Source organism: Phyllobates terribilis, unplaced genomic scaffold (assembly GCF_046119375.1).
Source record: "Phyllobates terribilis strain yellow unplaced genomic scaffold, ASM4611937v1 Scaffold_966__1_contigs__length_505384, whole genome shotgun sequence".
Lineage (NCBI taxonomy): Eukaryota > Metazoa > Chordata > Amphibia > Anura > Dendrobatidae > Phyllobates > Phyllobates terribilis.
Window position 1 is genome coordinate 311,458 of NW_027363726.1, and position 72,089 is coordinate 383,546.

The following is a 72,089-nucleotide window of genomic DNA, read 5'->3' on the forward strand; positions in this document are numbered from 1 at the left end:
CCATCTATACTGACCTCCATCAGGTTGCAAACTGAATATATTTTTTTCTGCATCTACCTCTGAAAAAATATTTGGCCTTCTAGTAGTGTGTCGGACTTTCTCTATTAGTCCATCTATACTGACCTCCATCAGGTTGCAAATTAAAACTAATTTTTATCTGCATCTACAGTACCTCTGAAAAAATATTTGGGCTTCTAGCTGTGTGTGGGACTTGTTGTATTAGTCCATCTATACTGACCTCCATCAGGTTGCAAACTGAATATATTTTTTTCCTGCATCTACCTCTGAAAAAATATTGGGCTTCTAGCTGTGTGTGGGTCTTGTTCTATTAATCCATCTATACTGACCTCCATCAGGTTGCAAATTCAAAATAATTTTTTTCTGCATCTAACCCAGCCAATAGTTTTGGCCTAATACCACAGTTTGGCCACTCAGCTCTGCTCGGTTACCATCCATTCTTTTTTTGTGCAAACAACTCCAGAGTTGTGAATTAGTTAACCACCAAAATGAGTGGAAAAAGGCCTGCTGCTGGTGGAAAGGGGAATAGGCGTGTTGGGAAGGGGAAAAAAGGTTGTGTCCGTGGGGTAGGTGTTAAAGCAACAGTAACATCTGCAGAAGAAAGACCATCTTCCAGCCAAACTAAAATGTCTACTTCTTTTAGCGGACAATGTGATAAGATCCCTTTCTTACGGCCACGCCAATCGCTACAAATTCCAGATGAGGCACAAAAACAGCAGGTGCTTCAACGGATATCAAGTGCTCCTTTAAGTGGGCTCTCCTCCACATCAACTTCAACATCACAAATACTCCAGTCCTCAAAGGTGTCACCCAAATCGCACTTGCTTCCTCACAGCTCCCAAATCTCCAGCTGCCCGTCTGAGTATGAGGTAGAACAGATGGTTGAGTCTGCAGAGCTGTTTACTCATACTATAGCCTGGGAATCAGAGGTCGACTCCAGCGCTTCTGTGAATCCAGACGAGGAAATGATCTGCACTGATGCCCAGAATCTTTATGAGTCGGATCCAGGACCAGACGCAGAAGGTTCTGAGCATAATGTAGACCCTCATTCCCAAACTGTAACTCCTGTTGGTGGAGACAATGAGGAAGACGATGATAAGACTCAAATACCTGATTGGAGCGACAACTTTAGTTTTTTGTCAGGGCAGGAACAGGTTGGCTCTGAGGACGACGGGTGTGATAACGCACAGGGTGATGATGATGAGGTCGGAGATCCCACTTACTGTCAACCCACAGTCAGCCAAGAGATGAGGTCAGCAGAGGAGGTGGAGGAAGATGCTAGTGACTACGAGGTCAGGTTGCGCCTTCCTGGACAGAGACGTAGTACTGGAAGCACGTCAACAACTGCATCCTCAAACACAACTCTGCCTCTCACCACAAGTCGTGGTGGCTCTTCAGGTCGCATGGGTGCTAAGCCTTGCATAGCCTGGGCATTTTTTCAGATCGATAAAGATGACCCAACTCGTGTTATCTGTAACATTTGTCAGCAAAAGCTAAGTAGAGGCCAAAAAATACATAGTTTGACTACTTCATGCATGAACCGGCACATGGACATGAAGCATAAGTTGCAGTGGGAAGCTCAGTGTGCTACAATGCGGCCTAGCCGGCCGGGCCAACCACCGTCTGCCATATCTTGTGCATCCGCGGCCTCTTCATCCTCTGTGACTGGGGGGACAGCAGTCACACCTGTTTTGGGGCGCAGACCTGCCACCTCTTTACCCGCAACAGCCAGCGTGATTGGCAGGTCATCATTTTCTTTGGAGGTGGTAACACCAGCTGGTGTTGAGCGCTGTCCGACATCGATAGCACCACCTTTGGATCAAGGCAACCTAACATGTCCGCCTGCATCTTCCTCACAGACCGGCAGTTTGCCGGGGACACCCTTATCAACCCCGTCTAAGCACAATAGCCAGTCCTCGGTCCCTCAGATGTGGACAAGTAAAAGACCATTTCCTCCTAGCCATGAGAAAGCTAAGAGGTTGAATTTCACCATCTGCAAGCTCTTGGCTACAGAAATGCTGCCTTTCCGCCTGGTGGACACAGAGGATTTTCGAGACCTTATGTCCATCGCAGTGCCCCAGTACCAGATGCCCAGTCGGCACTACTTCTCAAAGAAAGGTGTGCCTGCGCTCCACCAGCATGTCGCACATAACATCACCGCTTCTTTGAGAAACTCTGTGTGTGACAGGGTGCATTTCACCACAGACACTTGGACGAGTAGGCATGGACAGGGGCGTTACATGTCGCTGACTGGGCACTGGGTAACTATGATGACAGCAGGACAAGGGGCTGCTGTCCAAGTCTTGCCGTCCCCACGAGTTGTGCGTCAATCCTCTTTATGTCAAAGTTCCTCCACTGCTTCTGCCTCCTCAACCTCCTCTCGGTCTTCCACCTGCACCCAAAGCCTGTCTGGTCATGCCACAAGCTTTCTAACTGCGCAGAAGGGATCCTGCACACCTCCTTACTATGCTGGCAGTAGGGCTCAACGTCATCAGGCGGTTTTTACATTGAAATGTCTGGGAAATGTGAGTCACACAGCTGAGGAGTTGTGGTCAGCTCTGGAGAACCAATTTCATGAATGGTTGTCTCCACTGGACCTGAAACCAGGGAAGGCCGTGTGCGACAATGCTGCAAACCTGGGTGCGGCCCTTCGCCGGGGCAATGTCACACACGTGCCTTGTATGGCTCACGTGTTGAACCTGGTTGTCCAGCAATTTTTAGCCCACTATCCCAGACTAGATGGCCTTCTGCAGAGGGCATGGTCGCTGTGTGCTCACTTCCGCCGTTCGCATCCCGCAGCTCAGCGACTTACATCTCTACAGAAGTCGTTGGGCCTTCACCGGCTAAAATGCGATGTGCCTACCCGGTGGAATTCAACTCTGCACATGTTGCAGCGACTGTGGCAGCACCGACAAGCCCTGGTGCAATACGTTCTGACGTATAGCCTGGGCCAACGAGATTCAGAGGTGGGGCAAATCACGCTGGAGGAGTGGTCTCAGATCAGGGACCTATGCACCCTTCTGCACAGTTTTGAAATGGCGACGAAGATGTTTAGTGCTGACGATGCCATTATCAGCATGACTATTCCGGTGATTTACATGCTGGAGCACATGTTAAACAGAATTCGGAGTCAGGTGGTGGCACAAGAGGAGGTGGAGGAAGTAGAGGAGGAGGAGTTGTATGCGGAAGGGCTAACATCTGCAAGGTCCAGACGGTCGGCAGCACCAAGGCGGCAGGCATGTGAGGGTGGGGGAGATGGTTTTACCAGGGCGCATGGTAGCAGCCAAACTAGTGAGGAAGGTGCAGGAGCCCAGGAAGAAGTGGAGGACGAACTGATGGAAGATTAATCAGATGAGGGAGACCTTGATCACATTTCTGTTGTGCGAGGTTGGGGGGAGAGGACAGTGGAAGGAAGCATGATTGTTACCTCGCCACCAACACAACAGGGACTTGGTGCTCCTGGATGCGCAACACACATGAGTGCCTTCTTGCTGCACTACCTGCAACATGACCCTCGAATTGTGAGAATTAGAAATAATCCTGACTACTGGGTTGCCACACTGTTAGATCCCCGGTACAAAAGTAAATTTGCAGAAATTATTCCTGCCATAGAAAGGGATGCACGCATGCAGGAGTATCAGCAGAGACTGTTGCAGAATCTTACATGTGCTTTTCCACAAAATACCAGTGGTGCACGTAGTGAATCTCACAGTTCCAACTTGCCAACCGTGGGACCGTCAAGTGTTCAGCACTCAAACCGTAACAGAACCACAGTATCTGCTGGTAACATCAATTTTGCGGAATCATTTCACCACTTTTTTAGCCCATCCTTTGCAAGGCCACAGGAGACAAGAAGTCTGACACATAGTCAACGCCTAGAGACGATGGTACAGGAGTATCTCCAAGTAAACATTGAAGCCACGACTGTGTCACTGGACCCTTACTCTTTTTGGGCTTCCAATCTGGATAAATGGCCGGAGCTAGCCACTTACGCCTTGGAGATCTTGTCATGCCCCGCAGCCAGCGTTCTGTCTGAACGTGTGTTCAGCGCTGCTGGTGGTGTGCTGACAGATAAGCGCACGCGGCTCTCCACTGATAATGTAGACAGACTCACGTTCATAAAGATGAACAAATCATGGATCCGAAACGACTTTTCTACCCCTGTGTCATCCTGGGGAGAATAAAAGCTTGATGAGTGGTTAAAATCACCCTACCAACCGTTTTAAGCTTTCAAATTACTAATCATGTTTATCTGTATCTTGACTGGAAAATAATTTGGGCTTTGTAGCAGTGTGCAGCACTGATCCTATTAGGCCATCTATACTAAAGCTTCACCAGATTTAAAATTAAAAATAATTTTTAGCTGCATCTAGCCCGGAAAATAATTTTGGGGCTCCGAGATGCGCAAGGCACATAAGTGCCTTCTTGCTGCACTACCTGCAGCATGACCCTCATATTGTCAGAATTCGAAGTAATCATGACTACTGGGTTGCCACACTCTTAGATCCCCCAAACTTTTCGATCAACCTTTTCATTTTAATAAAGACAAAAAAAAATGGTCATTTTTGAAATTATAAGCATTAGCAGGTTGTTAGAAACTGAAATCAAACAGTTTTCAACTCAAAACTTTATTCTAGGTGATGTTACATTTTCACATAGGACCCCTTGTTCGAAAGGAGCTTCTGAACTCTCTCGTCCATTGAATTTGTCAGGTTTTGGATGGTTTCTGCTTCAATTGTTTTGCATGAGGACAGAATACCCTCCCAGAGCTGTTGCTTAGATGTGAACTGCCTCCCGCCATCATAGACACTCCTTTTAATGATGCTCCAAAGGTTCTGAATGGGGTAGAGGTCAGGGGAGCATGGGGGTCACACCATAAGTTTGTCCCCTTTTATGCCCATATCAGCCAGAGATGCAGATGTTTTATGTGCAGCATGAGATGGTGCATTATCATGCAGAAAAATGATCTTGCTGTGAAATACACGGTTCTTCTTCTTGAACCATGGCAGGAAGTGCTGTTTGAGAAAATCCACATACATTATGGAGTTCATCTTTAGCGCCTTCAGGGATCCTAAAGGGGCCGACAATCTCTCTCCCCATGATTCCAGCCCAAAACATTACTCCACCTCCTCCTTGTTGGCGCTGTAGCCGTGTTTGCATGGGGTGTCCATCAACCAGCCATCCTCCACTCCATCCATCTGGACCATCGAGCGCTGCACGGCACTCATCCGTGAACAAAACAGTTTTGAAATCAGTCTTCATGTAATGTTTGGCCCACTGGAGCCGTTTCTGCTTGTGTGAAGTGGATAGAGGAGGTCGACAGGATGGCGCATGCACAGCTGCAAACCTCTGAAGGACCCTGCATCTTGTTGTTCGGGGGACGTTGGAGGCACAAGCAGCTTCAAAAACTTGTCTGCTGCTATGACAAGGCTTTTTTGCCGCTGCTCTTTCAACCTGACGTAATTGCCTGTAGGAAAGAGTCCTCAATTTGCCCTTATCAGCACGCACACGTGTGTACTGTGAATCAGCTACATACTTCTTGATTGCCAAGACACTTCATCCTGATCATCGCACAATGTTGATTGTAGTCATGCCTTGACCTAAACACTCCACAATTTGTTGCTTCTCAGCAGCCGACACATCCTTTTTCTTTCCCATTTTGGCAGAAAATGTAGGCTGCTTAATAATGTGAGAGAGCCTTCTTAAGTAGTTTTGCCTTTCATTGGACACACCTGCCAAACTAATTAGCACAGGTGTCTGCAATTGCTTACAGTGATATAAAGAGCCCTGACACACATCACCATCAATGAGTTTAACTGACAAACAAACAAATTCTTCCCTTATCACTCCTAAACACTTTTTGCATAATAATTTGGAACGCAGTGTACATGTGCTTTTCCACAAAACACCAGTGGTTCACGTAGTGAATCTTACAGTTCTAACTTGCCAACCGTGGTCTGTATGGAGTTGTTCAATAAAGGGCCCAAAATTAAGATAACATAGATGGGAGAGGTCTCTATGAATAGGAATTCCTAAGTATTTGATACCCTGTGAGGGCCAGGCAAAGGGAAAGTTGGACTGGATGGAATCCTATATGGATTTGGGGAGGGAGACATCGAGGGCCTCAGACTTCGCTGCATTGATTTTAAAATTTTACCATGTAACAAAGTGATCTATTTCAGCCATAACAGCATGGATGGATATATGTGATTGAGTGATATATACTAGGACATCATCAGCAAATAGAGAGCACTTGTACTCGGTGCCTCCCACCTCAATCCACCTAATATTGGGGTTATGGCGAATTGATGAGAGCAGGTGCTCCGTCACTAGGATGTATAAGAGAGGGGACAGAGGACATCACTGCCTTGTCCCATTGGTGATTGTGAAAGGTGATGAAAATGTTCTGACGCACCCCCTGGGCCTTGGGACACCCGGAGCCGGACCCTTTTTGGTGGATGCTGGTGGTTGTAGTCTTCGTGGCGGCGACCCGGTTCCGTGGCTCAGGGCGGTCAAACCAGTGGCGGAACTATTTATGTGGTTTTGATGTTTAAATGTCCGACTACGCCACCCGTGGATTGCGGTCAGAGTGAACCGCCGCTACAGGGCAGACCGCTGAGGCTGGTGTTGTGGGTGCAGCAGAGCGTAGCATAACTCCCCACGGGAGGAGTATAGCCTCAGGGCAGTGTATGCGGAGGATGGGGGTGATGGTGCAGGGCAGCAGCAGTAACGACACGGAGTCAGTGATGCAGTTCAGGGCCTTTACTCACAGTTCTTATTATCCAGACCACGTCTGCAGGTAACGGCTGCCCACGTCGTACTGTGCTCACCAGGTGAGGGGCTCAGACAACTCCCAGATAACTTTGGAGCACTTCACAGGACCCCCTTTGTGTGTCCTTTGTCTGGCCTTTCTTACCAACACTTCTGTCCGGCTGCCTCGGGCCTCCTCTTGGTAAACTTGGCGCCAGTTTCCCTGACCCTATGTGGTGCCTTCCTAGCGGGTGTAGCGAGGGGCTGCGCCACATAAAATGTCAGAGCCTCCGGTTTCTAGCTGAGGGTCGTTTCCTGCCTCCACTAGTTCGGGGACCGGTCTCCCCCTTTGGCCTGACCCCTCCACGCAGGTGGATTCGGGCGTGCGGTGGCGACTCGCCCGTCCGCACCCCTGGGATCCCTTCATTCCTCGTTCCTGGAGCCTTCTCCGCTCCTCTTCCTTCCTTCTCCCTCTTCCAGGCCTCGGCCTCTGTTACTAGGCCCGCCTCCGGAGCAGAGCTCATGCAGAGCCCCTGCTCCCTGCCACTTCTGCTCAGACTTCTCTGCACTGAACTAAGATGGTGCCCACCTTTTATACTCCCTTCTCAATGCACCCAGGAACTGCTTCCTCCCTGCTCCTGCACTACAGGGTTCCCCTTCCTCAGTGTTCCCTCCCCCCACTCCAGCCAGGGACAGGGACTGTCGTGCCCATCTCAGGGGCATATTGGTCGCCCTGCCCCACGGCAATGTGGTGTAATGCATGCAGGTGTCGGGTCCTGATCCACACTCCATCCTTACCTGAGAGTGAGATATCACACCTCTGGGTGAGGTGCAATACGTCTGTAGCAACCGAGTCCTCAGGGTGCTACAGTTCCATTTATCTTCAGCCTAGGTGACGTATTGCGATACAGGGCCGTGATTTTGGCTATAAAAGGGTCCCCTAGACCCCTACCCCAAGCTTTTTAAGAGAATCATATATGGCGTGCCAGGAGACTCTATGGAATGCTTTCTCAGCATCCAACGAGAGTATCTAATTACAAATTTTTAACTGCATCTAGCCCAGGAAATACTTTGTGCCTAGTAGCAGTGTTTGCTAGTCAGCGGATTATCCCGGCTGTTAAGCAAGCTGCACCACCTGTAGTTTAGACACTTAATTTTTTCAAAGGAAATGCTTCGGGACCATGGGATACTTAGTGAAGAGCATCAGGAGGCACCCCAAGGCATAGGGGCTGGGACTGGCAGTAGGATGCCTTGCGGTGGACAGCCGAGCTCGATCCTTATAAAAGCTTTTTAACTGCAGCAGCTTTAGTGGACGCTACTGGAGCTGGAATTACCGCGGCTGCTGGCATGAGACTTGCCCTCCAATAGATCCTTGTAAATGGATTTAAAGTGTATTCATTCAAATTAGAGAGACAATTTAAATTAAAAAGCTTAGAGCTGCCTCCACCACAGGGGGGCTCGCTCGACCCACCAGCGGACAGTCACCAGTATTGGGAGAGGGGGGCTGGCCGTCAGGGTTCACCGCGGCTCTGGCACAAACCCGGCGACACGGAGGTGGCACGGGCAGGAGCGGACTGGCCGTGTCGGCTTCTCACTTTTTGGATTTTAGAAGGGCATGACATGCCTATATCTGTGTCTCCCCCTCCTTTTACTCCTCCACCTCTTTTATTTTCGCATGACTATATGTACTTGTCACTTTTCCATGTGTTAGTTATGTCTTCTGAGCAGTTTGTCAGCTTTTGGACACCTTTGAAGGTGTTTTCTATGTGTTTCTATGTGTTTTTGTTTGCCTGCCATTGGTTTTAACGGTGTTCGAAGGTGTTCGACGAACAGTTCGACGAACAGTTCGGCGAACACACGGGTGTTCGACGAACCGAACCGAACTCGAACACTACGGGGGTGGCTCAACACTACTCCTGGGCTGCTGGTACACGCTCTTCTGCCTCTGGAACCGCTTGCTCCTCTTCACCTTCCGGCTCTGGTGTTGGTTGTTGCTGTGCCGGTTGCAGGAAATGCAGGACAGGTACCACTATCTCATCATTTATGCGAGTCCAGGACTGAGGGAACTCTCTGAGAATGGTGCTGATCATTTCTTCCTTGTCCTCTGCGGGTTCAAGGTCACTCTGATCCTCTTCTGCACTACGGAGTTGCTCGGGGCATCTTTTGAGGTGGTTGTTAGAACCTTGCTCTTAGGTTTTTTCCTTTGCTGGTCACATGACCTTGTTGGCCTATTTAATCCTGCTCCGCCCTTCTGGCTTTGCTGGACTTCATTGTATAACTACTTTCTAGCTAGCCTGTGCTCTGTATCTAACTCTGTTAGTTTGCTTGGTCTACGGACCTCTGTGTTCTATATATTTAGTTTGTTCGTCTGTCTGCTGCTATTTCTGTTAGGAGGTGTCCATTCTCCTCCCAGTCCTTAGTACTTGTAGGGATTCCTTCCCCACATCTATAGGTCTCCGTACAGACTAGCTTAGGACTTTAGCAGGTCTGATCGCAGGATCAGGTCTCCTGTTACATCGTAGGGATAAAGCTGAGTTCTATCGTAGGGACAGATCTCCTCTCTTTCCTTAGCTCTGGTAGCAGAACATAACAGTAAGTCCAGCCTGCAAATTCTCTAAGGAAAGATTTTTCTGTTCCATCATGGTGTCGGTTCTGGATTTGGCTAAACGCCTGCAGGGACTCTCTCTGGAGGTGACCGAGCTCCGTCAGCACGTGAGTAACTGTCCTGGAGCACATTTCTTGGAGCCTAAGGTACGTTTGCCGGATTTATTTTTTGGTGAACACCGAGAATTTTTTTCATTTAAAAATGCTTGCTTATTGTATTTTTGTTTGAGACCCAAGTCCTCGGGGGATGAATCCCAGCGCATAGGGTTCATAATGTCACTTTTGCGCAAAGAACCTCAGGAGTGGGCCTTTTCTTTGCAACCTAGTAATTCATGCTTCAGATCAGTGGATAGTTTTTTTTTCTGCTTTGGGGCTATTATATGATGATCCTGACCGTGTCTCATCAGCTGAGACTGAGTTAAGACGTTTGAGACAGGGATCAGGTAATGTGGAAAAATATTGTACTCATTTCCGTCGATGGTCTACTCAAACAGGGTGGAACGATTCTGCTCTGAAAAGTCTGTTTCTTGCTGGGCTCAATGAAAGGGTTAAAGACCTGCTAATTGCTTATCCTACACCTGAAGATTTGCAACAGGCTATGCAATTAGCTATACGGGTGGATAGGAGACTGCGTGCAAGGGTTAATGAGAGCAAATCCTCTGCTATGTCAGTTTCTGGTTATGAGAATGTGTGTACTAACAGTGGTGAACCGATGGAGATTGGATCGGTGGCACCTCGCTCTCAAGAAAAAGACCGTAGATTTTCTGAAGGCTTGTGTTTCTATTGCGGAAAATCTGGTCATTTGATTAAAGGCTGTGAGCTTCGTATGAAGAAAGAAAAAAAAATGGTCAGTCATGCCCGTATTGCCTGTTTAAATTCCAAGGGTGTATTTTTAGCTGCTTCCACGATTGCTCAGGAAAAATTAATGGAATTTCGGGTGTTTGTTGATTGTGGGTCTACTCTGAATGTAATTGATGGGGGATTCTTGGAAAGACTCAATTTAAAACCCGAACCTTTATCATCCCCCATTGCTGTGGTTTCTGTGGATGGTTCCCCTTTGAAGAATATTACTCTCAAGGTCTGTGAATTTCCTCTCACTATTAATGGTGTTCACCATGAGAAATTGGATTTAGTAGTTTTAAATAACTTGCCTTCTCCAGTAATATTGGGATTGCCCTGGTTAAAATTTCACAATCCTGTACTGGATTGGTCTACCAGTGAAATTAAATCCTGGAGCCATAAATGTTATGACAAGTGTTGTAACGGGCGTATTGCAGCTTTGGATAGGGGAGAATTGCCTGTTCCTATTCAGGATTTTTGGAGAGTTTTTTCTGAGAAGGAATCGCAGGTTTTGCCTCCCCATAGAGACTATGATTGTTCTATTGAATTTGTCCCTGGAGCGACTCTTCCTAAAAGTCGTTTATTTAACCTTACTATTCCTGAGAGGAAGGCTTTGGAGGAATACATACAGACAAGCTTGGCCGCCGGTCACATTAGGCCCTCTAAGTCTCCTGTGGCGGTTGGATTTTTTTTTGTAAAAAAAAAGGACGGCGGTTTACGTCCTTGTCTGGATTTTCGTGAGATTAACAAAATTACTGTACGCAATCCTTACCCACTGCCATTGATTCCTGATCTGTTTAACCAGTTAATGGGGGCCAAGTGGTTCTCTAAAATTGACCTTAAGGGGGCATACAATCTGTTGCGCATGAAGGAGGGTGACGAATGGAAGACTGCTTTTAACACTCCTGTGGGTCATTTTGAGAATCTGGTTATGCCTTTTGGTCTTACTAATGCTCCTGCATTTTTTCAGAATCTTATTAATGACATCCTTAGACCTTTGATCGGCAAAAATGTGGTTGTGTATTTGGATGACATTTTGATTTATTCGCCGGATCTGGAGTCTCATTGGCGGAGCGTACGTGAGGTATTACAGTTATTAATGGACAATTCGCTTTTTGCTAAGCTGGAGAAATGTGAGTTCGCTGTACAGAGAATTAGTTTTTTGGGTTACATTATCTCCAGCGAAGGTTTTGAGATGGACCCGGTTAAAGTTCAAGCTGTACAGGAATGGCCTAGATCTATTGGTTTGAAATCGATACAGAGGATTTTAGGTTTCGCCAATTATTACAGAAAATTCATAAAAAAATTTTCTAGTATTGTCAAACCTCTGACCGATCTCACCAGGAAAGGTGCTGATGCGGTTCAGTGGTCTTCTGAGGCCATTGAAGCTTTTGTGTATCTCAAGGAGAGGTTCACCTCTGCTCCCATCCTTATGCAGCCTGATGTTACTAGGCCGTTTTTGGTTGAGGTTGATGCTTCCTCTGTGGGGGTTGGCGCAGTATTGTCTCAGGATAACGGGGATGGATTACATCCCTGTGCCTTTTTTTCAAAAATTTTTTCGGAGACTGAACTGAATTACGATATTGGTAATCGGGAATTATTGGCTATTAAACTCGCATTTGAACACTGGTGCCACTTCTTGGAAGGTGCGGAATTTCCCGTTCAGGTTCTTACGGATCATAAAAATCTGATATATCTTGATGCTGCCAAGCGCCTGAATGCCCGTCAGGCTAGGTGGGCACTGTTTTTCTCGCGGTTTAATTTCTCCGTTACTTACATCCCTGGTACTAAGAATGTTAAGGCGGATGCCTTGTCTCGCAGTTTTTCTCCCATAGTCGGTGCTGAGAAAGAGGAGAACATTTTACAAGAAGGTGTTGTGATAGCTGCTTTGGACTCCGTTTTGGAAGATGAGATTCTTAAAGCACAGGAGAATGCCCCATCTAACACTCCCCATGGGAGGTTGTTTGTGCCTGGGACCTTTAGGAGAGATTTGTTTGTTGAGTGTCACGAATCTCGGTTGGCAGGTCATCCCGGAATCTCTGAGACCAAGAGACTGGTGGGTCGCAGTTTTTGGTGGCCTGGATGGCAGAAGGAAGTCATTAAGTGGGTGCGTCAATGTACTATATGTGCTAGATCTAAGTCCTCACATACTCCTGCTGCGGGGTTGCTTTGTCCTTTGGAGGTTCCCAGTGCTCCTTGGACACATTTGGTTATGGACTTTACAACTGACCTTCCCCCCTCTGAGGGTTTTACTGTCATCTGGGTGGTCGTGGACCGTTTTAGCAAGATGTGTCACTTGGTTCCCTTCATCAAACTGCCCTGCGCTAAAACTCTCGCTAAGGCCTTTGTCAAGGAAATTGTCAGACTTCATGGCGTTCCTACTGACATTGTTTCTGATAGGGGTCCTCAGTTCGTGGCTCGTTTTTGGCGTGCCTTTTGTGACAGGTTGGGAGTTCATTTGTCGTTCTCGTCCGGATATCATCCTGAATCTAATGGCCAGACAGAAAGGAAAAACCAGGATGTTGAGCAGTTCTTGCGTTGTTTTGTGGCAGAAAATCAAGAGGGGTGGTCTGAGTTTCTGCCACTTGCTGAATTTGCTCTGAACAATCATACATCTTCTTCTGCTGGTTGTTCGCCTTTTTTTTGTTGTTCTGGGAGACATCCGTCGTTTGGGTCGTTCTCCAAGTTGGGATCTGCCGTGCCTGAGGAGGAGAATTTTTCCGGTGATTTGGAGAGAGTTTGGACGGATGTGCGTGATAATCTTCAGGAGGCCAACAGAAAATCTAAAGACTACTTTGATAGGAAACGACAGGAGGTTTTGTTCGCTGTTGGTGACATGGTTTGGTTGTCCTCTAGGAATCTGCGGTTGAGGATTCCTTCTAAGAAATTGGGTCCCAAGTTTGTAGGGCCCTTCAAGGTGCTTCAGGTTGTCAACCAATCTGCTGTTAGGTTGGAGGTTCCTACCTCCTGGAGAATTAATCCGGTATTTCATGTCTCTCTGTTGAAAAAAGCTGTTGTATCGGATTGTGACGCCTCTGCCTCTGTTCCTCCGGTGGTGGAGGACGGGGAATATGATATTTCTCGCATCCTTAACTCTAGACGGTATAGAGGTAGTTTGCAGTATCTTGTGGCCTGGAAAGGTTTCGGACCCGAGGATAACTCTTGGGTGAGGTCGGATGATGTTTCCGCGTCCAGACTTATCAGAGCGTTTCACAGGAGATTTCCTGATAAGCCTGGTCCTAGGGGATCCGGAGGATCCTCTTAGAAGGGGGGGTACTGTTAGAACCTTGCTCTTAGGTTTTTTCCTTTTCTGGTCACATGACCTTGTTGGCCTATTTAATCCTGCTCCGCCCTTCTGGCTTTGCTGGACTTCATTGTATAACTACTTTCTAGCTAGCCTGTGCTCTGTATCTAACTCTGTTAGTTTGCTTGGTCTACGGACCTCTGTGTTCTATATATTTTGTTTGTTCGTCTGTCTGCTGCTATTTCTGTTTGGAGGTGTCCATTCTCCTCCCAGTCCTTAGTACTTGTAGGGATTCCTTCCCCACATCTATAGGTCTCCGTACAGACTAGCTTAGGACTTTAGCAGGTCTGATCGCAGGATCAGGTCTCCTGTTACATCGTAGGGATAAAGCTGAGTTCTATCGTAGGGACAGATCTCCTCTCTTTCCTTAGCTCTGGTAGCAGAACATAACAGTGGTCTCTGGAGACGGTGCTAGTGGTTTCTCCTCCGTCCTTGGTGATTACTCACACCTTTGGGTTGTCGTGGTCAGACTGCAGTACGGTGTAGGGTTCCCTTTCCCACTGGTCGTCCAACTTATGTAGCCTTCTCTTCCGCTTCAGGACTTGCTCACCAGGTTCTAGGGGACCAGCAGGGGCGTGTTGATTGAAGAGTTTTTCTTGCCTCTCTCTCACCTGGGCCAGGCTCTTCTCCACACTCTCCTGTACCTTCTTGTACTGCAGTTGCCTTTCCGTATCCCAGTCCGCATCTGGGGAGGTGTCTTCAGGTATTAGGACTCCCATCTCCAGGTCTACGGGCAGCTTACCTGGTCTAGCTCGCATCAGGTAAGCCGGGGTGCAGTTTGTAGCATTCACCGGGATATTGTTGTATAGGTCTATCAGGTCCGGCAGTTTTTCTGGCCACAGGCTGCGTTCCTCCAGGGGCAACGTCTTCAGGAGATCAATGACTATATTGTTCATCTTCTCACACATCCCGTTGGTTTGGGGGTGGTAAGGCGTTGTACGAATCTTCTTACAGCCATAGAGGTTGCAGAACTCCTGGAAGATTTCAGCCTCGAATGCTGGATACCCATGTGGACGGCAGAAATATTGCTGGAAGGCTCTGGCCGCTGTTTGGGCTGTCAAGTCCTTTACCGGGACCACCACTAGAAAACGGGAATAGTGGTCCACGATTGTCAGGGCATAGATGTATCCAGACCGGCTTGGAGCCAATTTGACGTGGTCCAGAGCTACCAGCTCAAGAGGCTGCGTGGTGACGATGGGCCTCAAGGGTGTCTTCTGGCTGGCACGGTCCTTCCTCCTTAGGTGACAAGGGCCACAGTCTCTACACCATTTTTCTACAGCTCCTCTCATGCCGACCCAAAAGAACCTTCCTCTTAGTAGGAACTCCAGTTTCTTCCAACCGAAGTGTCCCGCTCTGTCATGGTAAGCCCCCAGGACCATAGCTGCATCCCGCCTTGGAACCACGACTTGCCAGGTCAGCTCGTGCGTCCGGTGGTTGACAATCCTTCTGCACAACTTGCCTTCGTAGAGGAACAGCTTGCTCTTCTCCTTCCACAGCTGCTTGGCTTCCTCTGGGGCATCTGGATCTAGGCGGGCGTCTTCCCGGGTCAGCAGATCTTTCACCAGGCGGACAGCAGGGTCACTATCTTGGGTCTCGGCCCAGCTGTGGTGAGGTAGGGGATTGATCATCACAGTTGTTAGATCCTCCTCCTTCATGCGGTGAGAGTGTTGAGCGGCTCCATACCGGTGAAACGCGGGGAGTTCTACCTCCTCCAGCTCTTCTGGGTCTTCGTCACCCTCAGGTAAGTGAGGCATTCTTGATAGGGCGTCAGCGTTGGCATTGGTTTTGCCTGCCCGGTACTTGATCACGAAGTCATAGTTGGAGAGACGGGCCATCCACCGCTGTTCTAGGGCACCCAGTCTTGCATTGTCCAGGCGTGTCAACGGGTTGTTGTCCATGTACACGGTGAACTTTGCGGAGGCCAGGTAATGCTTGAAGCGTTCCGTCACGGCCCACACCACCGCCAAGAATTCTAGCTTGAAGGAGCTGTAATTCTCCGGGTTCCTCTCGGTGGGCCTCAGCTTCCGGCTGGCGTACGCGATCACCCTTTCTCTGCCCTGTTGGTTTTGGGACAGTACGGCTCCCAGTCCCACATTACTGGCGTCTGTGTGGAGAATGAAAGGCTGGCCATAATCAGGGTAGGCCAGGATCTCGTCCCCTGTGAGGGCCATCTTTAGCTGGCGGAAGGACTCCTCTTCCGGTTTATCCCACTTGAAGGGTGGCTTTTGACTTCTGGACTTAGACTGTCCGATCAGGAGGTCCTGCATAGGAGTTGCGATCTTAGTGAACCCAGGGATGAACCTTCGGTAGTAGCCTACCAACCCGAGAAACTGTCTCACCTCTTTGATGTTCGAGGGGCTTGGCCAGCTCTTGATTGCCGTGACCTTGTCAGGGTCGGGGGCCACTCCTTCCGCGCTTACCACGTGCCCTAGGTACTGGACCTTTGGTTTCAACAGGTGACACTTCGATGGTTTCACCTTCAGGCCGTAGCCTGCCAGGGCTTCGAACACCTCGGCCAGGTGCTTTAGATGGTCCTCGTAGGTTTTCGAATAGACGATCACTTCGTCCAGGTAAAGGAGGACCGTTTCGGTGCCCTAGACAGCATTCCATCAGCCGCTGGAAGGTCCCTGGTGCGTTTCAGAGCCCGAAAGGCATACAGTTGAACTCACTCAGTCCCATCGGGGTGGTGAAGGCGGTCTTCTCCTTGTCAGCCTCTGCCACAGGAACCTGCCAGTACCCACTAGTAAGGTCCAAGGTAGAAAAGAAGTTAGCTGATTTTAGTGCGGCTAAAGACTCCTCTATTCTAGGCAGCGGATATGCGTCTTTGTGGGTGATACGGTTGATTTGTCTATAGTCCACGCACATTCTCATGGTGCCGTCTTTCTTTTTGACCAGAACCAAGGGGGCTGCCCAGGGGCTACAGCTGTCTCTAATGACCCCAGCTTCTTTCATCTCTCTTAGCATGCCCTTTGCGTTCTGGTAGTGTGCAGGGGGTACAGGTCTGTGTCTTTCTTTTATCGGTGGGTGGCTCCCTGTGGGGATGTGATGTTCTATCCCCTTTACTCTGCCAAAGTCTAGCGGGTGCTCACTAAAGACTCTCTCGTACTCCTGTACCACCCGGTAGACTCCTTGTTTTTGGTGCAGGGGAGTGGAGTCAGCACCCACATGGAGTTTCTGGCACCAGTCCTCCTTTTGTTTCTGGGAGCCATTACCCTCCGCCTGAGGAGATGGAGGCAAGGGTTCCACGGCCCTGATAGCTTTGTGTTCGACCACAAACAGCTTGGCGAGTGTAGCGTACCTGGGTAAGTGTACTTCCCTCTCCCCAATGTTGAGGATGCGGACGGGCACCCTCCCATGACGGACATCAACCACCCCCCGGGTTGTCAAAATGGTGGGCCTGCTGTCTGAGTACACGGGTTCTACCATGGCTTGGTAGTCTCTACCTCTCAACCCGATTGCAGTCCGACACCAGATCATCATTTCACTTTTGGGAGGCATGGAAATGGGGAATGGGTCACTCATTCTTACGCTACCAATCTCACCACCAGACAGTTCTACCTGCTGCCGTCTCATCAGGGCTTTTATCTCCTTGTTGAGGACTCTCTGTTGGCTGGAGCTAGCATTCACCGCCACCTGTTGTAGAATTACAACTACCTCTGAAAGACAATTTTCAATTATGTTAGTACCCACAGTTATTTTAGGGTGACTTTCACGACGGTCAATGTCCACAATAATCACTCCCTGTGCCGGCAGTTCAACTTTACCAATTTTAATGGTCATCTCCTTGAACCCCATCTGCGGCACGGGTAAGCCATTACTGGCGATGATGCTCAAGTTACTGTCTGGATACCGTGTGATATCAGCATCAGTCCAATACTGCTTAAAAAGTACATAAGGGACAGTGGTTACTTGCGACCCAGTATCCAGCAAGGCGCTCATGGGGATACCGTCCAGCACCACGGGTAAAACCGGGCGCCCCCCAACGTACTTATCACGCCAATTATAAGGGCCTGGTGATCTTATGCCTGGGGGTTGGCCCTCTGCCCCAGGTTGGACCCGTTTAAATTACAGTACCTGGAAATGTGTCCGGGCTGGTTGCATCGACGACAAATGGGCTGTCCATCCTCTGCGTAGCGGTCTGTGGGCCTCCCTCGGAACGACGGGATCCTCCTCTGTCGACGCCACGGGACATCCTCCGGACTTGAAGCCAGCTCGATGGGTCTTGACAGGTCCACTTGTAACGCCTGGACGGTCCTGGTCAATGCCGCGACGCTCCTGGTCAGCTCCTGGACTTGGTGGTGCAGGTCTTTCGACGGGGCTTGGTTCAGGGCCTGTGCATCAGTCCCCACGGGGTCCATGGAGGAGGGTGCCGCCTCCTGGTGGTAGGTGAGAGCAGGGCGCCGGGGGTTTATAGCGCCACTGGTTGCGGTTTCACGGAGCACCCTTATGGCCCTGTCCTTAAATTGGGCAAAGGTCAGATCAGGGTTCTGAAAGAACATGAGGCGCAGTTGGGCCCTGTGGGCGCTAGACAGCAGACCTTCTATGAATTGTTCTGTTAGCAGCTTATCCGTTTCCTGCACACTGCCAGGGTCAGTTTGTTGAATAACCCTCAAGGCTTCCTGCAGATTTAGGGCATAGTCTCTGATGCTGTCCTGTGCCCGCTGCTTACATCCATAGAACCTCATTTTAATCTCAGCGGAGGTACGCGTGTCAAAGGTACCCCGCAGCCGGGCCAGAATACCCTTCACAGTCCTTTTCTCCTCAGTGGGCCATGATTTTACCTCCCTCTGGGCTGCGCCAGTTAACTGCCCTGTTAATATGCTGACCTTCTGTTCCTCTGTCAGGGGGTAAACCTGGAACAAACTGTACAGCCTTTCCTTAAAGTCAGTTAGGGCATGGGGCTCCCCTGAGTACTTGGGCAGCCAGGCTGCTCCAGGGATGTAGGGCAGGGAAAAGGGCATCACCGCTGCTGCAGCTGCGTTGGTGGTAGTGGGCGCCTCTGTGTCCGACATCTTCCTCCCCCCTAGTCAAGCGTGGCCTACCTTCCGACGATCCTCTTCTGTAGGCCGCGGCTCCGCTGCTGCTGCTATGGACGAGGACCTGGCGTCGCGTCCTGATGACGTCAGCGTCGCTCTCTCTCCCTTCCAGGACCTTGCGCAGCGTCGGTGCGTGGGGCGAAGCTTCGGATCTCGCACGGTTTTGACGTCCACGCCCCTCTTCTTCCCGCGCGGCGCCCTGAAGATGGCGTCCGATGGCGGGAAGCAGCTGCGGATGGCGGGAAGACGGCAGAAGACTGCGGGAAACGGTCCAAGATGGCGTCTGATGGTGGGAAACGACTCCGGATGGCGGGAAACTTCGCCACAGGTAAGTTACAAAAGTCTTTTTCAGGCACGCAGTACCCGGTGGTTGCGGGCACGAAATCCTGCCGACTACGCCAAAGCTGACTCGCCCCCTGGGCCGTGGGGCACTCGGATCCGGGCAATAGGGGGAACGATGGGAGTAGTAGTGGCAACCCGGTTCCGTGGCTCAGGGTGGTCAGGCCAGTGGTAGTCCGTTACGTGTTGTTGATTATGTCCGACTACGCCACCCGTGGATTTGCGGTCATTAGGAACCGCCGCTGCAGGGCAGACCGCTGGGGCTGATGATATGTGCAGCTGGGATGGTGTGACTCCCCACGGGAAGAGTGCGGCCCCAGTGCAGTGTAGTGGATGGTGGGAGTGATGGTGGTGAGAGTCCCAGTACCGGTAGTGCTGGAGGCGCGAAGGAGCACACAGACAATAGGTTGCAGTCCAGGGTCTTTACTGAAACAGGTAAACTGACCCATAAACAGTCCCAGCTAGGAGGGGACCTGGATGTCTGAGAGCAACGGGGAAATTGGCCCTGGTCAGGGTGAGGGTGTAGGCCTACAGTGCTTTCTGCGCTCCTTCTGGCTATCTCCTCGTTATAGGGTAACAGCCCACGTTTCCGAGCTTTCCGTGTATTCTCGCCTGTATGGCCTGCGACGTGGGTTCCTTTCTGCTCCCAGCCTTGTACGGCTTTACTGGTCCCTTCGGTTGTGGCAGGGCCTCCAGGCTTCTTAGGCCAAGGAATATACAGTCCCTTGCGGACTGGTTCTCTGCTGGGGGATATGGAATCCTTCCAGCCTCAGACACCAAAGTCTGGTAAGGTCAGTCTCTGATTTGCCAAGACAGGCTCTCTTTGCCTCTCGTCTCTGGCTGGTGGCTCTCCTCCTGCCACACTTCCTCTTAGGTGCAATCAACTGTCTGTCCCTGTTCTGCTCTGGGACAAGTCTCAGTGCTGAGACAGGCCATCAAGTTCTCTCTAACCCTGCCCCCAGTACCAGCTTTTATAGGGGCAGCCTGCTCCCCCTACTGGCCTGAGACAGGAGGCATTACATGCTAATGTTCCCCTGACCAGAGAACCTCCCCCTTGCTCTCAGACACAGCTTTAATTACACTTGTAGCATCCAGGCCAGGGTGACACATAAGCATGGCCGATCCGCATTAAAAACGCAGCCATAGAGTGTCCAGGAACCTTCCCCCACACTTTTCTTAGCCAGGGCTGCTTTTCGGCAGGGTTGGACGGGCCCACCAGAGAACCGGAGACTCCTACGGCGGGCCCTGGCTTCTCCTTCAGGAGAGTTCATAGTGCCGAGTTGAGGCCATGATGATGATAGAGGCCATCATCTGCTTAGTTTTCTGTTACTTGGAATGCAATTGCAAGTATGCAGCCAGCCACCCATCCACCCACAGGCCGCAACACTAAACTGACAGATTTCTGGGCAGCTCTTTGCACTTGAAATATGGCCTTTTAAGCTTGTGGAGGTGGAAGTTTTTCACAACCTCATGCAGGCGGCGGCCGGGTGTCCATACTCGGTCCCCAGCCGCCAGTATTTTTCCCGGTAGTTACATAGTTACATAGTTACATAGTTTATAAGGCCGAAAAAAGACAAGCGTCCATCCAGTTCAGCCTATTTCTTGTGCACTGCAGCTATTCCGCAGCGTTGATCCAGGGGAAAGCAAAAAAAAACAAAACAAAAAAAAACAAACATGCGGTATAGGCCAATTGACATCATTGAGGAAAAAATTCACTTCCCGACACCAATCTGGATTAATTAACTATCACTAAGCATAAGATGTAATTTTATTGTTCTCAAGAAAGGCGTCCAGGCCTCTCTTGAACTCATTAAGTGAGTTGGACATCACCACTTCCTCTCCCAGAGAGTTCCAGAGTCTCACGGCTCTGACCGTAAAGAATCCCCTTCTATGCTGGTGCAGGAACCTCCTTTCCTCCAGACGCATAGTGTGCCCCCTCGTCTTTGTCACCATCCTTGGTATAAACAGGTCATGGGAGAGATCTCTGTACTGCCCCCTGATGTATTTATACATGTTTATGAGGTCTCCCCTAAGCCTTCTCTTTTCCAATGTAAATAGGCCTAATTTTGACAACCTCTCTGGGTATTTTAGTCCCTCCATTCCCTTTATTACCTTAGTCGCCCTCCTTTGTACCCTCTCTAGCTCCAATATGTCTTTCCTGAGCACCGGAGCCCAGAACTGTGCACAATATTCTAAGTACGGCCTTACCAGTGCTTTATACAGAGGAAGAACAATGTTCTCATCATATGCCCCTATTCCTCTTCTGATGCATGCCATGACTCTATTTGCCTTCGCAGCTGCTGCCTGACACTGGGCACTCCAATTTAATTTGCTATTAACCAAGACGCCCAGGTCCTTCTCCATGTCAGATTTCCCCAACGTTTTCCCATTTAATATGTATGGGTGACTGCTGTTTTTCTTTCCCATGTGCATGACCTTACATTTATCGGCATTGAACCCCATTTGCCATTTTTTGGCCCAACTCCCCAATTTATCTAAATCCTCCTGTAGCTGTGCCCTATCCTCATCTGTGTTAACTACTTTACAAAGTTTAGTATCATCTGCAAATATTGCTATTTTACTATGCAACCCTTCCACTAGATCATTAATAAATATATTAAATAATATATGGCCCAAGACAGACCCTTGAGGCACCCCGCTAGTAACCCTGACACACCCTGAGCTTACTCCATTGATAACCACCCTCTGCTTTCTATCACTCAGCCAGCTATTTACCCACTTGCACACATTATCCCCCAGACCAAGCATTCTCATTTTATATACCAACCTTTTGTGTGGCACGGTAACAAACGCTTTGGAGAAGTCAAGGTATACAACATCCACTGACTCTCCCCGGTCCAGCTGTGAGCTCACCTCCTCGTAGAAGGCAATCAGGTTTGTTTGGCAGGAGCGATCCCTCATGAATCCATGTTGATATGGAGTTAGACAGTTATTATCATTAAGATATTCTACAATAGCATCTCTAAGAAAACCTTCAAACAATTTACCCACAACAGACGTTAAGCTGACTGGTCTATAGTTCCCAGGGTCACTTTTAGACCCCTTTTTGAATATTGGTACCACATTTGCTTGGCGCCAGTCTAGTGGGGCAGTCCCTGTCCATAAAGAATGCTTTAATATAAGATACAGCGGTCTGTCTATCACATTACTTAATTCTTTTAGTACCCGGGGGTGTATGCCATCTGGGCCTGGTGACTTGTCTATTTTGATATTATTTAGGCGTTTCTGAACTTCCTCCTGGGTTAGGTGGGTGATATTTAGCGGAGGGTTTACTTTATCACTTTGCATTTCCTCCGATAAATTGTTTTCTTTTGTGAAAACAGTGGAGAAAACAGTATCGCCTTCGCCTTCCACAAGCACGGGTCCCACAACATTACCCATGCCCTACCCAGTGCACTTACTAAGAAGGACTGCCTAACCACAAACACGTGGACAGGTGAATGTGGCCAGGGACGGTACGGAGCCAGTCCACAACTTTTTTTGATAAGAGTTGTATTTAGCTCAGTGAAAGGACTGGCATAGTGGGAAACCGTATCTACCCTGCTTGTCATTTCTCCCAGGAAGTCCTCTAAAGCTGCTTGCACTTGAAATGTGGCCTGAACATTACTGCTGGTACTTTTCTGTGGGAATTTTCTTGCCTCCTACCAGCCTGGAATATTTCCAGCAAACTATGGTACAACACCATGGTATTAGCACTGCCCCCAGTACCAGTAGCGAAGCCATCCTCAATTTCCTCCTCTGGAATTTTATTTGGTAGACTGGGTGGCTGCCCAAATACATTTTCTCACAAAGGAGCTGATGATAGAGTGGCAGTAGGTTCAAGTTTCTCCAGCCTGTTAGATTTTAGAGGGTGAACGGCAGCACATTGGATCAGTGGTTAGCACTGAAGCCTTGCAGCACTAGGATCCTGGGTTCAAATCCCAGCAAGGACAACATCTGCAAGAAATTTGTATGTTCTCCCCATGTTTGCATGTGTTTCCTCCTCAGTAAAAATAGTGTCCTGGAATCTTCCCACACACTTTTCTTAGCCAGGACTGCTTCTCGGCAGGGTTGGACAGTCCCACCAGAGAATTCTCTGGTGTGCCTTGGCTTCTACCTCAGGAGAGTTCATGATAGCGCTAACTTTGCAGCTGCTATGGGGCTCTTGAGCGGGTGAGAAAGGTTAGCCCTCAGAAACAAATCCTCTGGTGGGCACAATGTTTTTCAATCTGAAACAGCTTCTCAGTGGGAGTTGTATTTCACCACAGCCATATTCTTTAGCTCTGTGAAAGGACTGGCATAGAGGGAAACCTTATCTACCCTGGTTGTCATTTCTCCGTCACCAGGTTCCGCCCATTGTAACACACGACCATGCCTGGCTGTATGTTCAGCGGTGAGAGCCACAGATCAAGCTGCTGTGTTACAGCTTTCAACAACTATGCAGCGCTGGGCGGTTTGTCAATTAAGCATTAAGCATGTTATCTTCAGCACAGCCTGTTGCTCTTTGGCCAAGGCAGTGCTGCAGTGCTGTCAGCTTGTGACTGATGTGGTCATTTCGGAGATGGAGGAGGAGGTGCATGAGCTGAACAATGTGATTACATTGAGGTTAAATTGGTGATGCTGTTTTTTATACTAAAGAAAGATCCTATTGTTATGTTTTTTTATCTTATTTTTTATGAAAAATGCATTCATCAGGAAATGTCATTTTAACATTTTACAACCTCATCTGGCAATGTGGTGTCATCAGACACATCCTGTTTTATTTATGATGGAGGTACTCTGAAAGTCATAAAGCCTATTTTTATAGGGACATCAGACGGCCCTTACTATTCTTAAAAGTAGAGCAGTCGACCCTAGCTATTGTTAGAGAGCCATCAGAGGGCTATGCTTTGTTGTTCCCATTATTAACAAGTGGGTCTCCTATACTGTTATTGCACATCCAGTGACTGCAAGGGTTGTCAAAAATTTGGACGCAACCTAATACCCCTTTGAAGAGACATAGAGGAGGGTCTCAGTAAAAAAAATGTTCCCATTATAAAGGAGCGGGTCTTCTATAGTGGTAATGCCCATGCTGTGACTGCAAGGGTGGCCAAAATTTTTGAAAAAAAACACTAACAATTTAAAGACACAAAGAGCATGGCCACAGTAACAAGGTACGACATGTTCCCATTAGAAAGGAGAGGGTCTGCTATACAGTTATAGGGTATGCAGTGAATCCAACGGCTGACAAATTTTAGGAAAAACCCCACTAAGAATTTAAGGACACACAGAGCAGGGCCACAGTAACAAGGTACGACATGTTCCCATTAGAAAGTAGAGGGTCTGCTATACAGTTATAGGGTATGCAGTGAATCCAACGGCTGACAAATTTTAATGAAAAACCTCAATAAGAATTTAAAGACACACAGAGCAGGGCCACAGTAACAAGGTACGACATGCTCCTATTAGAAAGGACAGGATCTGCTATACAGTTATAGGGTATGCAGTGAGTCCAACGGATGACCAATTTTAGGAAAAAACCCACTAAGAATTTAAAGACACATAGAGCAGGGCCACAGTAACGACAAATTCCCATTAGAAATGATAGGGTCGGCTATACTGTTATAGGGTATGCAGTGAGTCCAACGGCTGACAGATTTTAGGAAAATCCCCACTAAGAATTTAAAGACACACAGAGCAGGGCCACAGTAACAAGATATGACATGTTCCCCTTAGAAAGGAGAGGGTCTGCTATACAGTTATAGGGTATGCAGTGAGTCCAACGGATGACCAAGTTTAGGAAAAAACCCACTAAGAATTTAAAGACACATAGACCAGGCCACAGTAATGACAAATTCCCATTAGAAAGGAGAGAGTCTCCTATAGTGTTGGACTATGCAGTGACTGCAAGGGCTGCCAAAAATTTGGAGGCACTTCAATGGCCCTTGGAAGAGACGTGGAGGAGCGCATCATAAAATTTTTTTACCATTAGAAAGGAGCGGGCCTCCTATACTTGTAATGCCATGCACTAAGTGTATGGGCTGACAAACATTTACTCCTGGGGGGTATACATGAACATACTGTATAAAAAATTTTTTTTACGGGCATCATAAAAATGTAGCGCCCCGAGGGCTCGGCCGCTACAGGGGTATTGCACCTCTGCCAGAGGTGTGATATTCCACTCCCGGGTAAGGATGGAGTATGGACCAGGGTTCAGTTAGCTGCATACAGCACACTCACCCCATTTCCGAGGGACAGCTCAACGGTGCTCCCATTAGACAGAAATGCAGGCACGACAGACCATGTACCTGGCTGGAGTGGGGAGGGGATAGGAATACCCAGTGATGTAGGAGCAGATAGTGGTTGGTTCCTGAGCGTAGATAGGAGCCCATTGTTTGCTGGTCACCTGGGCTCATGTTCTAGAGGGAGGTATAAAAGGTGGGCACCATCTTAGAACAGTGTTCAGTCAGAGAGAAGAAGTGACAGAGTGGGGGCCTTGGTTGTCGAACGAAGTGTGCCCTCTGCCTCCAGCGTTTTTAGATGGGAATTTTTTTAATAGTTTCGCAACAAGGGCCTTCTGGTACTGCCTCATTTTTTTACACCTGTCCGCCACAGGAATAAGAGATATAAAGTTCTCCTTGTAGAGTGGGTCTAGAAGTGTTACCAACCAGTAATGACCTAAAATTTTGAGAATGCGAGGGTCATGGGAAAGGCAGCATAACATAAACTCAGCCATGCGTGCCAGACTACTAACAGGCAAGACTTCCGTGTCCTCACCAAGAGGATGACTGACCATGCACTCCTCCTCCTCCTCTCTGTCCTCTGGCCATCCACGCTGAACAGACGGTATGACAGCTGTTCAGATAGCACTGTCTATAGTGCATGAAACTAGTTCCTGTCCTTCCTCCTCCTCTTCTTCCTCATTGTCACCCAATCCACGTTGGGATGAGATGAGGCTTGGCTGTGTGTAATCACCCTGTATGGTTAATTGCTCCATCTTATCATGCTCCGCCTGCAATGCATCATCTTTGATTGTGAGCAGAGAACGTTTCAGAAGACAGAGAAGCGGGATGGTGACGCTAATTATGGCGTCATCGCCGCTCACCATCTTGGTGGAGTCCTCAAAGTTTTGGAGGATGGTACATATGTCTGACATCCACGTCCACTACTGAGGTCTTATGTGTGGAGTCTGAACTGAATACCGATAGCCTTTTTGATGCTGGTGCTCAACAACTGCCCTCTTCTGCTCACAAATCCTTCCCAACATCTGCAATGTAGAGTTCCAACGTGTGGGGACATCACACACCAGTCTGTGAGCCAGAAGCTGCAAACGCTGCTGAAACACTGCAAGGGCGGCGGAAGCTGTAGCTGACTTTCTAAAATGGGCACACAGGCGGCATACTTTAACAAGCAGATCCGGCAGCTCCGGGTAGGATTTGAGTAACCGCTGAACCACGAGGTTAAGCACATGGGCCAGGCATGGTACGTGTGTGAGCTCGCCTCGCCTCAGAGCCGCCACCAGGTTCCGGCCATTGTCACACACGACCATGCCTGGCTGTAGGTTCAGCGGTTTGAGCCACAGATCTGTCTGCTCTTTCAGAGCTGTCCATAACTCTTCAGCATTGTGTGTTTTTTCACCTAAGCATATTAGCTTCAGCACAGCCTGTTGCCGCTTGGCCGAGGCAGTGCTGCAGTGCTTCCAGCTTGTGACTGATGTGGTCATTTCGGAGATAGAGGCCGAGGAGGAGGAGGAGGCTGAGGAGCATGAGGTTCAGGAGCTGTAGACCGTGGGGGCACGGATAATGTTTTGGGACACGTGCTTGTGTAATGTGGGGACGGCACACTGGGAGAAATAGTGGCGGCTGGGGACAGAGTACCGAGGGTCGGCCGCCGCCATCAGGTTGCGGAATACTTCTGTCTCCACAAGCCTAAAAGGCAACATTTCGAGCCAAGCAGTCGTGAATTGTGAGAATTTAGTAGTGTGGCCTGTGGGACGTTGGCTGCATATTTGCGCTTGCATTCCAAGGACTGGAGTATGAACAACTGAACGCTGCGCTGGGACAAGGACATGGACGTACTTCCTGATGCTGCTACTTGAGAGTGTGCAATGACAGGTGCAGGGCAGGAGGCATCTTTGCATGCACTATGGACAGGGGATTGACTTGCATGCACAACACCAGAAGAAGCAATGGTGCCACCTGTAGACACTGTTCCTGGACCCTGGTGTTCGGCCCACAAAGTCGAGTGCTTTGCTGCCATGTGTCTGATCATGCTGGTGGTGGTCAGGCTGGTCGTTTTGCCACCCCTGCTGATGCTGGTCTGGCTCGTGATGCTAATGGCCTTTTTGGAGTTATCGGCAGAGTCTTTAAAAAACAACCAGACTCGGGAAGACCTAACAGTTGTAGTGGTAACTTCCTTCGTGTTGGTGTTACGGGAAACGGTAGCCTGCCTTCTGTCTGCGGCCACCACACTGCTTCTTCCTGCCTGTTGGGGTGCTCTGCCTCCCTCCCCCTGTGTGCTGCTGTCCTTGCTCTGCATGTCCTCCTGCCAGGTTGGGTCAGTTACTATATCATCCACCACCTCGTCTCCCACTTCTGCACCCTGGTACTATTCCTGACTTTCTGCCAATTGTGTCTCATCATCGTCCACCTCTTGTGACAGTTTCCCACCGTCGCCTTCGTGTGACCGTGGCTGCTCAAATATTTGGGCATCGCTACACGTGATCTCCTCTTGCCCCGCTTCAAGTGGACCGGGCGAGAGGCCCGAATCTATAAATGGAAAAGTGAACAGCTCTTCAGATTGTCCAAGTGTGGGATCAGTTGTCTCTGGGTACTCGGCATGGTGGGAGGAAGGAGGATCAGGGTGAGGAATATGAGGTCCAGACTCATGGCTACTGAGACTTGACCGTGTGGAAGACAGGGTGGTGGTGGTGGTGGCTAAGTGACTGGAAGCATTATCCGCTATCCAACCAACAACCTTTTGACACTGATCTGGGTTCAATAGTGGTGTGCTGCGGTTTCCTAGAAATTGGGACAGGAAGGTCACGCGAGAAGATGTGGGTGTTTGATGTGGCTCAATTTCGGCTTTCCCACGGCCTTGTCCTCGGCCTCTGCATGCACCATTACCTTCACGTCCAGTTCCCCGTCCCTTGCCACGTGCCTTGCCCATTTTAAATGGAGGATAGTATCTTCCACGCTCACTACAAATGACTGAGTTTGAAGCAAAGTTATATGTGATCGGTGTGATGGAGAAAACAGAGTTTTAAATACCTGGCCTGTGAGTAAGTAGTGTGAACAGCAAACTGCTGTGAATTGCTTCACTGACACACTGAAAAAATGGAGGCCAGAAATGGCAGTATTTTCTGACAATGTATATGTGATCCGTGTGACGGAGAAAACACAGTTTTAAATAGCTGGATTTCTAGCGCTCTAATATGGAAAGGACCTGGCTGTATTCTGCAGTGCCAACAAGCAAATGGCGCAGAAAAAAGGTGTTCTCTGGATTGCTTTATAAGCAAATAATGAGGATTACGATCCAAAGAAAAGTATTCCTGGCCCCTGAGACCTGGGCCTTTGTATAGAAATATCTAACAGCAGCAGAAGGCAGAATTGGAATGGAGCCTCTTGTGCTATATGCACTGCAGTCTGCTATATACCCTGCCTGCCTGCCTATATACACTGCCTGCCTGATATCTCTGCAGATGGATTAGTCCTCAGAAGGACTGTTTGTTGAGATGGATATGTGTAATGTGCGGTTTTTCTCACTACACTACCTAATGCACGATCAAATCTCTCCCTAACGCAGCAGCAGCTCTCCCTACACTGTCTGATCCGGAGTGACTGTGATGAGCATGGCGGCGCCAGGTCAGATATAGACCTGATGACGCTGTGCGGCCAGCCAATCACTGTAATGCCCACAACCAACATGGCTATGGCATTATAGTGCATGTCAGGCATTTCCTGCATGTTCATTGGCTCTGTAAAGAGCGCCAAACATGCAGGGAGGGGACCCGACTTCCCGCCCGATCAACCCGGAAATACTTGGTGAGTGCAGAGCACTCGAGCAGTGAGATACTCGGGCAAGCACCGACCAGTAGCGAGCATGCTCGCTCATCACTAGTTGTCATTAAGATTTAAAAAGAGAAAACACAGAAATGTGACAGTAAATGGCTTCACCCAACCAATAACCATGAGTGGAGAAAAAGTGTTTTTATTATCATTAATTTTCTCTGAAACAAGGGCAAGAAAGCAAAAATTCTGCCGGGGTATGTAAACTTTTGAGCAGAACTGTATATGCGCCAGCCCCAGTGTCTCCTATTCTATATACTCCAGCCCCAGTGTCTCCTATTCTATATACTCCAGCTTCTTCTGTGATGTATATGCTCTAGCCCCAATGTATCCCGTGATGAATATACGCCAGCCCCAGTGTCTCCTATACTATATACTCCAGCCCCAGTGTCTCCTATTCTATATACTCCAGCTTCTTCTGTGATGTATATGCTCTAGCCCCAATGTATCCTGTGATGAATATACGCCAGCCCCAGTGTCTCCTATTCTATATACTCCAGCTCCAGTGTCTTCTGTGACGTAGCTAATGTAGCACCAATGTCTCTTATGCAGAGGCGTAGCATGATAAATCAGTGAGACACAAGCTCCCTGCCCTATCACTATCTCTTTCATATGCCACAGATCGCCATAGGCCTGCGGTTAACGAGATGTCAGCATACTCACGCAGGTGGCTCGATGACATCATTGCATCGCTCTGCTCTGCAGTCCCGCCATGGAAGAGGAGACAGAGGCCGTGATGTAGGGAATCAGGATTAAGTGAGAATAAACTTTATTTTTTTAAATGATCGGGCAGTGGAGCCATCCTACTATATATCTGGAGTAGTGGGTCCATCATACTACATATGGAGTAGTGGGGCCATTATACTATATGTTTGTGGGGCAGTGGGACCATCATAGTATATACAGGTGCATCTCACTAAATTAGAATATCTTTAAAAAGTTAATTTATTCCAGTTCTTCAATACTGTTTCAGTATGCTCCACAATCATGAGGAAGACTGCTGACTTGACAGATGTCCAGAAGGCAGTCATTGACACACTCCACAAGGTCCTAGAGTTCCAATTTTCATTTGGAAATCAAGGTCCCAGAGTCTGGAGGAAGAGTGGAGAGTCCACAATCCAAGCTGCTTGAGGTCTAGTGTGAAGGCTCCACAATCAGTGATGGTTTGGGGGGCCATGTCATCTGCTGGTGTAGGTCCACTGTGTTTTATCAAGACCAAAGTCAGCACAGCCGGCTACCAGGATATTTTACAGCACTTCATGCTTCCCTCTGCCGACAAGCTTTTTGGAGATGGAAATGTCATTCTCCAACAGGACTTGGCCCCTGTCCACACGGCCAAAAGTACCAATACCTGGTTTACACACAACAGTATCACTGTGCTTGATTGGCAGCAAACTCGCCTGACCTTAACCCCATAGAGAATCTATTATAGAGAATCTATGGGGTATTGTCAAGAGGAAGATGAGAGACACCAGACCCAACAATGCAGATGAGCTGAAAGACAGCTTTTTGTATTGAAGAACTGAAATAAATTAACTTTTTGATGATATTCTAATTTAGTGAGATGCACCTGTATATGGAGCAGTGGGACCATCATGCTATATATATGGAGGAGTGGGGGCATCATACTAAATATAGAGCAGTGTGTGTGTGTCACCCCAGGCCTGGATGCCACAAACAATAATCTGTTTCTGAAAGCAGGAGGGAGGTCCCCTGGTTAGGGACAATTAGCATACAGCACCTCCTGTCCCAGGCCAGCAGGGGGAGCTGGCTGCCCCTATAAAAGCTGGAACTGGGGGCAGGGTTAGAGAAAACTGGACGACCTAGCTCAGGAGTGAGACTAGTCCCAGAGAAGGAGGGACAGTTCAGCTGTAGCTGAGGAGTCCGTGAGGCAGAGGAGAAACTGCAAGCCAGGGACAGAGGCGACGAGAGCCGGTCCTGGCAGAGAACCAATCTACCGGACATTGGGGTCCGAGGCTGTCAAGGTTACAAGCCCAGCAGCAGAGAACCAACCTGCGAGGGATTTCAGGTCCCTTGGCCTAAGAAGCCTGGAGGCTCTGCCACAGAGGGACCAGTACATCGAGGAGCAAGCAACAGGTACCCAAGGCCTGAGTCGCAAGCCATACAGGAGAGAAGTACACGGCCAGCTCAAGGACGTGGGCTATTACACCACGAAAAGGGGGATAGTCAGAAAGAGCATAGAGAGAACGGTAGGCCTACACACTCTCCCTGACCAGTGGGGCTCGCCCGAATGCTCTCAGACACCCAGGCCCATTCCTAACCGGTACTGTTGGGTCATTAATAATATCTACAATAAAGACCCTGAACTGTTTGAAGCAGACTCTGAACTCTTACTATTGCGGCCTGCACTATCACCCCCAACATCCACCTACACTGCCCTGAGGCTACACTCTTCCCGTGGGGAGTTATCCTACCCCTGTGCTGCACACCAACACCAGCCTCAGCGGTCTGCCTTGCAGCGGCGGTTATCTCCAACCGCAATCCACGGGTGGCGTAGTCGGACATTCAAAACACTGATAAATAGACTGCCACCATTTGGTCTGACCACCCTGAGCCACGGGATCGGGTAGCCACTACTACCCCCATCAGCACCGTACACTAGAAGACCCGGTTCCGTGTACCCCACGGCCCAGGGGGCGAGTCAGAATTGTGACCAACCCGCCACAAACGGGTATTGCGTGCCTGGAAAAGACTCTATACATATCTGAGTGAAGTTTCCCGCCATTCGGGGCCATTTCCCGCCAATCGGAGCCGTTTCCCGCCATCGGGCGCCATCTTCGGGTCGCCGCGCGGGAAGAAGAGGGGCGTGGACGTCCAAAAAGCCCCGCCCTATGCTGAGACGCTGCTCAAGGTCCTGGAAGGAGATCCAGCGGATGCCGACGTCATCACCGAGCAACGCAAGGTCCTCGCCCAGAGCATCGCGAGCGGAGCCGCGTCCTACAGAAGAGGATCGCCAGAAGGTAGGCCACGGTTAACTAGGGGGGAGGAAGATGTCGGACGCGGAGGGACCCTCTACCACCAGCGTAGCCGCTGCAGCTGTGATGCCGTTTTCCATGCCCTATATCCATAGGCGGATTATAATGAGGGCATTCCGGGCGACCGCCCAGGGCCCCGAGCCTGCAGGGGGCCCGCGGCTCCAGGTGGGGTGTCTAATGCCGGATTGCCCTCATTATATGTGTGGGCTGGTGTGTGTGTGTGTGGGCAGGTGTGTGTGTGTGTGGGCAGGTGTGTGTCTGTCTGTGTGGGCAGGTGTGTGTGTGTGTCTGTGTGGGCAGGTGTGTGTGTGTGTGTGTCTGTGTGGGCAGGTGTGTGTGTGTGTATATGTGTGTGTGTGTGTGTGTGTGTGTGAGCAGGTTAGAAAGTCTTGCCCTGTTGAACACTACACCTGACTTGATGCCACCAGCTCTTGGTTGTCCAATGTTCTTGCTTCTCTAGGGCTCTTCTCAGATATTCATTATACCAGCTCCCCAGAATACCAAAGTTAGGGTGGGTGACCGCGAGCCCTGGTGGTGGTCATAACTGCGGCCACCCAGGGGCAATACTCCATAACAACAATCCCCTGAGGTGGTGTAGGATGTAAGGACCTATTCACACTACATTCAGCGCTGCATTCAGGTCTTTACACAAGGCTTACAACTGAATCCCTGAAATTCAGGATTGTGCTGTCTGAAATGAGACATCTGAAAGCAGAACAAATGGAGCCTAAAGATTCAGACTTTAGCCTCGGTTTGCCTTGGTTCAAATCAATGGCTATGTCAAGGCACATCTGAATGCCATTTTTCAGGGATTTAGATAGAAGCCTGGAAAGAGGAGATGAATGCATTGAAAAATTCAGTGTGAATAGGCCCTTATATCTGGATTCTTGATATTGATGCCACAAGCATTTTACTTGTTTTTAACTTAAAAAAAAAATACACACACACAAATTATACACACACACACACACTATACATACACACACACTATACACAAACACACATTATACACACACACACACACTATACATACACACACACAGATGTGTATGTGGGCAGGTGTGTGTGTGTGGGCAGGTGTGTGTGTGTGTGTGTGGGCAGGTGTGTGTGTGTGTGTGATGTCTGTCTGTTTGTGTGTGTGTGTGGGCAGATGTCATTATGTGATGTCTGTTTGTATGTATTTTTGTGTTTCAAATGTGTTTATGAGTGTTTGTATATGTTTGTGTGTGTGTATGACTGCATGCGGCCTCCTGCTGAGTATAGTTGGCGCCGTGCGGCCTCCTGATGTCTCTGGGGGGGCTCCGTGCAGCCTCCCGCTGTGTATAGATGGCTACGTGTGGCCCCCCGCTGAGTATACATGTCGCCGTGCGGCCTCCTGCTGTGTATAGATGGCTACGTGTGGTCTCCCGCTGAGTATAGATGGCGCTGTGCGGCCTCCTGCTGTCTCTGGGGCATCTATACTCAGCAGGAGGCCGCACGTAGCCATCTATACACGTATACTCAGCAGGAGGCCGCACGTAGCCATCTATACGGTGCCATCTATACACAGCGGGAGGCCGCACGGCGCCATCTATACACAGCGGGAGGCCGCACGGCGCCATCTATACACAGCGGGAGTCTCAGTGCTTTGCAAGAGCTGTCAATAAATTCTGCTTGACTAATTCTGAGCACCATAAAGTCTGGTTCGCTTCTAACCTGCTGTCTTCATTTTCAGCTTGCTGAATTCTAACTCATTTACTGTCATTCGAGACGATGCCTTTGCTGGTCTCTTTCACCTTGAATACCTGTAAGTGCTCCACTTAATGTCATATTTTTGATGCTGTTCTTCTTCATCTTTTGGCATGTGCAATTGTATGAGCAAGTATTCATATGAATTTATGACCTACTTAAACCTTTGAGGACCTTAAATTTTATTCAATCAAATTTTTTTCCAGTTTAAAACTATGGGACATATATGTGCCTTGGTCCTCAAAGGGTTTTTAAAGGGGCTGCAAACATAAATACAAAAAAAATAATTCAATTAGTGCTTTTTGTGTTCATTTAATTTTTATTTGAAGTCCATTTTTTTTATATACCTTGAAATTAAACCCTACCCCATGGAATGAAGCCCTACCTACATAACATCTGAGAGCTACATGGATCCCGCTTGTGAGGTGCCTGTCCGTCACTACTATTCAGTTTTAGGGTCCACTCACTAAGCCATATATTCTCTCATGCAAGAGAATAGGGCCAATTATGCTAATGACACTGGGCTCAAACTCTGTCAGAGCTTCAACTGAGTGTGATCCGATTCTCTCGCAGCACAGATATGGAGAAGATGGAGAACTTAATTTCTCCATCTTCTCCATAGTCTCTGTGAGTGTTCATCGGACTGCACTTGGATGACATCCGAGTGCAGTCCAATGTTTTACGTGCACCCATAGACTTGTATGGGTGCACATGGTCCGAATATCGAATGAGATTATTTTCTCATGCCAATAATCGCACTGTCCCATAGTATAACATAGGGCCGAGTCCTATCCGATAAAACATCACATAGCATTCGGCCGTGTTATACGACAGTGTGAGCGAGCCCTTAGAGTCAAGGAATATTTACATGCAGATGATGATATTACTCTCCAAGTGTATATTTTTTTAGGCGAGTTCATAGTAAATGCTTTGCATTTTTGACATGTGATCAACTAAAGAACAAGAAAGATTTAGGACCTCCCCTATAGAGAAACGGAAAATAGTTTGGATGACTTGCATGTCCTTTTTTATTTATTATGAGAAAATCATAAAAGATCCCGTTTTTTAACCATGCTGTGACTTTCTGCTGAGGGAGAGGGAGAGAGCTGCCCTATTCAGAGTCTGTAATAAGACCTGCTGACAAAAGTGTTGAAGATACAGTCTAATGTGAATTAACAATGAAAAAAAGTTAATTTAACAAATGGCTTGTATTTTTTTTAATACAAACTTTTTTGTCTTTACAGCTCCTTTAAAGGGAATCTGTCATCAGGTTTTTGCCACCTAATCTGAGAGCAGCATAATGTAGGGTTACAGGCACTGATTCCAGTAATGTGTCACTTACTGGGCTGCTTAGTGTTGTTTTGATAAAATCATTGATTTGTCAGAAGGTAATTATCACTAGATGACTAGTAAGTTCTGTAGGACCCCACCCCCATCACTGATCAGTAGATTTCTGTGTACACTGAGCATGGGCAGAAAGCTGCCAATCAGTGGTGTGGGTGGGGCTATACAGAGCGCAGCATTCAGAGAGCTGCTAGATCTGCAGCAGATAAAACGGTGATTTTCTCAAAATGACAACAAGCAGCTGAAAAAGTGACACATCGCTGGAATCAGGGTATCTGCCCCAATATTGTGCTGCTCTCAGATGAGGCAGCACAATTAATATTATGCCAAATTAATTTCCCATGAACTATCACATGATCTATCACAGGGGATCATGTGACATGTCACGTGATAAATCAGGTGTGTGGAGGGGGCCCGCGCCTTCTAAACTGCCCGGGGCCCTTGCTACTCTTAATCCACCCCTGCCTATATCCTCGGAGCGGCCTGGCTGCCCCAGTATGCCGGCGAGTCGCATACCTTGGGCGACTTTAAAGAAAGGCTGTATAGACTGTTCAAAGTTTATCCCCTGACAGAAGAACAGAAAGTAAGCATACTGATAGGGCAGTTAACTGGTGCGGCCCAGCGGGAGGTAAAGTCTTGGACAGCTGAGGAGAAAAGGACTGTAAAGGGGGGGTTCTGACCAGTCTACGGGACACCTTTGATACCCGTACCTCAGCAGAAATCAAAATGCGGTTCTATGGATGTAAGCAGCGAGCTCAAGATAGCATCCGAGATTATGCCCTAAATTTACAGGAAGCCTTGGGGGCAATTAAGCAAGCTGACCCTGGCAGCGTGCAGGATACAGATAAACTATTGACTGACCAGTTCATAGAAGGTCTGCTGTCCAGCGCCCACAGAACCCAGCTGCGCCTCATGGCCCTACAGAACCCCGATTTGACTTTTGCACAGTTCAAAGATAGGGCTAACCGGGTGCTCCGAGAACCTGCACCGGGTGGCGCTGTAGCTTCCCGGCGCCCTGCCATCCCTTACCACCAGGGGGCGGCGCCCTATCCCGCAGACCTTGTGGGGGCTGATGCGCAGGCCCTAAATCCATCCACGCCTGCAAACCTGCACCATCAGGTCCAAGAACTAACAAAGAGTGTTGCTGCATTGACCAGGACCGTACAGTCGTTACAGATGGACCCGTCAGGACCAATCAAGCTGGCTTCCAGTCCGGAGGATGTCCCGTGGCGTCGACGGAGGAGGATCCCGTCGTTCAGAGGGAGGCCCGCCGATCATTACACTGAGGATGGACAGCCGATTTGCCGTCGTTGCAGCCAGCCGGGACACGTAGCCAGGTACTGTACTTTAAATGGGTCCGACCTGGGGCAAAGGGCCAACCCCCAGGCATAAGGTCATCAGACCCATCTAATTGGCGTGATAAGTACGTAGGGGGACGTCCGGTTTTACCCGTAGTGCTGGACGGTATCCCCATGAGTGCACTGCTGGACACCGGGTCCCAAGTGACTACCATCCCCTATGTACTTTTCAAGCAGTACTGGAGTGACACTGATATAACTCGTTATCCAGACGATGACTTGAGCATCATCGCCAGCAATGGTCAACCTGTGCCGCAGGTGGGGTTCAGAGAGATGACCATTAAGATTGGTAAAGTTGAACTGCCGGCACAGGGAGTGATCATTGTGGACATTGACCGTCGAGAAAGTCACCCTAAAATAACCTTGGGTACTAATGTGATTGAAAATTGTCTTTCAGAAGTAATTGTAATTTTGCAGCAGGTGGCGATGAATGCGAGCTCCAGCCAACAGAGGGTCCTCCAGAAGGAGATAAGAGCCCTGATGAGATGGCAACAGGTAGAACTGTCTGGTGGTGAGATCGGTAGCGTGAGGATGAGCGACCCATTCCCCATTGCCATGCCCCCCAAAAGTGAAATGATCTGGTGTCGGACTGCAATCGGGTTAAGAGGGAGAGTCATAGTAGAACCCGTGTACTCAGACAGCAGGCCCACCATTTTGACAGCCCGGGGGGGTGGTCGATGTCCGCCATGGAAGGGTGCCCGTCCGGATCTTAAACATTGGGGAAAGGGAAGTACACTTGCCCCGGTACGCTACACTAGCCAAATTGTATACTGTTGAACACAATGCTGTCAGGGCCATGGAACCCTTGCCTCCATCTCCCCAGGCGGAGGGTAATGGTTCCCAGAAACCCAAGGAGGACTGGTGCCAGAAACTCCACGTGGGTGCTGACTCCACTCCCTTGCACCAAAAACAAGGAGTCTACCGGGTGGTTCAAGAGTACGAGAGAATCTTTAGTAAGCACCCGCTAGACTTCGGCAGAGTGAAAGGGGTAGAACACCACATCCCCACGGGGAGCCACCCACCAATAAAAGAAAGATACAGACCTGTACCACCCCGCACACTATCAGAACGCAAAGGGCATGCTGAGAGAAATGAAGGAAGCCGGGGTCATTAGAGACAGTTGTAGCCCCTGGGCAGCCCCCTTGGTTCTGGTAAAAAAGAAAGACTGTACTATGAGAATGTGCGTGGACTATAGAGAAGTCAATCGTATCACCCATAAAGACGCATACCCGTTGCCTAGAATAGAGGAGTCTTTGGTCGCACTAGAATCAGCTAATTTCTTCTCTACTTTGGACCTTACTAGTGGGTACTGGCAGGTTCCTGTGGCAGAGGCTGATAAGGAGAAGACTGCCTTCACCACCCCGATGGGATTAAGTGAATTCAACTATATGCCGTTCGGGCTCTGCAACGCACCCGGGACCTTCCAGAGGCTGATGGAATGCTGTCTAGGGCACCGAAACTTTGAGACCGTCCTACTTTACCTGGACGACGGGATTGTCTATTCGAAGACTTACGAGGACCATCTAAAGCACCTGGCTGAGGTGTTCGAGGCCCTGGCAGGCTTTGGCATGAAAGTGAAACCCTCCAAGTGCCATCTGTTAAAGCCGAAGATACAGTACCTGGGACACGTGGTGAGTGCAGAAGGAGTAGCCCCAGACCCTGACAAAATCACGGCAATAAAGAACTGGCCAAGCCACTCTAACATAAAAGAAGTGAGGCAGTTCCTCGGGTTGGTAGGCTACTACCGAAGGTTCATCCCCAGGTTCACCAAGATGGCAGCCCCTATGCAGGACCTCCTTATAGAACAATCTAAGACCAGAAGCCAAAAGCCACCCTTCAAGTGGGACAAGCCGGAAGAGGAGTCTTTCCGCCAGCTGAAGATGGCCCTCACGGGGGATGAGATCCTGGCCTACCCTGATTATGGCCAGCCTTTTATCCTCCACACAGACGCCAGTAATGTGGGGCTGGGAGCCGTACTGTCACAGAACCAACAGGGCAGAGAAAGGGTGATCGCGTACGCCAGCCGGAAGCTGAGGCCCACCGAGAGAAACCCGGAGAATTACAGCTCCTTTAAGCTGGAGTCCTTGGCAGTGGTGTGGGCCATAACAGAACGTTTCAAGCATTACCTGGCCTCTGTGAAGTTCACTGTGTACACGGACAACAATCCGTAGACACATCTGGACAATGCGAGACTTGGTGCCCTAGAGCAGCGGTGGATGGCCCGGCTAGCAAACTATGACTTCACCATCAAGTACCGGGCAGGCCGAGCCAATGCCAATGCAGATGCCCTATCGAGAATGCTCCACTTGCCCGATGAGGGAGAAGATCCAGACGAGTTGGAGGAAATAGAGCTCCCTGCATTCCACCGGTACGGGGCCACTCAGTACACCCACCGTGTAAGAGACAAAGACTTGACCACTGTCATGTTCAATCCCTTACCTCACCACGGCTGGGCTGAAACGCAAGATAGTGACCCTGAAATTCGCCTGGTGAAAGACCTGTTGACCCAGGCAGACGCTAGCCCTGGCTCGGACGCTCCAGAGGAAGCCAAGCAGTTATGGAAGGAGAAAAGCAGGCTATTCCTCTACAAAGGTAAGCTGTGCAGAAGGTTTGTCAACCACCGGACGCACGAGCTGACCTGGCAGGTAGTGGTCCCGAGACGAGATGCAGCAATGGTCCTGGAGGCCTACCATGACAGAGCGGGACACTTCGGGTGGAAGAAACTGGAGTTCCTACTGAGAGAGCGGTTCTACTGGGTCGGAATGAGAGGGGCCATAGAGAAGTGGTGCAGGGACTGCGGCCCATGTAACCTCAGAAGGAAGGACGGTACCAGCCAGAAGACGCCCTTGATGCCCATCGTCACCAGGCAGCCTCTTGAGCTGGTAGCTCTGGACCATGTGAAACTGGCTCCAAGCCGGTCGGGCTACGTCTATGCCCTGACAATAGTGGACCACTATTCCCAGTTCCTGGTGGTGGTTCCTGTTAAAGACTTGACAGCCCAAACAGCGGCCAGAGCCTTCCAACAACACTTCTGCCGTCCACACGGGTATCCGGAACAGGTCTTGACAGATCAAGGTCCAGAGTTTGAGGCTGAAATCTTCCAGGAGTTCTGCAACCTCTACGGCTGTAAGAAGATTCGGACAACGTCTTACCACCCACAAACCAACGGGCTATGTGAGAAAATGAATAATATCGTCATTGATTTCCTCAAAACGTTGCCCCTGGAAGAACGCCACCTGTGGCCGGAGAAGCTGCCAGACCTGATAGACTTATACAACCATATCCCGGTGAATGCTACAAATTGCACCCCGGCTTACCTGATGAGGGCAAGACCAGGTAAGCTGCCGATAGACCTGGGGATGGGAGTCCTGACCCCTGAGGACACCTCCCCAGACGCGGACTGGGATACGGAACGGCGGCTTCAGTACAAGAAGGTACAGGAGAGTGTGGAGAGGAGTCTGGCTCAAGCGAGAGAAAAGCAAGAGAGGCTCTTCAAACAACACGCCCCTGCTGGTCCCCTGGAACCTGGTGAGCAGGTCCTGAAGCGGAAGAGAAGGCTTCACAAGCTAGATGACCAGTGGGAGAGCGACCCGTACACAGTACTGCAGTCCAACCACAACAACCCGAAGGTATGTGTAATTACCAAGGATGGAGGAGAAACCACTAGCACCGTCTCCAGAGACCACCTAAAAAGGTGCCCCAAGCAACTACAGAGTGCAGGAGAAGATCAAGATGACCTTGAACCCGCAGAAGACAAGAAAGAAATGATCAGCACAGTTCTTGGAGAGTTCCCCCGGTCCTGGAGTCGGATAAATGATGCAATAGTGGTACCCGTCCTACACTTCCTTCAACCAACCCAGCAGGAACCTACAGGAGAGCAGGAGGAATCAGAAGACCAAGCAGCCCTAGAGGCAGAAGAACCCATGCCAGCAGCCCAGGAGAGTCAACCCTCTGCTGACAGTGAGCCTGCCATACCTGCGGTAAGCCAAAGGACCCGCAGAGAGCTGCCTGCACTGCCTGTAAACCCAGCTAGTAGCTGTACCCTGAATGCTAGTGGGGAAAGTCAGGTGAGACCACCACCAGACAGTGGGTTACGCAGGTCAACCCAGAGCACTAGGGGGCAAATACCAGCTCGCTGGAATATCTAAATGCTGTATATTGTAAATGTTTTATATTTGTTGCCTGGTTGCTAATTATGCTTTTCCAGTCTTTCTAGTTCATAGACTAACAGGTTATGGACACTGAATAACCGGAACTGTCTTGTAGATAGTTGCACTTGGTGCCCTCTTTCGAAGATGGCCACGGAAGAAAAATCTCTCCGATGTGGCCTCCTTGTGGCCCAAAGTAGAGAGCTCAGCCTTGTCGCCACTCCCAAGGCCAGGAACTTGGGGTTTATGGAAACAGGTCCCCACACCGTGGAAAACTTCACCTTGTTGGGTGACATGGACACCCGGTCACGGAAGCGCCGTGACCTCAAGGACAAAATATACTTGTATATATGTTATGTTGTCATTTATACCCTGTATTTGTGTTTCCTGTTTAGTCCGGAGTACTAAATTTTAATAGAGGAGAATGTGTCACCCCAGGCCTGGATGCCACAAACAATAATCTGTGTCTGAGAGCAGGAGGGAGGTCCCCCGGTTAGGGACAATTAGCATACAGCACCTCCTGTCCCAGGCCAGCAGGGGGAGCTGGCTGCCCCTATAAAAGCTGGAACTGGGGGCAGGGTTAGAGAGAACTGGAAGACCTAGCTCAGGAGTGAGACTAGTCCCAGAGAAGGAGGGACAGTTCAGCTGTAGCTGAGGAGTCCGTGAGGCAGAGGAGAAACTGTAAGCCAGGGACAGAGGTGACGAGAGCCGGTCCTGGAAGAGAACCAATCTACCGGGCATTGGGGTCCGGGGCTGTCAGGGTTACAAGCCCAGCAGCAGAGAACCAACCTGCGAGGGATTTCAGGTCCCTTGGCCTAAGAAGCCTGGAGGCTCCGCCACACAGAGGGACCAGTACAGCGAGGAGCAAGCAACAGGTACCCAAGGCCCTAGTCGCATGCCATACAGGCGAGAAGTACACGGCCAGCTCAATGATGTGGGCTATTACACCACGAAAAGGGGGATAGTCAGAAAGAGCATAGAGAGAACGGTAGGCCTACACACTCACCCTGACCAGTGGGGCTCGCCCGAATGCTCTCAGACACCCAGGCTCATTCCTAACCGGTACTGTTGGGTCATTAATAATATCTACAATAAAGACCCTGAACTGTTTGAAGCGGACTCTGAACTCTTACTATCACCCCCAACATCCACCTACACTGCCCTGAGGCTGCACACCAACACCAGCCTCAGCAGTCTGCCTCGCAGCGGCGGTTATCCCTGACCGCAATCCACGGGTGGCGTAGTCGGACATTCAAAACACTGATAAATAGACTGCCACCATTTGGTCTGACCACCCTGAGCCACGGGATCGGGTTGCCACTACTACCCCCATCAGCACCGTACACTAGAAGGCCCGGTTCCGTGTACGCCACGGCCCAGGGGGCGAGTCATGTGCATCAAATTATACATACACATATGGGGCAGTGGGGCTTCATACTATATACAGGTGCTTCTCACAAAATTAGAATATCATCAAAAGTTAGTTTATTTCAGTTCTTCAATGCAAAAAGTGAAACTCCTATATTATATAGAGTCATTACACACAGAGTGATCTATTATATAGAGTCATTACACACAGAGGGATCTATTATATAGAGTCATTACACAGAGGGATCTATTATATAGAGTCATTACGCACAGAGTGATATATTATATAGAGTAATTACACAGAGGGATCTATTATATAGAGTCATTACACACAGAGGGATCTATTATATAGAGTCATTACACACAGAGGGATCTATTATATAGAGTCATTACACACAGAGTGATATATTATATAGAGTCATTACACAGAGGGATCTATTATATAGAGTCATTACACACAGAGTGATATATTATATAGAGTCATTACACAGAGGGATCTATTATATAGAGTCATTACACACAGAGGGATTTATTATATAGAGTCATTACAAACAGAGTGATCTATTATATAGAGTCATTACACAGAGGGATCTATTATATAGAGTCATTACACACAGAGTGATATATTATATAGAGTCATTACACAGAGGGATCTATTATATAGAGTCATTACACACAGAGGGATCTATTATATAGAGTCATTACACACAGAGGGATCTATTATATAGAGTCATTACACACAGAGGGATCTATTACATAGAGTCATTACACACAGAGGGATCTATTATATAGAGTCATTACACACAGAGGGATTTATTATATAGAGTCATTACACACAGAGGGATCTATTATATAGAGTCATTACACACAGAGGGATCTATTTTAAGTGTTTATTTCTGTTAATGTTGATGATTATGGCTTACAGCCAATGAAAACACAAACGTCATTATCTCAGTAAATTAGAATACTTCATAACAACAGCTTGAAAAATGTTTTTAAAATCCGAAAAGTTGGCCTACTGAAATGTATGTTTAGTAAATGCCCTCAATACTTGTTCGGGCTCCTTGTGCATCAATTACTGCATCAATGCGGCAATGTGGCATGGAGGGATCAGCCTGTGGCACTGCTGAGGTGTTATGGAAGCCCAGGTGGCTTTGATAGCAGCCTTCAGCTCATCTGTATTGTGGGGTCTGGGGTCTCATCTTCCTCTTGACAATACCCCATAGATTCTCTATAATAGATTCTCTATGGGGTTAAGGTCAGGCAAGTTTGCTGCCAATCAAGCACAGTGATACTGTTGTGTGTAAACCAGGTATTGGTACTTTTGGCAGTGTGGACAGGGGCCAAGTCCTGCTGGAGAATGACATTTCCATCTCCATAAAGCTTGTGGGCAGAGGGAAGCATGAAGTGCTGTAAAATGTCCTGGTAGACGGCTGCGCTGACTTTGGTCTTGATAAAACACAGTGGACCTCCACCAGCAGATGACATGGCTCCCCAAACCATCACTGATTGTGGATACTTCACACTAGACCTCAAGCAGCTTGGATTGTGGCCTCTCCACTCTTCCTCCAGACTCTGGGACCTTGATTTCCAAATGAAATGCAAAATGTACTTTTCATCTGAAAACAACACCTTGGGCCACTGAGCATCAGTCGAGGTCTTTTTCTCTTTGGCCCAGGTAAGACGCTTCTGGCGTTGTCTATTGGTCATGAGGGGCTTGACACAAGCAATGCGACACTTGTAGCCCATGTCCTGGATACGTCTGTGTGTGGTGGCTCTTGAAGCAATGACTCCAGCAGCAGTCCACTCCTTGTGAATCTCCCCCAAATTTTTGAATGGCCTTTTCTTAGCAATCCTTTCAAGGCTGCGGTTATCCCAGTTGCTTGTGCACCTTTTTCTACCACACTTTTTCCTTCCACGTCCATTAATATGCTCGGATACAGCACTCTGTGAACAGCTGCTTCTTTAGCAATGACCTTTTGTGGCTTACCCTCCTTGAGGAGTGTGTCAATGACTGCCTTCTAGACATCTGTCAAGTCAGCAGTCTTGCCCATGATTGTGGAGCCTACTGAAACTGACTAAGGGACCTTTTTAAATGCTTAGGAAGCCTTTGCAGGTGTTTCTTGTTAATTCTAATTTACTGAGATAATGACTTTTGTGTTTTCATTGGCTGTAAGCCATAATCATCAACATTAGCAGAAATAAACACTTAAAACAGACCACTCTGTTTGTAATGACTCTGTATAATATATGAGTTTCACTTTTTGGATTGAAGAACTGAAATAAATTCACTTTTTGATGATATTCTAATTTTCTGAGAAGCACCTGTATGTAGCAGTGCGGCAATTATACTATATACAGTCAGGAGTATAAGTACTTGATACACTGACAATTTCGAAAGTTTTTCCACCTACAAAGAATGAAGAGGTCTGTTTTGTTCCACTTAACTGCTGCAACTTGGACCTTTAACAGGATTTATATTTCACCTATGAGAAAGCATACTATGTGTATTTGGCAGATTAACTCAGGCATGTTTATGATAAACTGAATACCTGGATTGGAGTCCTATTTGTATACAGAATATTGACTATTAATGCTGGCAGAGTAAGTCTTAGGCTATATTCACACTAGGTGTTTTTTTTCTGCAGCAAAACATAATCTCTTGGCAGGAAACAAGTAGCGTCAAAAACGCAGGTTTTGGTGTGTTTTTTTGCAGTGGTTCTTGGTGCATTTTTGGTGCGTTTTTCAGGATCCCAAAGTTCAGCTTTGCTTCCACCATAGACACATGAAAACAGGTCACCATTGCAAGACATATGTTCATGAAAAAGTACACATTACAAATGTAACAGGGGGGGGTGAATTGGTCTGGAATGGTTTATCTAAGACCCTGGCAGTGCATTGAATTTGTAGGACACTATTTACTTTCACATTATGGTTTGCCATTGAGTTGCTCAGGCATTGTTCATTTTCACACCTCCCTGGGCCACACGTGTTGTTCAATCTCACACCTAGCTCAACCAATGTTTACTTTGTAGGCATCACTAATTTAATTAAACTGTAATAATCCAAGCTGCTATCTCAGGTGACCAAGACAAGATGGTTTAAACTTGGGAAAATCACAAGAATAAATGTGTGTCACATACTTGCTTTTTTCACTAAAAACGCAGCAAAATGTTCACACTAGGCTTTTTTTCAGCATTTTTTTCCACCACCCTTTTTTTTAATGGGTGAAAAACGCTGAAACAAGTGACATACTCTATTGCAAAAAGCCATGGAAAGCACAAAATACTGAGGACAAATAAGCAAGCTTTGTGCATGAGATTTCGGAAATCTCATAGACTTTGTTGGTACTGTAAAACGCAGCTGAAAATTTGCATAAATAAGCCCGCTAAAAAAACGTCTAGTGTGAATATAGCCTTGTATAACAGTTCGCCAATGAGTTAGGATATATGACCACGATGCAGAAATGCTGCGGATTTTTCCTAAGCGTTTCTGCATCTCCCTGGGTTGTCAAGCGCTTTGCCAAGTGATTTTAGCATCACTTGGAAAAGTGCTTGACAACTTGGTCACACTATATAATTCCATGCAACCGGCATGGATTTATATAGTGTGACCAAGTTACAATGCTGCAAATGCAGCATCAATAATAAAAAAAAAGAATAATAATGGTGAAAAATAAAAAAAAACATTATACTCATCTTCCGATGGTCCTCGATCTCCTTCTCCGGTGCGTCCGGTGTCTTCGGCAGATCACGGTGCTGTAAAAGGACCTTCCATGACGTCATTTAGTCATGTGACAGGTCACGTGACCGCCGATGTCAGCGGTCGCGTGACCTGTCACATGACTAAATGGCGTCATGGAAGGTCCTTTTACCACCGCGAGCAGCCGAAGAGCCAGCAGCACCGCCGGGAGCAGACAGGGGCCATCAGAAGGTAAGTATATGTTTATTTTTTATTTTAATTCTATTTTAACTACAGGTACTATGGTACCCGGGTCTGGAGGAGAGTCTCTTCATCTCCAGACCCGGGTACCATCCACGCATTGAGTCGCATAATATCCACATGTGTATATGTAGTCATGCGGATGTTATGCGTTCCAATGCAAGTCAATGGCGGCTAAATCGCAGCGACTCTGCAAAATTAAAGGACGTGCTGCGGATTTTTCCGCAATGATAATCCGCAGCGGAAATCTCCGCGGCATGTGCACAGCACATGCGGATTATCATTGGGGACCATTGCAGACCTATCACCAAGCGTTTTTTAAGTGTTTCCGCGGCGGAAGTTACGCTGCAGAAACGCCTAAAAAACGCATAGTGGGCACACAGCCTTAAAAGTTCTATGGTGAAGAAAAACACGTGAGATAATAAATGCGAAATATACAATATTTCCCATAATATGACTGAGGATATCTTTAGGGTGTATTCACTGTTTTTTCTTCTGCAGCAAAAATGCTGTGTTTTACAGTACCATCTTAGTGAATGACATTTCTGAAATCTCATTCACATGCCGTTTTTTTTTGCATTTTTTTTAATCTGCAGCTTGTCAAGTCTTTCAGAGGTTTTGCAGCATTTTTCACCCATTCAAATGAATGGAAAAAAAAACACAAGTAAAAACACCTGAATTTTAAGCAGCGTTTTTCCTGCCACCTTTGATTTTTGAGGTAGAAAAAAAATGCTGCCAAAATCCAACTTGTGAACACACCTTTATCCTGGTTGTGTTCTAATTGGATATAAAATAGAACGGTCATGATAACATGGGTAGTTAATTGTACGGTGTTTTCACTTTATATAATACCAGGCCGCATTCTATTTGCGCAGAGCTGCTCCGTGAAGATTCTATCACAAGATTCCGTGATGACATCACAGGTGATGGTGACATCACTGCTCACAGTCGCTATATATACAATGCACATAGGCTCACCCGTGCCTTTCTTGGCTCTATAGTGACTGATAGCACTTGCAGTTTTTCACTATGGCTGGAATTGTTTTGGACATTCCTCAGGTAAAAGCACTATTGTTGATCCTTATGATCAATCGTCCTAACAGTGTGCTTCTACCACCCGATGGCGTCCTCAGCTTCACTCACCGGCTGGTGATGGAGCTAGTAAAGGATTGCCTGACCAAACACCGACAACGTCGTCTAACGTCAGACTATCTGACGGATTTACTTCAGAACATCAGGACATTACTACACCAGGTAAGTGGCGGACACTCTGCACAGAACATCTCAATATTAATAGATAATAATGGAGGGATAGAAGCTTTTTCTTCTAAAATATCGTATTTTGCAGACCATAAGACGCACCAAAAATTTTTGGGAGGTAAATAGGAAAAACATTTATTATAATAAAATGGGGGTCTGTCTTATAGTCCGAATTTTCGGTTGCTTACTGAGGGGGGTGGTGGCAGTGTAGCGAGGTCACAGGAGGCAGAGTCGCTGCTGCAGGAAGTCGGCAGTAGGAGTGGGGCGCTGCTGCGGGCCCCAAGCTGGGAGGAGCGGGGTGTCCAGAAGGTGCGAGGCTGCGGGACCTGGGCTTCAAGGAAATGTTAGCGGTAATTCAGGAGGGGAGGCCCTGCTCTGCTTATTGATTTCTCTGCAGTGGGCTTCAAGAAGTAGGCTGCTGGAGATGACCAATACGCAGATTGAGATCTCAGCTCGTCATTGAGCCGAGATCTAAATCTGCACATGCACTGCCTCCAGCGGCCATTTGCCTGAAGCCCACCGCCAGAAAATCAATGGGCAGAGCGGGGACTCCCCTCCTAAATCACCGCTAACATTTCCTTGAAGCCCAGGGCCCGCAGCCTCGCACCTCCTAGATACCCCGCTCCTCCCAGCTCGGGGCCCGCAGCAGCGCCCCACTTCTACTGCCGGCTTCCTACAGCAGTGACCCTACCTCCTGTGACCTCACTCCACCACAGCCACCCCCCTGGTAAGCTACATTCAGACAATTATTATTATTAATAATCTGTCTGATATGCTGGGTTGGAGAGTTCCAGAGTAGGGGGGATGCACGGGAGAAATCTTGTATGCGATTGTGGGAAGAGGAGATAAGAGGGGAGTAGAGAAGAAGATCTTGTGAGGATCGGAGGTTGCGTGCAGGTAAGTACCGGGAGACTAGGTCACAGATATATGGAGGAGACAGGTTGTGGGTGGCTTTGCATGCCAAGGTTAGGGTCTTGAACTGGAGTCTCTGGGTAATGTGGAGCCAGTGAAGGGATTGGCGGAGCGAGGGGAGAAGCCAGGGAATAGCGGGGTGACAGGTGGATTAGTCAGACAGCCGAGTTTAGGATAGATTGGAGGGGTGCGAGAGTGTTAGAAGGGAGGTCAAACATTTTGGAAAAAAAGGCATCTTATAGTCCAAAAAATACGGTAAAACACAACGAGTCCCCAAATACAGTATGTAGTCATTGTATCTGCAGACAGAGAACCGATGTCACATACAATTTCCGCCTCCATTCTGACCGCTCTCATCTCAAAATTCTCCTTTCCATTTTTCCTTCTTTATAGGCTGAAGAAAGATCTCAGACTGAAGATTTGTCTGTCTTTAAAGAACTGGCCGAAAAAGTCCTGTCTATACTAGAACGCTCATTGGAACGCCTGGTAAGGATCAATATTAATAGACGTATCTTAATCCACCGTATCTGAGGAGACTTTCTGAGAAAAGGTCTGAAGATGGCGCGGGATTTGTATCGTTACAATTGGTGCATCTGTAAATGTTGGTTTAGTCCTTCATGATTTATGTATTTGGTGATTTAGTGAAATCTTCCACATATTAATTATATATATTATATCTATCAGGAAACAACAGGAGGCGACGCCAAATATGGGCAAAATGTGACCCCGAAAATCCCTGACCCTAATAGGAGTCAGCCGGAGCTGAACAGCGATCTGATTACAGGTGAGCGATCACCCGACCTTCTGCAAGGAATGTCCAGATATTACAGAGGACGGAGGATAATGTTAGATTTACTCTCTACTCTGTGTAATGGGAACCTGGCAGCACATTGTTACATATAGAAGTAGTGGTGTGACGGTATAGGCCATTGTCCCCTAATAATAATTGTTTGTAGAAATTCAATGTGCCAGTCAGGAGAAATGTAAAGTAGACACCATATACAAATCAGAATGGAAGTGCGCTGGGGGCGTGAAAGAAGAAATCCAAGTGCAGTGACACGCCCCCAGTGCACTTCCAGGCTAATTTGCAAATCTCTCCTATGTTTCAGCTCTCTTACCATCACTCGTATGTGCAGCGTGGGTGGGGGCTTCCTCATTCATGTGATGGAGGGTCCATTCTGCAGTGCTATACCAAGTAACATGAAATAAATTAAATTTAAATTGCATTACTGCTCTAGAAAATGGGAAAAAACTAAGATACTGAGCACATAATTTGGCCAATTCATGAATGCCCAGCAGCCAATGACAAGGCTATCTTTTTGTTGGAATCCTCTCCTAATGTGAATCCTCTCCTAGGCTGAAGCCTACATTTATGTGGGTAGGTAGGATCCTGTTGTAATTAAAACCACCCCGGGCTGATGGGTGGAGATAGGTTCCCAGCAAAAAAGGTCGCCTTGCCGTGACTGCTAGGCATGCACCCAGCAAAAGAAGGTCGCCTTGTCGTGACTGCTGGGCATGCACCCAGCTAAAGAAGGTCGCCTTGTCGTGACTGCTGGGCATGCACCCAGCAAAAGAAGGTCGTCTTGCCGTGACTGCTGGGCATGCACCCAGCAAAAAAAAAGTTCACCTTGCCGTGGCTACTTGGCATGCACCCAGAAAAAGAAGGTCGCCTTGCCGTGGCTGCTGGCCATGCATGAATTGGCCAAATTATGCGCTAAGTATCTTCCTTTTATCCTATTTTCTACAGCAGTAATGCAATTCAAATTTCATTTATTTCATGTTTACATGCTATAGCGTTACAGAGTGCAACTTTGTTAGTTATGTATTTGGATGGCTCCTCTTAGTATGCACCTGTTCACATCCATTTTCTTTTCGGAAGTGATGGTCAGTCTTTTGTTATTTATGAAGGGGTTCCTCCATCATTTACATTACATTTATCTATGGATTCCCCGTATATTCTCATATTTAGAATCCCCATATAACGAGTATTAATCCCATTTACAGACATCTTGTCATTTCTCCGTTATATTGCTGTATTATCTATGTAGGAATAATATCCTCTAATACATTTCATTTCTTCATCATTATTTTAGAAACAACTGAGCTGTCGAATCCTAACAATGGAATTAGTGAGATCCCGGAGATCCAAGAATCCGTAAGTATCATAGAGGGGGATGCGTGTGTGTCATCAGATCATGGGGTGTGAATGACTCGTCCAGTATTATCCCCCATACAACCATGGGACGTCTCTATTCTAAGTGTAGATGACCCTATGGTGTTAATTACATTTGAATTACAGGGAATCTGTCACCAGGTTTATGCTATTTGGTCTGAGAGAAGCATGATGCAGGGACAGAGACCCTGATTCCATGTGTTGATTACTTTACTCGGTGGAGCAGTTGTGATAAAATCACTATTTTTTTCTGCTGCAGAGCTCTGAATGCTGAGTCTTGTATAACCCCGCCCACACCATTGATTGGCAGCTTTCTGTGTACACTGTGCATAGGCAGAAAGCTGCTAATCAGTGGTGGAGGCAGGGGTACAGAGCAATAGGACTACCTGGCTAGACAGATAGTCTTCTAGTGATAATCTACTGATTTTATTGAAACAGCCACACACAGCCTAGAAAGTAACACATCACTGGAATCAGGGTCTCTGCCCCTACATCATGGTGCTTTCAGAATACATAGCAAACACCTGGTGATAGATTACCTGTAAGTCCTCCTCTGTGTGATCTCCCACATTATCCAGAATGTTATAGTAATGTATGATGACCGTTGCAGGGCGGCTCCAGGATTTCGTGGGCAATTCATGATGCACAGATACCGCAGATAAATATATATATACAGTACAGACCAAAAGTTTGGACACACCTTCTCATTTAGAGATTTTTCTGTATTTTCATGACTATGAAAATTGTACATTCACACTGAAGGCATCAAAACTATGAATTAACACATGTGGAATTATATACTTAACAAAAAGGTGTGAAACAACTGAAAATATGTCTTATATTCTAGGTTCTTCAAAGTAGCCACCTTTTGCTTTGATGACTGCTTTGCACACTCTTGGCATTCTCTTGATGAGCTTCAAGAGGTAGTCACCGGAAATGGTCTTCCAACAATCTTGAAGGAGTTCCCAGAGATGCTTAGCACTTGTTGGCCCTTTTGCCTTCACTCTGCGGTCCGGCTCACCCCAAACCATCTCGATTGGGTTCAGGTCTGGTGACTGTGGAGGCCAGGTCATCTGGCGTAGCACCCCATCACTCTCCTTCTTGGTCAAATAGCCCTTACACAGCCTGGAGGTGTGTTTGGGGTCATTGTCCTGTTGAAAAATAAATGATGGTCCAACTAAACGCAAACCGGATGGAATAGCATGCCACTGCAAGATGCTGTGGTAGCCATGCTGGTTCAGTATGCCTTCAATTTTGAATAAATCCCCAACAGTGTCACCAGCAAAGCACCCCCACACCATCACACCTCCTCCTCCATGCTTCATGGTGGGAACCATGCATGTAGAGTCCATCCGTTCACCTTTTCTGCGTCGCACAAAGACGAATGCCAAGAGTGTGCAAAGCAGTCATCAAAGCAAAAGGTGGCTACTTTGAAGAACCTAGATTATAAGACATATTTTCAGTTGTTTCACACTTTTTTGTTAAGTATATAATTCCACATGTGTTAATTCATAGTTTTGATGCCTTCAGTGTGAATGTACACTTTTCATAGTCATGAAAATACAGAAAAATCTTTAAATGAGAAGGTGTGTCCAAACTTTTGATCTGTACTGTATATATATATATATAGCACAAGCCCGAAGATTTCACTTCTTACATTACATGAGCGATATCTATTGTAAATTCCACAATAACTCAGAAAGCGGCGAATCCTCACAGCTCACAGTGCAGACCGGACAGTAATGTCCTCCACACAGTATAATGGCACCACATAGTCCTCTATACCGTATTATGAGCTCCATATATTGCTCCATATAGAATAATGGACCCCATAAAATGCTCCACGCAGGCTGTGCCCCCATATAATGCCCCATGCAGGCTGTGACCCCACACATAATGCCCCATGCAGGCTGTGCCCCCCACATAATGCCACATGCAGGCTGTGCCCCCCCCCCACATAATGCCCCATGCAGGATGTCCCTCTCCCACATAATGGCCCATGCAGGATGTCACCCCCCATATAATTCCCCATGCAGAATGTCCCTCCCACATAATGCCCCATGCAGGCTGTGCCCCCCACATAATGCCCCATGCAGGCTGTGCCCCCCCACATAATGGCCCATGCAGGATGTCACCCCCCATATAATTCTCCATGCAGGATGTCCCCTCCACATAATGCCCCATGCAGGATGTCCCCCACACATAATGCACCATGCAGGATATCCCCCCCACATAATGCCCCATGCAGGATGTCACCCCCCATATAATTCCCCATGCAGGATGTCCCCCCCACATAATGCTCCATGCAGGATGTCCCACCCCACATAATGGCCCATGCAGGATGTCATCCCCCATATAATGCCCCATGCAGGATGTCACCCCCCCATATAATGCCCCATGCAGGATGTCCCCCCAACACATACTGCCCCATGTAGGATGTCACTTCTCTCCCCATATATTTCCCCATGCAGGATGTCCCCCCAACACATACTGCCCCATGTAGGATGTCACCTCTCTCCCCATATATTTCCCCATGCAGGATGTCACCTCTCACCCCATATAATGCCCCATGCAGGATGTCACTTCTCCCCCCATATAATACCCCATGCAGGATGTCACTCCTCCCATATAATGCCCCATGCAGGATGTCACCCCCCCATATAATGCCCCATGCAGAATGTCACCTCTCACCCCATATAAAGCCCTATGCTGGATGTCACTTCCCCCCCATATAATGACCCATACAGGATGTCACTTCTCCCCCTCATATAATACCCTATGCAGGATGTCACCCCCTATATAATGCCCCATGCAGGATGTCCCCCCCATATAATGCCTCATGTAGGATGTCACCTCTCACCCCATATAATGCCCCATGCAGGATGTCACTCCCCCCCATATAATGCCCCATGCAGGATGTCACTTCCCCCCCCCATACAATACCCCACGCAGGATGTCCCTACCTCCCCCCCATATAATGCCCCATGCAGGATGTCACTTCTCCCCCCATATAATGCCCCATACCTCCATACATAAAAAAAAAATCAAATGCTCACCTCACTGCTCACCAGCTGTGGAGAGGTAAGTATTGTGCCGGCCGTGGTCCTGGGCAAGCATTGGGGGGGGGGGGGAGCAAGGCCCACTAGCTGGCGCTGGCACCACTCTTCCCTGCTCACCGGTCCCATAGCGCGCCAGGGTGCCCGACAGCAAGTGGGCCCCTCGCCTACTCAGGGCCCCGGCACTTGCCTGGGTGTGCTGGGTGCTAGCGCCAGGTCTGCCCAGCGTCCGGTTTGTATCCTCCCAACATCATATCAGTGTAAATCATCTGGGACATAATATGGGGGGAGAAGTTTTTGCATCTGTAACTTTTTTCCTGCATCTTCAATAAATCAGTATTATTTCTTATTCTTTTATAGAGCGTGATGGATTCATTGGTTCCGGCGAGAAAGCCGCATATGAGCGACTATGAAACTTCCAAACTCATCAGCAGTGGAAATTTTGGGTGAGATTTCTGTTGCCATAATCTACATTTCTCAGGGTTCCCTATGACAATGCTTCTGCCCCTGCACTCTGCCATTCAGTGTTATCATAGGAAATTATATGATCTGTAGCAAATCAAACTGTAAGGAAAGCGATTTAAATAATATAATTACATACAATATAATATATAATAATATAATATTATTATATTCGCCTGTGCTAGACCCTCATCTGTTCTTATGCTGCCTCCTCCACCTGAGCTTTTCTGCTCTCCACTCTGATCTTTGTTTTGATGGGGGGGCTCCATTATGAAGCTGATCAGAGAAGTTGGCTACACATGGTCACATGAAGGGTGACACCATATTGATGTCAATGACATCTACACCCTCCACCATGACCATGTGGGCCCAATCACTGGCCTCAGCAGCAGAAGAGAGCCCTGGAGCACATTCATTTTGGACCAATTTTATTTGCACTAAATTGTATTTGGTCAGTTATAGCGAATCTGCCCAAAGAGAATTTCGATAGATTCTCGTATCTATAATGTGACCTGGGTGATAGCTCCGGCAGAAGTGGCATTGTGGAGACCTCCCATAGGTGATCTATGTAGTGCTATTTTATGTATTTCTAGATGTGGATTTATAGTGGCGGCCAGACTTCTAGTATTAAACATATGCAAATTGTCTCTTCAGAGAGGAAGCAAACTAGAACTCCACCTAAAGGTAGTAGCAATCCTAAAAGTCAATATCGACCCTTTAACAAGCCTTGTCACATGACTTAGGATAATAGCCAAAACCAAAATCTCAATTTGCAGGAACTGTGTTCTGGGGTACTGCCCCTCTTCAGTGCAAAGTGTGAGATATGGTTTGACTGGGTGAGAGGTGTCTGACCGGTATCCAAGGGGTTGACGTTTCTCCTTGCGGACATGAGGAGACTTTTAAGCCGCAATGCTCCTCTGGGAAATAGGATTGCTACTTCCTATAGGTGGCACTAGGGTGCTAGTTCTCTTCCTCTCTGAAAAGAGACAATTTGCATATTTCCCAGAAGAGCATTGCAGCTTAAAAGTCTCCTCACCTTGACATGCTTAACATGGCTTTTTCCGCAAGGAGAAACGTTACCGCTTGGATCCCGGTCAGATGCCTCTCACCCAGCCAAACCATATCTCACACTTTGCACTGATGAGTGCTTGTACCCCAAAACATAGTGTCCGAAAATTGAGATTTTGGTTATGGCTATTATTCCATGTCATGTGATAAGGCTCGTTAAAGGGTCGATATTGACTTTTAGGATTACTACTTCCTATAAGGGGCACTAGAGTTCTAGTTCTCTTCCTCTCTGAAGAGACAATTTGCATATTTCCCAGAGGATCATTGAGGCTTAAAAGTCTCCTCACCTTGACAAGCTTAACATGTCACTCTCCGCAAGGATACCAGTATTAAACATATAATGATTTCTATAGATGGATTATTAATAAGGATTTATTATAACCGATGGATTCTCCTTCTCTCCAGGGCCGTCTACTTAGTGCATCATAAAGACTCACACCAGACCTTTGCTATGAAGAAAATGGCTAAGCGGAACCTAAATACTGCACAGAGATTGGAATGGGCCTTTCTGGAGAGGGACATCTTAACATTTGCTGATTGTCCCTTTGTGGTCTCCATGCTCTGCTCCTTTCCAACTAGATCTCACCTGTGTATGGTCATGGAGTATGTAGGAGGTAAGACACATCTATTGTATTATATTCAGCCCATGTCTGCTTTCATCTTATCACTGCTCATATCATTAGGACATTGTTGGTTACATCCCCACAGAGCATTTACTATAGGTTATCTATTACCAAGATGCTCGTAAATTCATTGATCTTTGTGCAGGGGCGCTATGGGGCTCATCAGTCGGAGGGGGTCTGTCGACGCTCGGCAGTGGGCAGCATCCCTCCACCTGTCATCACAATTTCAGCGGTATTTGCTTCTTCAAGGAGGTGGGGCTGGTGGGGGCAAAAATACTGAGTAGGTGGCTAGTAGGGGCCAAAATACTGAAAGGGGGCCGTATGACTAGATATGGGGGGACTGTGAATGCTGAGTGGAGGTCATCATATTAAGTGGGGTGCTGTGGGGGTCCTCACTCTGTATGGAGGCCCCCATTCTGTGTGGGGACATCATACTGAGTGGGGAGTTATGCGGACCATTATATTGTGTGAGGAACTGTGGGAACCATTATCCTGAGTGGGAGGGTTGCTGTGGGTGCCATCACACCGAGTAGGGGGTTGTGGCTGGCCTCCTTCTAAGTGGTGACCTCCTTAGGAGAATTCACTGTGGGGATACCATACTCATTGAGTGTGGGTGTGGGCATTTTTGGGAGCATCATACTCTAAAATGGCCATAAAAGTTGTATTGCTGGTGAGAACACCAAGCTGCTTCAACAGGGATATAAATATATTTCTTTTTTATTTTTTAGGGTGGGGGGCAATTACAACTTTTGATTTGTGATTTCTATGTACGCCACTATCTGTGTGATCTCCCCAGGATGTTTCAGCTCACTGCTCATTATACATCATGGTTATCTGCTCGTGGTATATCATGGTTATCTTCTGTATAAACCCCTCACCGGTCATATTTCCTTTCTTCTATAGGTGGAGACTGTGGGACCCTTCTAAGCACCAGGGGTCCTTTCTCTGTCCCCATGGCCCGCTTGTACTTTGCAGAGGCGGTACTTGCCGTGGAATACCTGCATAGTTACGGTGTGGTGCACAGAGACCTGAAGCCGGAAAAGTAAGTGCCCCCGTAGTATAATAAAGTGGGGAAAGTTGTCATTTATTATCATTCAGTCTGTGAGGCTAAAACCATCTTCTCTTTTGCAGCCTCCTGATTACATCTACTGGACATATTAAAGTTACCGATTTTGGGATTTCAAAACTTGGTCTAATGATACCGAAAACCAACACCTACAAGGAATTAGCAGTGGACATCTCCAGAGAGTTCCAGGACCGTGAGGTCAGCATCACCTACAAGAACTTAGCTTGTTATTTGCAAATCTCATCACACTATTGTCTCTTCTCTACGTTCTTCCTTTCTAGAGAACTTTTCCACTAATATTTTATCTTCTGCATTGTGTTTTAACGATGATATCTTGTCATAATAATTGTTTCATCGATTCTCATCTCTATGTTCTGTTGGTTTCCAGTTCTGTGGCACCCCATGTTACATAGCCCCAGAGATCATCCTGAAAGAAGGCTATGGAAGACCTGTTGACTGGTGGTCATTGGGGATCATCCTGTATAAATTCCTGCTGGGATGTGTACTATTTGATGCTGATTCCCTCACTGAGCTTTATAAAAGGGTTGTCATTGGTGAGTAGAATAAACCGATCATTGCGTTGATTGGTTACATTTGTTTAGTTATTTCCTTTGCTTTATGTTACAGTCCAGTAAAGAGGTTTTATTTTCTGTAATTTTCTATGTAACAGGAGAACTAATTTGGAATTGTGATCGCGCTCCACCCCTGGATGCTCAGAATCTCATCACTGAGCTGCTCAGAAGAAATCCTGTGCGTAGACTTGGGACAGGTAACAGATATACTAGTATTAATATTCCTTATTAGACCAAGGACATATCGCTCATGTCCATGAAGATCAGCATTTCTCTATCAGCTCATCTACTGTATTTCTAGTTCTCCACACTAAGACTTTCAGTTTATTTCCTTCATGTCGGCTCAGTTTTGTCATTAGTTCAGATTACGATAAACTGTTCAGATATGGAGCCATCCCTGACTATGTCCGCATCACTTTTGTTTTTCTTTTTCTAGGAGGAGCATTTGAGATCAAGGTTCATCCATTCCTGAGTGACTTGGACTTTGACAACATTCTGAGCCAGGAGCTGGAGTATGTTCCTCAGCTTGTTTCAGACGCAGACACCAGCTTATTTATCAGTAAGTAGAAGGAGACGTCATCTAGACTAAGCGACTGTTTGTCTCATCTTCCCTAATATGTGATCATCTGTTCCCATTAATATTAGTGATAAATAGTGACTGTGTTATACTGACAACCTCTAATAATACTTCATTACCTATTTCTTGTAGATCATTCTGATATAAACAAACATCTGGTCTCAAAGGATGAGGAAGGCACAAGTGAGAACAATGAGAGCCTTGACTTCCAAAATTTTACGTCATCTTCTGAAAAGCTTTGTAAAGTAAGTATGTGATTAATAAATCCAAAATATGTAAAAAAAAATAAAAAAAACTCTAAAAGTACATAAAAAAAATATTTTATATCTTATTTTTATCCGTATTTAGCTCTGTACCATCGCTACCAGGATGGTGAACAATGAGGATCCCAATGCCCCTCCAGAGTATACACAAGAAACCAACACAAACATCTCAGAAATGTGAGTAGATTAGAAAGGGTCATTACTGGGAGTTCCAGGCTGATCTATGTACACAACACCAAATATAGGACATAAATAACAGAATATCAAATGCAGCATTCACCGCTTCATGGTTAACGGTCATTGTACTTTTGGCTTCAGAAAATGCAGAAGATAACAGCCCATAATTGTGGCATGTCATGCATTTTTAGCACTGCCTACTCTGTAGGAGAGCTGTAGTATTACTTGCCAGCCATTCTTGGTAGTTGTGTTCTGATCCATGGAAGGTAGTTTTGAGCAGAAAACCTTCCCCACTATGACAGTCATATGTCCTATTAGGCCTTATAGTCAGTGTTCTTATAGTGAGACAACCCATTTTATACTGTGTTTACTTACGATTTACATGTTTTTCTTCTTCAAACAGGCAGAAAGAATCTGTTCCTGTATGTAATACAGACGATGCTGTTACCATCTTGCCACCCTCGTCCCCATTGCCAGGTATGTACATGTCTACAGCACCAACAATGTGAATGTTGACTTCAAGGCTCAAATATTTCCACATGGTTTTTCTGGTCTACTATGTTATCCATGTTTCATGGATCTCAGCTATGTTGACCATGGGTTCGTACTGTATCCCTATTTCCCTAATTTTGTACAGGAGTTTTTTTTCATGTATTCTGTATATTACGTTATATCATCTAGTAACCTAGTGAGATATAGCGACTGTGTTATACTGACACCCTCTAACAATCCTTCCTTACCTATGTCTTGTAGATCACTCTGATGAAAACAACCATCTGGTCTCAGAGGATAAGGAGGGCACAAGTGAGGACGATGAGAACTTTATCTTCCGAATATTTGCATCATCTTCTGAGAGGCTTTCTAAAGTAAGTATGTGATCGATAAATCCAAAATATGTACAAAAAAGGATCTACAAAATGAAAAAGTATATATATTTAATAACGTATTGTTATCCACATTTAGCACTCTACCACCACTAACGGGATGGTGAACAACGAGGATCCCAAGGCCCCTCCAGAGTGTACACCAGAATCCAACACAAACATCTCAGAAATGTGAGTAGATTATGGGGTCATTACTGGGAGCTCCAGGCTGATATATGTGCACAACACCAAATATAGGACATAAATACCATAATATCAAATGCAGCATCCACCGCCCCATGGTTATGAGTCATTGTGCTTTCAGCTTTCGGAATTGTTGGAGATAACAGCCCATAATTGTGGCCGGTCATGCACTTTTAGTGCTGCCCTCACTGTAGGAGAGATGTAGTATGAAATGCCGGCCATTCTTGGTAGTTGTTTTCCTCTCAGCTCTCTATAAAAGGTAGTCTTGAGCAGAAGACCTTCCCCACTATGACAGTCATATGTCCTACTAGTCCTTATAGTCGGTGTTCTTCTAGTGAGACAACCCCTTTTATACGGAGTTTACTTGAGATTTACATGTTTTTCTTCTTCAAACAGGCAGAAAGTATCTGTTCCTGTATGTAATACAGACGATGCTGTTACCATCTTCCCACCCTCGTCCCCATTGCCAGGTATGTACATGTCTACAGCACCAGCAATGTGAATGTTGACTTCAAGGCTCAAATATTCCCACATGGTTTTATACAATACTATAGGTCTCTTATGTTATCCATATTATGACAAAGCAGATCCTATAAGAATATATTGTTATTGATTTTTTTTTAAAATTTTTCATCAGAATTTCCATCTCATGAAGAAAGAAAATCGGCAATAAATCTGAGTATGGAGCAACAAAACTCAGAAAATGGAAAAAATGGGAAAAAGAGACGAGGTAAGTGTGAGAATCAACTCCATGTTGTGTGATGTCAGTGAGAATAATTCATGTGGAGTAGATGTCATCTGTCAGTGATGGGATTGTCACATGTATGATTGCTGACAATGACCCCTGACCTCTGTATGATAATATTCCTCTGCCGTCCGGCCACAGTGACTGCACAGCATTATCATGTAATATGGAGTCCCATCACTTACATTATATTTATTTCTCTTGTCATAGGTTCCATCTTCCGCCGGATCTTATCTTCCTGCCGGCGTGGATTATCCAGGGCTGCTCGCGCATTTGCATGCTGTCACTGTTGCCCTAAAACCATCTAAAAGACGGGACACCTAAGCATCTAGCGCCCTAAAGTCCAGCAGATCCATCATCACTGCTGGAGTTGTATAGAAGGACCTTCACCATCTACCTGTGGCCTTCTGACTGGTCAACCTGGACAAGTTTCAGTAACGCCTCTGTCATCGGGCTCCGCGGTATTCATACTGCTCGTCTGACTTGTCATTTACTGATCACCTGGTATCTGACCTCGGCTATCTTCCTGACTTTGATTTAGTCTATTGATAATGTTCACGATTTTATTCATCCCACTAATAATTAAAAAAAAGTAAAATCTGTTACTGTTGCTCTGTTCCTTTTTGTCTTGAATTCACAAATACTTGTAACTCACTAATTGCTCTTCTTCTCACTAAATGTATTTCTCATTATCCTTAATGCAGCAGTCAGTCTCATATTTCTGTCCAGCAGTTACACTGGTGCCTCCACCCTGTACCAGTCATTACACTCATCCACAAACCTCTCCACACTGCTGCACAGTCCTGCATCTCTACCATATCTACACTCCAATGAGCTAAGATTAACATCCTCCATAATCAGGACCTCCCACTCTCATGTCCAAGACATTTTCTCTGCTGCACCAGCTCTCAGGAGTGCACTACTGCAGGCAATCAGGTTCATTCCCACTATCAGAGATTTTAAGTGTGCAGTAGAAACAGATTATTTGTGGCAGGACTATCAAATCACCTCACTATTCTAAGTTTTTCCTACAGCACTCAGTAGCACTTAATATTTGTACATATACAGATAATGGTTGGTGACTGGTTCATGCAGCCTTAATTCCACAAATATAGAAATAAAAGGTCAACATGTTTCATACATCCAAACCATCCTTAATCATGGCAGAAAAACATAATTTTAAGTTCCCACTATGAATATTTGGTGAGATATCACAGCTGTGTATTTTCACAGCACAAAGAACGCATCTTACAGATCAGCAAATCACAGTGTGCTGACGCTTAGTGTTGTAGTTTTGAACAACACCATTCATTTTATCATCTAATGTGTTGAAAAATGAGAAAAAATGCCAGGTTTGGGTTCCTTCATTTTACAGTGTGTATTGTGTTGTAAAAACAAACTGACAAAATGATTCAGAGTCAGTAGTACGATTACTGTGATACCAAACTTATAAGGTTTATATATATATATATATATATATATATATATATATATATATATATATATATATATATATATATATATATATATATATATATATACAGTGTTTAGCATAAATCAGTACACCCAAATAGATTTGTCAGCAAACCTGTAGTTTCCTTTCAGAATCATCATTTTATATGGGATACCATACTACAAAATACTCTCGCAAATTTGAGCCATTGAATGCAAACAAGATTTGGGATTTTGAAGACCCCAAAAAAGTAATTTTCTTAACAAACTCATTCAAGATCATGTTTCAAAAATGAGAACATCCCAGTAACAGTCTTAAGAGAAAAGCTAAGTTTAGACAACAAAATTCTAATTAACAAGAACTGAACCACAGGTAAGTGTAATTATTCATTAAACAGATGTCCAGCAGACAGGTGTCTGTAAAAGGAAGTTACTTAATAAAGAAAACTCCTTCCCATTTCATGCTATCAGCAATGGCACCACATAGAAGGGAAATGTCACAAAACCTGAGAAAGAAAATAATTTCTTTGCAATAAATGTGAAGTCTACAAGAAGATCAGCAAAACTTTACTTATCAGTCAGAATACTGTAGCAAAAGTGATGCAAAACTATAACAAAGATGGAACTGCAACCATCTTACAGAGACGTCCAGGCCGACTATGGAAGTTAACACCTAAACAAAAGCGTCCTCTGATGAGAAGGGTAAGTGGCACCACATAGAAGAGAAATGTCACAAGACATTTCTGAGAAAGAAAATAATTTCTTTACAAAAAATGTGAAGTCTACAAGAAGATCAGCAAAGCTTTTCTTATCAGTCAGATGGAAGTTAACATCTAAACAAAAGCATCTTCTGATGAGAAGAAAATCGACAGGCAAATTCATTGCTATTAGCTGAAGAAGTAGAAAGCCAAACCAGGGCGAGTGTTTTCCATGACACGACACGGTGTACACTGCAAATGAATGGCATTCATGAGTGTCCTCCACAAAGGAAGCCTCTCTCCCTTAAAGCCCATGAACAATAAAAGTCTGTCTACAATTTGCCAGGGTCCATGCTTAAAACTATGAGGACTACCGGGACTCTATACTGTGTATGTGCATCTTATGTGTATGTCTGTATTTTATGTTTGTGTGCACTATGTATATGCATACGTTAAAATGTGTATAGAGTATTAGCATGTGCAAATTTTATATGTGTGCCTAATATAAATATACATGGAAATGTATATGTAGGTGGTGCCTGATGGAGGGTGGGGGGCCCAGATCAGAAGTCCTGATTAAGGGCCCTTCACTGTCATTGTCTGCCCCTTATATAAACAGTAAAATCTCCTTTAATAACTGGACTTCCATTGGGGTGGACTTCTCATAGATGGCCAGTATGCATACTATATTGTGAATCTGGGAATCTCTCACAGAAAATCTGATCTGGATATGAGGGTGGTCTTCTATAAGCGGTGATGTTTTGGAGAGATTTAGGGAAAAGTCCCAATGCTTATCCATCGATCTGGTAATTTGAGTAAAATATTTGTGTTGATAACTGATCACAAAGTCACAAAATATGTAAGATTTGGCATAACCTGGTTAATTTTTCAAAAAGTTATGCTCAATTTTTTTAGCACCAAGTTTTGTTGCTTTTTTGTAGACTTACACTAACTTAGTATATTGTGTGAGAATTAAATGAATTATGAATTAGTTGGCGCATTTTACCACACTCTGGGGGTCCCTGACAGTCCTTCTTTACCGGCCCTGTAGTGATGCCAATGTAAACTTCCAAGTGACCGCGCAGTCAATCACTGTCACGAATGCAGGACAACCTATGATTAGCTAATTTTTGGGAAATCCTTATAACAAAAGGGGATTGAAAATATTTACAATTATTTTAAAAGCATTAAAAAAAAAACAGACCCAATACTTATAATTAGTTTGTTGAAAGTAGTCTAATTAAAGGGAGCTGAAAGGATTAGAGATTATGAACCCGATTCACCAGTGTTTTGCCAGAAAACTGGCATAAAGCTCTTGAAAAGTTGCAAAGTTTTGTGACTTTTCCCATTTTCACATAATTTTAACTTCTTTAAAGCCCAAGACGTACTGATACGTATCTGCGCCCTGGGACTTAAGAGCCTGATACGTATTAGTACATCTTTGCGATCGCGCCCGCACACAGGCTGTGCGGGCGTGATCGCCGCCGGGTGTCAACTGATTGTCACAGCTGACACCCGGTGCTATGTGCTGGGAGAGGTCCCGCACATTAACCCCCGCAATGCTGCGATCGAAGTCGTTCGCAGCATTGCGGGGGCAAGGGGAGGTGATCGAGATAGTCACCTCTCCTGCCGGCGTCCAGCAATGTGTGCCGCGGCTTCCCGGATGTTGCCATGATGACCCGATTCACTGAGGGGTGCAGTTTTAAGAATGGTGTCACTTTTGGGTATTTTCAGTCATAAAGACCCCTCAAAGTGACTTCAAATGTGATGCGGTCCCTAATAAAATGGTTTTGTAAATTTTGTTGGAAAAATGAGAAATCGCTGGTCAATTTTAACCCTTATAGCTCCCTAATAAAAATAAATTTGGGTTCCAAAATTGTGCTGATGTAAAGTAGACATATGGGAAATGTTATTTATTAACTTTTTTTGTGTGACATATCTCTCCGATTTAGGGGCATAAAAATTCAAATTTTGAAAACTGCAAAATTTTCAAAATTTTCGCCAAATATCTGTTTTTTTCACAAATAAACACAAGTGATATCGAAGAAATTTTACCACAATCATAAAGTACAATATGTCATGAAAAAATATTCTCAGAACCAGGGGGATCCGTTGAAGCGTTCCAGAGTAATTACCTCATAAAGTGACAGTGGTCAGAATTGTAAAAATTGGCCTTCTCATTAACGTGCAAACCACTTTGGGTTGTAAAGGGGTTAAGGACTCTACCTGCATATACAGTCATGGCGGAAAGTGCTGGCACCCTTGAAATTGTTTCAGAAAATTACACATGTTTTATTACACGCATGTTTATTTCCTTTGTGTTTATTGGAACAACACAAAAAAACTGAGAAAAAAAAGGCAAATTGGACATAATTTCACACAAAACTCCAAAATGGGCCGGAATACATATATATATTTTTGATGGGACAACACTGAAGATGCGACACTTTGATACAATGTACAGTAGTCAGTGTACAGCTTGTTTAACTGTAAATTTGGTGTGCCTGCAAAATAACTCAACACACAGCCATTAATGTCTAAACCGCTGGCAACAAAAGTGAGTGCACCCCTAAGTGGGTTCTCAGCTGATGTTATTTGTTGGTTTTTCTTTGCATCCCGAACAATTTTCTTGGCAGTTGTGGCTGAAATTTTTGTTGGTCTACCTGACTGTGGTTTGGTTTTTACAGAGCATCTGATTTTCCATTTGTTAATCACAGTTTGAACACTGCAGACTGGCATTATCAATTCCTGGGATATCTTTTTGTATCCCTTGCCTGTGTTATACTCTTTTTGCCTCCCTTTCCTGTGTTATACAGTTCAACTACTTTTTCCCGTAGATCTGTTGATAATTCTTTTGCTTTCCCATCTCAAAATCCAGAAACGTCAGTGGCTGGATCCCAGAAACTCACTCAGCTTTATGCACACACACTGATTACAAGCAAACAGGTCATAGTTGAGGATGTTACCTTTAGTAGCCATTCAAACCCATTTGTGTCAAATTCTGTGCATGTTATCAGGCCAAAATCACCAGGGTATGTGAACTTTTTGATCAGGATTATTTGGATGTTTTTGGTTGTACTCGTTGCTCGGGTCGAGCAAATTGAAATACGCGGGTGCTCAACCCGAGCAATGAGCCCAATATAAGTCTAGGGGAAACTTGAGCATTTTTCAGGTGGCTCCCCAAGGCGGTCTGCAGAGGGCCTAAAAATTGCCCAAATCGATGGGAACTGTGCTCAAATGACATGGGAACAGCATGGGGAAGACCCCTGGAAGCATCTCTGACTCCCAGATCACTGCTGTCAACAACGTCGTCAGAGTATTACGCCACTTTTACGGCGTAAGGAACATCCTTTCCAGGCTGATGACTTGTATATAAGGCAAAATAAATAAACAAAAACAAAAATACTCCTACACACCTTGGGCTATGTTCACACGTAGCATTTTTGACACGTTTTTGCACTTTTGCATTGCTTTCAACCAAGACAAATGCATTCACCAGAAAATGTCATTTTAACATTTTACAACCTTATCTGGCCATGTGGTGTGTGACACATCATCAGACACATGCATACAGTGCTGAAAAGACATGGGAACAGCAAGGGGAAGACCTCTGGAAACATCTCTGACTCCCAGGTCACTGCCTAAATGTGTGCCCATCATAAGTGATCCTTGGCACATGCGAAGATGCCTCCCGCCATGCACCTGTCGTTGCAGACTTGCAACAATCACCGTCCACGTCCTTGTCCCACTGCAGTGTTCAGTTGTTCCTACCCCATTCCTTGGAATGCAAGCACAAGAATGCCGGCAGCCACCCATCCACAGGCTGCAATACTATACTGCCAAATTTTTGACAGCTGCTTGCACTTGAAATGTGGCCTTTTATGCTCGTGGAGGCAGAAGCTTTTCATAACCTCATGCCGGCGGCGGCCGGGTGTTCATACTCGGTCCCCAGCCGCCACTATAATTCCAGGTATCGCCTCCGCCTTCCACAAGCACGGGTCCCATAACATTACCCGTGCCCTCCCCAGTGCACTTACTGGGAAGGACCGCCTAACCACAAACACGTGGACAGGTGAATGTGGCCAGGGACGGTACGGAGCCAGTCCACAACTTTTTTTGCTAAGAGTTGTATTTAGCTCGGTGAAAGGACTGGCATAGAGGGAAACCGTATCTACCCTGCTTGTCATTTCTCCAAGAAAATCCTGTAATTGAGCTTGTTGCAGAAGCAATGGCAGCCCATCCAACATCAACTCGCACTTGTCAATGGTGCTTTGACACACACACACATCTTTCTTTGCGCATTTAATTTCTTGAATACAGAGTTGGAAAATGGCCTGATCCGTAATGCGTTTTGAGAAATAACATGCATAAGCATGGCCGATCCGCATTAAAAAAGCAGCCATAGAGTGTCCAGGAACCTTCCCCCACACTTTTCTTAGCCAGGGCTGCTTTTCGGCAGGGTTGGACGGGCCCACCAGAGAACCGGAGACTTCTCCGGCGGGCCCTGGCTTCTCCTTCAGGAGAGTTCATAGTGCCGAGGTGAGGCCATGATGATGATAGAGGCCATCATCGGCTTAGTTTTCTGTTACTTGGAATGCAATTGCAAGTATGCAGTCAGCCACCCACCCACCCACAGGCCGCAACACTAAACTGACAGATTTCTGGGCAGCTCTTTGCACTTGAAATATGGCATTTTAAGCTTGTGGAGATGGAAGCTTTTCACAACCTCATGCAGGCGGCGGCCGGGTGTCCATACTCGGTCCCCAGCCGCCAGTATTTTTCCCGGTATCGCCTTCGCCTTCCACAAGCACGGGTCCCACAACATTACCCATGCCCTACCCAGTGCACTTACTAAGAAGGACTGCCTAACCACAAACACGTGGACAGGTGAATGTGGCCAGGGACGGTACGGAGCCAGTCCACAACTTTTTTTGATAAGAGTTGTATTTAGCTCAGTGAAAGGACTGGCATAGAGGGAAACCGTATCTACCCTGCGTGTCATTTCTCCCAGGAAGTCCTCTAAAGCTGCTTGCACTTGAAATGTGACCTGAACATTACTGCTGGTACTTTTCTGTGGGAATTTTCTTGCCTCCTACCAGCCTGGAATATTTCCAGCAAACTATGGTACAACACTATGGTATTAACACTGCCCCCAGTACCAGTAGCGAAGCCATCCTCAATTTCCTTCTCTGGAATTTTATTTGGTAGACTGAGTGGCTGCCCAAATACATTTTCTCACAAAGGAGCTGATGATAGAGTGGTAGTAGGTTCAAGTTTCTCCAGCCTGTTAGATATTAGAGGGTGAACGGCAGCACATTGGATCAGTGGTTAGCACTGAAGTCTTGCAGCATTGGGATCCTGGGTTCAAATCCCAGCAAGGACAACATCTGCAAGAAATTTGTATGTTCTCCCCATGTTTGCATGTGTTTCCTCCTCAGTAAAAATAGAGTGTCCTGGAATCTTCCCACACACTTTTCTTAGCCAGGACTGGTTCTCGGCAGGGTTGGACAGTCCCACCAGAGAATTCTCTGGTGTGCCTTGGCTTCTACCTCAGGAGAGTTCATGATAGCGCTAACTTTGCAGCTGCTATGGGGCTCTTGAGCGGGTGAGAAAGGTTAGCCCTCAGAAACAAATCCTCTGGTGGGCACAATGTTTTTCAATCTGAAACAGCATCTCAGTGGGAGTTGTATTTCACCACAGCCATATTCTTTAGCTCTGTGAAAGGACTGGCATAGAGGGAAACCTTATCTACCCCGGTTGTCATTTCTCCGTCACCAGGTTCCGCCCATTGTAACACACGACCATGCCTGGCTGTATGTTCAGCGGTGAGAGCCACAGATCAAGCTGCTGTGTTACAGCTTTCAACAACTATGCAGCGCTGGGCGGTTTGTCAATTAAGCATTAAGCATGTTATCTTCAGCACAGCCTGTTGCTGTTTGGCCAAGGCAGTGCTGCAGTGCTGTCAGCTTGTGACTGATGTGGTCATTTCGGAGATGGAGGAGGAGGTGCATGAGCTGAACAATGTGATTACATTGAGGTTAAATTGGTGATGCTGTTTTTTATACTAAAGGAAGATCCTATTGTTATGTTTTTTTATGTTATTTTTTATGACAAATGCATTCACCGGGAAATGTCATTTTAACATTTTACAACCTCATCTGGCAATGTGGTGTCATCAGACACATCCTGTTTTATTTATGATGGAGGGACTCTGAAAGTCATAAAGCCTATTTTTATAGGGACATCAGACGGCCCTTACTATTCTTAAAAGGCCAGCAGTCGGCCCTAGCTATTGTTAGAGAGCCATCAGAGGGCTATGCTTTGTTGTTCCCATTATTAACAAGTGGGTCTCCTATACTGTTATTGCGCATCCAGAGACTGCAAGGGTTGTCAAAAAATTTGGACGCAACCTAATACCCCTTTGAAGAGACATAGAGGAGGGTCTCAGTAAAAAAAATGTTCCCAATATAAAGGAGCGGGTCTTCTATAGTGGTAATGCCCATGCTGTGACTGCAAGGGTGGCCAAAATTTTTGAAAAAAAACACTAACAATTTAAAGACACAAAGAGCATGGCCACAGTAACAAGGTACGACATGTTCCCGTTAGAAAGGAGAGGGTCTGCTATACAGTTATAGGGTATGCAGTGAATCCAACGGCTGACAAATTTTAGGAAAAACCCCACTAAGAATTTAAGGACACACAGAGCAGGGCCACAGTAACAAGGTACGACATGTTCCCATTAGAAAGTAGAGGGTCTGCTATACAGTTATAGGGTATGCAGTGAATCCAACGGCTGACAAATTTTAATGAAAAACCCCAATAAGAATTTAAAGACACACAGAGCAGGGCCACAGTAACAAGGTACGACATGCTCCCATTAGAAAGGACAGGGTCTGCTATACAGTTATAGGGTATGCAGTGAGTCCAACGGCTGACCAATTTTAGGAAAAAACCCACTAAGAATTTAAAGACACATAGAGCAGGGCCACAGTAACGACAAATTCCCATTAGAAATGATAGGGTCGGCTATACTGTTATAGGGTATGCAGTGAGTCCAACGGCTGACAGATTTTAGGAAAATCCCCACTAAGAATTTAAAGATACACAGAGCAGGGCCACAGTAACAAGATATGACATGTTCCCATTAGAAAGGAGAGGGTCTGCTATACAGTTATAGGGTATGCAGTGAGTCCAACGGCTGACCAAGTTTAGGAAAAAACCCACTAAGAATTTAAAGACACATAGACCAGGCCACAGTAATGACAAATTCCCATTAGAAAGGAGAGAGTCTCCCATAGTGTTGGACTATGCAGTGACTGCAAGGGCTGCCAAAAATTTGGAGGCGCTTCAATGGCCCTTGGAAAAAATTTATACTTGTAATGCCATGCACTAAGTGTATGGGCTGACAAACATTTACTCCTGGGGGGTATACATGAACATACTGTATAAAAAAATTTTTTTTACGGGTATCATAAAAATGTAGCGCCCCGAGGGCTCGGCCGCTACAGGGGTATTGCACCTCTGCCAGAGGTGTGATATTCCACTCCCGGGTAAGGATGGAGTATGGACCAGGGTTCAGTTAGCTGCATACAGCACACTCACCCCATTTCCGAGGGACAGCTCAACGGTGCTCCCATTAGACAGAAATGCAGGCACGACAGACCGTGTACCTGGCTGGAGTGGGGAGGGGGTAGGAATACCCAGTGATGTAGGAGCAGATAGGGGTTGGTTCCTGAGCGTAGATAGGAGCCCATTGTTTGCTGGTCACCTGGGCTCATGTTCTAGAGGGAGGTATAAAAGGTGGGCACCATCTTAGAACAGTATTCAGTCAGAGAGAAGAAGTGACAGAGTGGAGGCCTCTGCAAGTGGCTCTGCTCCGTAGGCGGGCCTAGCCTCTGAGGCCCAGCCAGCACAGAGAGAAGAGAAGAAGAGAAGTTCAGTGAGTGGAGTAAGAGAAGGAGTTCAGCCAGAGAGGGCTGACAGGGAGCTGTGGCTCAGTCTGGGCCCAGCTCCACGAGGCAGGCCTAGGGTGAAGGCCAGGAACAGAAAGGAACAAGAACAGAAAGGAACAAGAACAGAAAGGAACAGAAGAGAAAGAGAAAGAGAGAAACAGAAGGGCTCAGGAAAAAGACGGCAGAAGGGACCCTAAGAACCCACGAGAATACAGGGTGAAGGGTCAGGCAGATTAAGGATACCGGATCCCAAGTTGGCGGAGGAGAAACAGCCCTCAGCCAAAGACCGGAGGTCGTGATCATTTATTGGTGCGACACGTCATCAAACCTGCTAGGAAGGCACCATATAGGACAGCGGGGAACGGGAACCACGTTTACCCGCACAAGTCCGCGGCAGCTGGACAAAAGTGGGTCACTGGTGAGGCAGGCCAGAGAAAGGATTGAAGGGGTCCTGTGCCATGCTCCTGAACTGCCTGGGGTTGACCGAGACCCTCACCTGGTGCACGCAGCACGGCTCGGGCGGTCATTGCTGACAGAAGTGACCCGGAGTACATGAACTGTGAGTAAAAGACATTGGACTGCAGTACGTTGTCTGTGTACTCTTTCGCTCCTGCAGCACTAACGGCACTGGGACTCTCTGCACCATCACCCCCACCATCCACTACACTGCCCTGGAGCTGCACTCTTCCCGTGGGGAGTCACACTACCTCAGCTGCATACATCATCAGCCCCAGCCCCAGCGGTCTGCCTTGCAGCGGCGGTTCATAATAACCGCAATCCACGGGTGGCGTAGTCGGACATCACTTAGGACTGCTAAAGGACTACCAGTGGTCTGACCACCATGAGCCGCGGAACCGGGTCGCCACTACTACCCCCACCGTCTCCCTATTGCCCGGCTCCGAGTCCCCCACGGCCCAGGGGCGAGTCAAACACCCTTTAAAAAAATTATGTGGGTGTTGCATCATGGACCACGGTCACCCTGGTGATATGGTGGTGGAGGATGAGGAGAAGGAGGAGGACAAGAGCAAATAGCCAAAATCAGGAAGCGTATACCTATGTGTGGGTGTGAAAAGGTGCATGGGAATACACCTCCCAAGAAAAGACACTGGATTTGAGTTTATGTTACGCTGCTATCATTCGGTGGTGTTGAGAAGTCTGGCCCAATCCAGCCCTTGTTCATTTTTATAAGAGTCAGCCTGTCAGCATTTTCAGTTGACAGGAGGATGCGCTTATCAGTTATAATTCCACCAGCGGCACTAAAAACCCGATCTGATAAAGCGCTGGTGGCAGGGCAGGCCAGGACCTCCAAGGCATAGAGAGCCAGTTCATTCCACATATCTAGCTTGGATACCCAATATTTATAAGGCACAGAGGAATCACGGAGGACGTTGGTACGGTACGGCAAGGTACTCCCTCAGCATCTTCCCAAACTTTGCACTCCTTGTGAGAGTACCCTGCGCCTCAGGGCCTGTGCGATGGGAGGGTCTGAGAAAACTCTCCCAGAACTTTGACAGTGTTCCCCTGCCTCTGCTGGATTGAAGTTGTGTCTCTCTCGCCTGTGCTCTCTGCCTCCAGCGTTTTCAGATGGGAATTTTTTTAATAGTTCCGCAACAAGGGCCTTCTGGTACTGCCTCATTTTTGTACACCTGTCCGCCTCAGGAATAAGAGATATAAAGTTCTCCTTGTAGAGTGGGTCTAGAAGTGTCACCAACCAGTAATGACCTAAAATTTTGAGAATGCGAGGGTCATGGGAAAGGCAGCAGAACATAAACTCAGCCATGCGTGCCAGACTACTAACAGGCAAGACTTCCGTGTCCTCACCAAGAGGATGACTGACCATGCTCTCCTCCTCCTCTTCTCTGTCCTCTGGCCATCCAGCTGAACAGACGGTATGACAGCTGTGCAGATAGCACCGTCTATAGTGCATGAAACTAGTTCCTGTCCTTCCTCCTCCTCCTCTTCCTCATTGTCACCCAATCCACGTTGGGATGAGATGAGGCTTGGCTGTGTGTAATCACCCTGTATGGTTAATTGCTCCATCTTATCGTGCTCCGCCTGCAATGCATCATCTTTGATTGTGAGCAGAGAGCGTTTCAGAAGACAGAGAAGCGGGATGGTGAGGCTAATTATGGCGTCATCGCCGCT